The sequence below is a fragment of the Schistocerca piceifrons genome, chromosome 2 (assembly GCF_021461385.2).
Source record: "Schistocerca piceifrons isolate TAMUIC-IGC-003096 chromosome 2, iqSchPice1.1, whole genome shotgun sequence".
Lineage (NCBI taxonomy): Eukaryota > Metazoa > Arthropoda > Insecta > Orthoptera > Acrididae > Schistocerca > Schistocerca piceifrons.
This window is the reverse complement of record NC_060139.1, coordinates 1,613,546-1,685,634: the sequence shown is the minus strand read 5'-3', so window position 1 is coordinate 1,685,634 and position 72,089 is coordinate 1,613,546. Positions and strand designations below refer to the sequence as shown.

General features: G+C 42.0%; 1 protein-coding gene across 1 annotated transcript; it reads right to left on the bottom strand.

Annotated features, from left to right (window-relative positions):
- Positions 1-13,766: 13,766 nt before the first annotated feature.
- On the bottom strand, positions 13,767-51,420 carry LOC124775443 (cytochrome P450 9e2-like). Its single transcript, XM_047250275.1, has 8 exons — positions 51,246-51,420; positions 47,821-48,208; positions 42,901-43,038; positions 40,996-41,201; positions 40,721-40,913; positions 29,043-29,264; positions 25,888-26,154; positions 13,767-16,452 (listed from the first exon to the last, which is right to left on the bottom strand). The coding sequence occupies exons 2-8, from the start codon at positions 48,203-48,205 to the stop codon at positions 16,286-16,288; spliced, it is 1,578 nt and encodes a 525-aa protein (XP_047106231.1). The 5' UTR covers positions 48,206-48,208; positions 51,246-51,420; the 3' UTR covers positions 13,767-16,285.
- Between the last annotated feature and the right edge of the window lie 20,669 nt (positions 51,421-72,089).

Below are 72,089 nucleotides of genomic sequence, written 5' to 3'. Positions count from 1 at the left end.
AATTGTAAAATTACCACTGAGTTTCACAATAAGTGTCATACATTTATTCTATAATGCATGTGCCTATGGTATTTTCAGGCGTTACAATCTTTCTAAATTCTCACATTCTTGTATTTCATTGTTATATCAGTTCTTAATTCTTGTGCTATATTCTGATGTTTATTTTTCAGGAAGATTTTGAGCATTCCCTTGTATTATACCGATCGTAGAAACATTCGAAACACAGAAATTTCCAACACCACGAGAACCTCGCGAAAGCAAGTTTACGAAGGCGACATTTCTTCGTGCACGTACCATTTAACAAAGAAACTTTGTTAACAATGCTGAAGATTTCACGCGTTGCCAATAATTTCGCGGCTAATCCTGTATAACGGATCACTTTTCCAAAAAACTAGCGTTTTAAATTGATTATGAACCGAGATACGGTAGAGGGATTTCACGGAAAATAATTTCAAACACATTTTTCCATTCAGTTATTGTATTTTTTAATTCATTCACAAGGCATCCAATTACCAGACGATTAAGGACAACGTTAATTCAATATGCAATGGGAAACACTCGTACGGCAATCTAGGATAGATAAACAAAAAGAAGACTAAAAATAGTAATCGGGTTTTGAACACGGGGCGCAGAAAAGTGAAGCCGTAAAGTTAGCCACTGTACCACCACTTCAGTTGACCCACTTACTCCCTCAAAGGCACATAAAGTACTTTGAAAATTCTTGATCGTCGTTTTACCAGAAACGGTGAAGTTCCTACGAATAAGCTGAGAAAAATGTTCGCTAGTTTTAACCCCTCTTCCACCGAGCGAAATTTCTTCTAAATCGATTTATGGCACCAGTTGTGTTGTTCTCGTTAGTTCCATGGTCGTAAGTTGATTCTGTCGAAGTTATAATTAAGGCTTTACGGCTACCCTTCATATCACAGAGCCAGTAGGTGATTTGAATACCACACGGCCTGCGTTCGAATGATGTGTATCAGCCACTGTAACGTCTCTCCCAGAAAACTTGCTACAGTTAAAAAGTTGCATACTCTTCCTTTAGCACATTCATGAGCTCACATTCCATAATATAAACTCTCCGTAACATGTTAACAGGATTACAGAGGCATTCGTCACAGCACATCACGTATATCAGTTCTTCTGTTGCGTGCCTGATGCCATGACGTATCGTCTTTTGAAAACGACTCGAGTGACGTTGGTTGTCGATTAAAGAAGTAGCGACTGTGGTATAAGCTGACACTTGATGTCTCGGAGCTACATCAAACCTCTCATTCCACGTCTAAAAAAAGGATAGATCTGATAAACACTCAGATATAGGTTCTCTGTAAGAATACTAAAAGAACACATGTGACTCAGATAAACTTTATGCCACAGATTAGACATATACGAACACACAAATGATGATTTCCGAACTGAAAATATTTCTTACCTGAAGAATTAAATAGAGTCTGAAGACCCTACTACCATTAGTTATAGCCTCGGAAGTCCGTGACATGGTGGCAAAGACTAACTGCATATGTCCTAAGAGAATCTGTCTTCGCGCGATTTGTGTAAGAGTACTTTACGACCAGGCATATCGTAGAGACATTCGATAGACAACATGGTAAACAGACAGGTTTATCGTAAAAGTCTCGCATGTCATGTCGAGTGGGGAAAAGTAATGAGTACCCGGGTGATAAAGCCTCTCTGATGTAATGTAGCTGTTAATGTTTACGTCGCCATCTATATGCCAGAATGTAAACAGCTAGTTATCTCCGATGGCGCCACAAACAGTGATTGAACACATTTACAAGCCGTGCTCCACAACAACGCCAGCTGGCGCCACTTAGTAAGACATGGTGCAATAGAATTCGTTCGTGGTTTCAATGTTGCGCCACTCGAAACTTCATTGACAGTGCTTATGTTCTGATTTCTGTCAAAGGTGTCAGTGTTTCCTGGCAATGAAAGCCGACAAAGGCCCGCTTGCTATTAGTCCAGACCTCACGTAGCAGGTGGAGTTCAACCGTCGATGCCGACAACTGACCAAACAAAAATACCCACTTCAGCCGCATGAGGGCATTGAAATATTTCTGTGACGACAAGTGAAAATTGGTGTCGGGTCGGAACTCAATCCCTGATTTCCCGCTTTACTCAGCACTCGCTTTAACCTTCGGCTATCCGAGCGCGCTTCATTTCCGATCCATAATTCCCACACTGTTGCCACGACTTCTGTAGCCCACCCTCCCCCTCCCACTCTCCGTCCATTTTCGTTATTGCGCCCAGCTTCTCGCATTATTCGACTGCTTGAGTACGGAGACAGGGATTAGCGACCATGACGTCATCATACAGATTCTGGTTACTGAAGCTAATAAATCAGTCAAAATGGCTAGGAGAATATTTCTGCTAGAAAGAGCATATATACAGTTATTAGCGTCCCACTTAGACAATCAACTGACATAATAATTTAGTTCCAATACGATGGACGTAGAAGAACTATCGATAAGGTTCAAACGGATTGCAGATAACTCTTGGGGGAAGTATGTGCCAAATAGGTGAATTAACGTCGGGAAAGACCTCCCCTCCCGTGGTTTAACAACAAAATTCGGAGAAATATAGAGGAAGGAAAGGATGTTGCACTCTCGGTTCAAAGAGAAGGAGCAAATGACGACAGACATAAGTTAATAGAAATTCGAGCGTGTGGAGAAATATCGATGCGCGAAGGTTACAACAAATACCACCGTCATTTCTTAGCAACAGATCTTGTCGAGCACCAGAGAAAATTCTAGTCACACGTAGAATCACCAAGTGGGTCTAAAGCTCCTATCCAATCTCTCGCTGACGAGTCTGGTATGGCAGTGGAAGACAGCAAAACGAAAGTCGATGTTTTAAATTTCCTCTTTAATAAATCGTTCATACAGGAAAATCGTACAAACATACCGTCGCTTGAGCATCGCACATTATGTAGTAATGAGTATCCCTAGTGTAGAAAATTAACTGAAAAAGTTGGAAGCAAATAAGTCTTCAGGTCCTGGTGGAATCCCAGTTCGGTTTTACAAACAGTAGACTATAACATTAGTCCTTACTTAGATCGTATTTGTCGCAAATCTCTTGCCCAGTCTAAAGTCCCAAGAGACTAGAAAAATGCGCAGGTGACTCCTGGATATAAGAACGGTAAAAAGCAGACCCACAGGATTACAGATAAATATTTTTAACATCGGTTCGCTGCAGAATCCTTGAACATATTCTCAGTTCGAATACAATAAATTTCCTTGATAAGGAAAAGATTCCGTTCACAAATCAGCACGGTCTTAGAAAGCATCGCTCGTGCGAAACACAGCTTGCCCTTTTCTCACGTGAGATCTCACGAACCATGGGTGAAGAGGAACGGATGGGTTCCATATTCCTAGATTTTCGTAAAGCATTTGACACGGTGCCACACTGCCGACTGTTACCGAAGGTGCAAGCGTACCGAATAGGTTCCAAGCCAGTGTGTTGTCCTCGACGGTGAGTATTTATCAGAGACAAGGGTATCGTCATGAGTGGCTCAGGGAAGTGTGATAGTAGCGCTGTTATTTTCTGTATACATAAAAGATTTGACGGACAGGGTAAGCAGCAGTGTGCGGCTGTTTGCTGATGATGCTGTGGTTACGGGGAGGAGTCGTCGTTGAGTGGCTGTAGGAGGATACAAGGTGACTTGGTTGATATGATGAATGGCAGCTAGCTCTAAATGTAGAAAAATTTAAGTTAATGCAGGTGAGCAGGAAAAACAAACGCGTAATGTTCGAATACAGTATAAATTGTGTGCTGCTTGATACAGCCACGTAGATTAAACATCCAGGCGTAAACTTGCAAAAGCAATATGAAACGGAATGAGCACCTGGGGATTGTGGTAGGAAGTCTAATGGTTGACTTGGTTTTATTCGGAGAATTTTAGTAAAGTGTGGTTCATCTGCACAGGGTGCCGCATACGGGGCACTGGGGGGAGCCATTGTTTGGGAGCCACACTTCGGGTTAAAGGACGACATCGAAGCGAGTCAGAGGCGGGCTGGTGGATTTGTTACCGGCAGGTTCGAACAGCTCCAAAGTATTACGGAGGTGCTTCTGGAACCCAAATGAGAATCACTCGAAGGAAGGCTACGCTCTTTTCGAGGAGCACTGTCGAGAAAATTTAGAGAATCGATATCTGAGGCTGACTGCAGAATGCTTCTTCAGCCGCCAACGTTTATTTCGCTCAGTTTGCGAGTGGAACAGGAAAGGAAATAACCATAAGGTGACTTGCGGATTATGGATGTGGATGTAGATTCTGTGAGTTAACGAGCATTGCGCTCTGATTTTAATATATGGCCGAAAGAGTCAGACTACAGGAATTGTGAAACGAACCCTGTTGTCCAGGACCGTTTGCCACAAAGGGCGCAGATTCACCACGAGATGGAGAAACTCACAGGCGTCTATTGTCTATTGAGGCCTAAGTGCTGTAGTGTGCGAGTGAGACAGACGAGAACCTACGTCATAGGGAAACCAAGTAGAAGGCTTTTGTGGCCGAGGAGACGTAGCACTGTTAAATGCGGCAGACCCAAGATCGGCTATTAAGGGAAACATTTACGGAAACTATTTAATTCTGCAGTAATGTAGAGGATGAAGCCACAGTAATTTTAATCTACCACCCTTCATAAAATTCCTTGGTGATCCCAATAAACCTTGAATATTGAACGTTGTAAATATCAATTCTGTAACTTTGTTTGTTTAAGAGATATAGGAAATTAAAATTATCATTATTTACAGTTAAGCATCAGATCATCGTTTCCCCCACACAAAACACTTTCAACGATGACAACATGACACCTTATTGAATCATCAGGTAATAGAATATTGGTTGTGAAGTTTAGTGCATAATACTTACTTTTGTTCTTATTTATTTACAAGAAAGCTCATTGATGCAAGGCTGCTGGTCGTGGCATTCAAAGCTAAGAAGTAAATTGTATTGGTTTTATGTAAAGGAATTTAACGTTTATTACGTAATGGATATTATTGTTACTTTATTTAGAACGTGAAAGTGGTGAAGCTTTGATTGTTTGAATATGTTAAGATGTAAAGTAATTATGAATAAGCTGTAGCCATCGGATGGACGGCTTCAGGAAAGGGAACTGCCCTAGTCAGTTGAGCGAAGATGTTCGGCTCGCGGGAAACGCGGTCGGAGACGGAAAGAGGACAGTTCTGGTTTAAGATACCAAAGAGGACAGTTCGGCTGGAGACACCAAAGGGTACAGTTCGCATGCAGACGTGAAAGCGGACAGTCGGTCTTCAGGCAGCTAGGGAGTGAGATGACTCAGAAAGTTTCGCGTTGTGTGGCATCGCGGGACTTGGTCTCTGAGCGGTGAGCATCCAAGCGCCTGGTGTGAACTCTAACTTTTCGTGTAGTTAACGAGGTGGAGTATTGGACTTCTAATTCGCGATGAGATTGTGAATGATAGAACCGCGTCAAATGGATATACGCTCGACTGTAACAGTAGCTCTAAATACGATCACTATCGCTATTAGTTTGCTTTCTGAATAAACATTATTCTAACCAAATCGCAACTGTGTGGTCTACATCATTTATGGGTAGTTAATTTAGTTCCCGATATTATATTTACTGTTATTATTCGTTATGTTAACTTTGTATTTCGCAAACTTACCATTAGCTAGACAATTTAACCAAAGAATCAGAAGTGTGTAATTTAAGGAGTGTAATGGGACACGTGCGGTTCAACCCCTAGACGAGTTTGAGCCAAGACATTTCGACGAAGAGGAACCGCATGTGAGCCCGAACATCTTTCGGATGTTACTTCACAGTTCTCACAGGAGATAGGACCTAGATTGCGTGCGCACTGAAGATATCATACAATGCCCGTCAAGGCTTAGATATTAGTATATATGTGGCGCCTGTTCTTCTGGACATGTTCAAAAGGACAGACACCACAGGAATGCTAGTTCTGCGAGGTTCGCAGGAGAGCTTCTGTGAAGTTTGGAAGGTGGGAGACGAGGAACTGGTGGAATTAAAGCTGTGAGAAGAGCTCGTGCGCCCTGCTTGTGTATTTCAGATGGGAGACCACTTGCCTGCGAAAGGCAAAGGTCCCGAGTTCGAGTCTCCGTCCGGCACACAGTTTTAATCTGCCAGGAAGTTTCATACCGGCGCACACTCCGCTGCAGAATGAAAATTTCATTCTAGTTTCTTTAATGGTTTGACAAACCTGTGGAACGCATTAGCAATAGGAAGGAGCTGTATCTGTCAGGAGATTTTAACTGATGACTGCATAAGCCGCATGTTAGCAAGGCTGTAGGCAAATTTGGGGAGGATAGGGAATATTGCCACTAATAATTGAAGAGGCGGGTAGAAATATGGCAGCAGTACATACTCATAAATATATGTGGATACAGCCTGCAAGGAAGTTACACTCTATAACTGAATTACACTAAAGGGAAGAAAATAATCGTGCTAAGGTGAAGGACTGTAGAGTCTACTAGGGAGTAATATGTAGAACTGACCATTTTCTGCTTCGGTTTGCACTTTGGTCTCCAATAAAAAAAAAAAAAGAACTGTTGGTGCCGAAACAGTTGTAATGAGAATCGAGAGAAGCTGGCCCAACCACAGTATAAATTGACTTTCCTGCAGGATCTTTCAATTGACTTCTTGTTCAAGCTTTACTGAGTGGGAAGCTACACCAGATTGATGATACGATAATGGAGGTAGCATATAAGGCAACTGTGAGAGCTATTCACGAAACGACCTATGAGAGTCTCGTAGTAGTTGAGAACACGTTGCACAAATCTAAAAGTGAGTGGTGTAATGGTGACATCGCTGAAACGGCGAAGGAGAAAAACAGATGCCTTATGAGACATAAGACATATGATAGAAGTAGGTATGTGAGACTGAGGAGAGAGAAAAAGGAGTAATAGTGCAAAAATGCTAAGTGCTAACTTCAAGGTGAAGAAATTGATAGCTGCGTAGTAAGTTCAAAGTCCAGAGAAGCATGGAAGGCGGTAAAACAGCTAAGAATAAACGACAGTAGTAGTATAAAATTACAGCTGGTAAGCCTAGGTAGATGGAAGATATACTATGAAGAATTGTTCAAAGAAAATCGATTCGGATATCGAGACGTACCCTCCTTTATAGTCAACGAACTGTACACAAAAATCCACGAAATAATAGTAGCAGAGGTACAGGACGCGATTAAACAATTCAAAATTGGCAAGCATTGGAACTCCGAGCTATTTGTATGGAGTTGTTGGAGGCTGAGCTAAACGTATTAGTTAAAGATGTCGTGAAGCTGTTTAAACCCTGTCTTAGTTGAGGGAAAATTCATGTCGAGTTTAAAGAAGATTCATCATAAACACATTTAAAATCTGAAGCAAGGATGACTGCAGGAATTTCCGACTGATGACAGTTCTCTTTTCGGTTGGTGCATAAGTTCGTAGCGTTCTTCCGTATGTTTAATAAACAGATAATGCATATGCGGACAGTACATCGTGGCAGTCTCCCGCGGCCGTAAACAAACGGTAACTTAAGCCGTCCGCGCTGAGAGGGGAAATGAGCCCGCCTCCCTCTAGAAGGGCTGCCATCGTACGTCGGCGTTCTGTGCAGAATTGGTTTAACGGCGCCGCGCGGAGTGGCCGCGCGGTAAACGGCGCTATGACACGGATTGCGCGGCCCCTCCCGCCGGAGGTTCGAGTCCTCCCTCGGGCATGGGTATGTGTGTGTTGTTCTTAGCGTAAGTTAGTTTAAGTAGTGTGTAAGTCAGTTTGATCTCTTAGGAATTCACAAACATTGCAACGTTTTGACATAACGCTCATAGGTGTCGTTGGTTCCTTTTGTTGTGGTGAAAGTAGCATTCTAATCTCTTTTTTGCACCAGGATTAGTCTGTTCACTCATTTCAAAATATTAAAAAAAAAAACAAAAAAAAAAAGATAAACCAACAGCATTCCACAACACGAACTACACAGGAGTACACAAGGCGTTTGGTACTCGCTACAGCGCAATTATTTGCTGCGGTTGACAGTGGCAGATTATGCCAGATCTCTACCGGTATAAGACGTCACCATAGTTCAAAACACTCCCAACCTAAAACTGCCATAATATACTAGGGTTGTCCGTAAATTAAGGTACTCAACGCTTTTTCACATAGTAAACATCATTTTATCGCGAAACCAATTACAGCTCTTGAATAGCTGTTTTTCAGATAGTGCCCGTCACTATCGACGCATTTTTGGAGACGCTCCGGAAGCTGTTTTATACCTGCGTCATAGCACATTCCCGCCTAATCGTGCAGCAAGGATTGGTCAGCCGCCTTCAGCTTTCCATCGCTTGAGAATTTCAAGTGATGTTTCAAGTTGGGGAACAAATAGTAGTCACAGGGAGCCACATCAGGGCTGTAGGGAGGATGGCCAATGATTTCCTACCCGAATTTTGCCATGAGACGTGTAGTAGTGAGGATGCCTTGAGGGCAGGCATTGTCATAGTGAAAACGAACTCCCTTTGTCAGCCGACCCCTGCATTTGTTTAGCCCGGCGTGGCTTTGTTAGTGTCCCGCAGAACCTCGCCGTGTTGATTGTTGTACCTGTTTCCAGATAGTCGACCATCAGAAAGCCTTCCCCACCCCAGAATAACGAAGCCATCACCTTCACCGCTGACACTTCTTGACATTTGGAGAACCGAAATGCCGCCATTGTTTTCATTGTTCCTTAGTCTCTGGTGTGAAGTAGTGGAGCCAAGTCACATCCTCGGTTACAAATCAATCCAGAAATTCCTCACCCTCTTCCTCGTAACGGCACAGAAACTTGCGGGCTCTTTCGATACGTTTCTTTTTGCGTTCACCAGTGGACAACCGCGGCACGCATCTGGCACACACCTTGCGATACTTCTAAATGTTTGCCATAGTCTTGTCCACTGTAGTCTTAGCGACATCCCCTACTAGTTCAGCAATCTATCGCGCAGCCACACGCCGATCCGCAAGCAGAACCTCTTCGATTTTCGTCACTCTCTCGTCCGAAACTGACGGACACCCACAGCCGGCCTCGTCGTGCACGTTTGTACGGCCGTCTGCGAACTCCTTTCGCCACTTACGCACATTTTGTACGTCCATAAACCTTTCTCCGTCCACATCGGTTGACTGGCGATGGATTTCGATAGGGGTTGGCCCCTTAAGTCACAGAAATCTAATCACAGAACGCAATTCACAATTTACGGGAGCGTCAATTTTCCCATCCATGGTTAACGGCTGCTACGCCAAGAATGAGCGTCCCAGAGAGGTGGGGACTGGCGACAGTCAGTAGTGGTGTGGGAACCAAGGAACGCGGCGATGTTGTCAGATTTGAGCTAGCTCGCTCCGTTCCGGCGGGTAGCTCGTTAGTGATTTTACTTTACTGACAACACTCATAGTATCCGCATAATAACGGAGACAGTAGTCACGAATTATATATTCTCCTTCACTATTTTCACCAATCTACCAATGCTGCGGTAACTTTTCGATTCTGCGACTGTAGAAGTCACGTGGTTTTGAGGCGAAGAACTCGTCCAGCCATGTTCGTGGCGCATTTTCATCCGGAAAGGAAGCACCTTCAAGAATGTTCGATAGAGAGCGGGAAAGATGAAACTCTGAGGGCGCGTGATCGGTGAATGAGATGGGTGCAGCATGACTTCCCAACCAAACTTCTGTATAATGTTTTTTCTCAGTCCAGCAGAATGCGGGTGGGCATTAATGTAGCATCACCTCACCCAGTCTTCCTGGTCTCTGTTATTGGACTGCAAGACGTCTCAGTTGATGAGAATAAATGATGGTTACACATTGGGGAAGCAATTCGTAGTACATGACACCGCCACTTTTCCAACAGATGCATAACATTTTCTTTTGAGGATCTGTGAAAGTCGTTTTACAGAGAGGTTACTGTTTGGTCAGGGCCCACTCATTGGTTTCTTTTCATTACGTTAGCATAAAGAGACCATTTATCGTCACCAGTAAGTATACAGGGATATATAGGGATGGTCGGCGTTGTTCTCGAGCTAATTGATGACGAACAAACAGAGATGCACATATGACCACCCACTGATTTTTGTGTTATTTTGGCTTAGAGCGTGTGACACACATACAGCCAAGTTTTTAGCCTTCCCCGTTGCATGCAAATGTTGCACGATGGCGGAATTATCACAGTTCATCACATTTGAGTCTGTAACCTCCCCACAAAAATGAATTAAATGATATTTATTAAATATAAATAGGAGCCAAGTGTAACCTCCCCGTAAAAATATGAAAATGAAAAGAATTGAATAGAATTGCGAATAGTGCCAAATATTAGCTTCCCACAGTAATAAAACTCAATGATAATAAAAATGTGCAAAAATGTTAAGTCCCCAAAAAATTAACATTAAGATCAACCTGATAAATTTTATAAGGGCAGCATCGCTGACCTTAGGCCCTGTGCAATAATTAATCTGATAAATTGATTCTGGGAGGAAAAGCATAGGAAATATTGTTTCAGTTGGAATGATTCTTTTCTTAAAAAAGATTGCTTTGAAAACAAAATTATTATTGGGGCATTTCTTGAACAAATTAATTACAATTAACAGATGTTATTGGCTGAGCGCAATGCTGCTTCATTACCTTATTTAACAATATACCTCGTCCCGAACCTTGACCAGAGAGCCATGTCGACGCCCGCCGACTCCTCACACACACAACTTCCGACTCGCAACTGAACAACATGCTCTCGCGACTCGCTACGTACAACAGAACTGTCGCGCGGTCAAGCGCAGATTAGCAACGATAAATAACTCTCTGGTCAGAGATTCTGTCATGCCTCGCCATCGCTGGTAATGAATACATACGTGTTTCAAGTCACGTGGATCATTATAAAATCATGAAGGTCTTCCTGAACGTGGAGAGTCACTACTGTAAAAACCATCCTCTTTAAAACGAGGAAACCATTTTATTGCTGTTCAGTGCCCAATGACACTATCCACATACATGGTGCAAATGTTTTTGGCTACCTCTGCTGCTGTCACCTCTCTACTGAACTCAAACAGAAGAATATGTCTGAGATGTTCGCATTTCTCTTCTCGGCACTACATCTTCTAGCGTCCACAGCTCCGCTCAGTATAGCAAAAGCCAGAATCACAATGTTTAAATTTAAACAGCAGTAACGAACGACAAATAAAAAATTATGGCCGATAAATAAACCCACAACTACCGCAGTACCAACATGCTGTGGGGGGCGATCTTTTCTTTTCGCACTCTGTCGATTGGTGCCTCAGGTTGGCAACAGCACTTGTTGTGGACGTGGAAGGAGCGGCGCATCAGCCATGAGAGGGGATTTAAGGGCTGCAGCGGTGGTCAGCAACCTCAGTCTGTTCCGAGCAGGCAGTCAGCTGCGGGCAGGGGCTATTTCTTCAGATGATGTGGCAGCCTTGGGCAGCAGCTATGATTCAGACGATAGTCTGTGCTGTTCTGATTTGCCGATTACTGCTGTTTGGCCAGTGAATATCGTCCGGTGTAAGACTTGTTTCGACTTGACTGTTGGACTTTTCTGGTACCCTGAATCTGATTATCTCAGCTGTGGTGGCCAGTTCGCCACCTGGCCGTCACCTCCGAACATTTGTACTAAGGGCAGCCCGTGGATTACGGCCTGTTGCTTCCTGAATGACAGCTGTATGGTGAAAGCACTCACTTGCACGCAAACTCAGTTACTTGGGACTGCTGACTGGGCAGTGAATATCAACCACTGGGAAATTTGTTCTGATGTGATGTTTGGACCTTCCAGGTGCTCTGAATTTGAATATCTGAACGAACCCTATGTCAGCTGCAGTGGTGGTTTCGTTACCTGTCAGTAAGTTCTGAACATTAGCTGTATGGGCAGCCTGTGGATTATAGTCTGTTGGTTCCTGCATAACAGCTATTCGGTGACAGCACCTGCTCCCTAGCAGTCTCAGTTACTTGGGGGTGCTGTTTAAACAGTGAATATGGTCCAGTGGGAAACTCGTTCCAGCGTGTTGGTTGGACCTTCCTGGTGCTGTGAATCTGATTGTCTGAAGGATCAATATGCCAGGTGTGGTGGCAGGCTCTCTACCTGAAAGTAAGTTCCGAATATTGACTCTAAGGGCAGCCTGTGGATTACAGCCTGTTGGTTCCCGAACGACAGCTGTAGGGAGATAGCATCGACTTGTTAGCAGTCTCTGTTATTTGGGGCTGCTGTTAGTTTCCTCATCAGCTCTTAGAAACGACGGAGATCATTTTGTTTTATGACTGGTTTTTTGTTGAAACTTCCTGGCAGATTAAAACTGTGTGCTGGACCGAAACTCGAACTGGGGACCTTCGCTTTTCGCGGGAAAATGCTCTACCAACTGAGCTACCCAAGCACGATTCACGCCCCTTCCTCACAGCTGTACTTCTGGCAGTATCTCGCCTCCTACCTTCCAAACTTTACAGAAGCTCTCCTGAGAAACCTGCAGAACTAGCACTCCTGAAAGAAAGGATATAGCGGAGACATAGCTTAGCCACAGCCTGGAGGTTGTTTCCAGAATGAGATTTTCACTCTGCAGCGGAGTGTGCGCTGATATGAAACTTCCTGGCAGATTAAAACTGTGTGCCGGACCGAGACTCGAACTCCCCCAGGCTGTGGCTAAGCCATGTATTCGCAATATCCTTTCTTTCAGGAGTGCTAGTTCTGCAGGGTTCGCAGGAGAGCTTCTGTAAAGTTTGGAAGGTAGGAGGCGAGGTACTGGCAGAAGTACAGCTGTGAGGAAGGGGCGTGAGTCGTGCTTGGGTAGCTCAGATGGTAGAGCACTTGCCCGCGAAAGGCAAAGGTCCCGAGTTCGAGTCTCGGTCCGGCACACAGTTTTAATCTGCCAGGAAGTTCCATATCATCGCACGCTCCGCTGCAGAGTGAAAATCTCATTCTGGGTATTATCGTACTGTGTGGAGCTGGTTTCACGATAAGCTCCACGACAGACCGTTTCGCATTCCGTTGCACGCCATCACACTGCATCAGTTCCCACTACTCCGTTACACCAACACTATTGTCCGTGCAGCCTTTATGAGTGGATACGTGGGTGAAAGTCCAGCATCGTTTGTAACGCCCAAGGAGATCTTGCTGGTGCGAACCTTTTGTGATTCACGTTGGCGCGTCACTTTCATTCAGTTTTCATGGGTCAAGTTAGTAGTTTGTTTTGAGCATTTCTTGACTGTCGATGATGTCAGTTTTGTGAAATGTAATACATAAATACCATAGAAGGTTGATCTCTGCACCTCCCGGACGCTCATTTACTGTCGCCCTGTTGTGTCATTAGCACCTAATATTTTTCCTGTCATAACTGTTAACACAACGCTTTCAAATGAGCCTTAATGAAGACTGGACTAGCGTCCTCGAACTCAAGGTGTCCCTTGTAAGCAGCGTTAATTTTCTTTCCTTGGCTGGCTCTCGATATAACATTTTCCGGCATAACTTAAAAAAAATGAATGTTGCTCATATCCTTCGAGCAATATCGTGATTACACCTGTGGGACGCTAGCTCAATAGGACAAGTGTAGGAGATGAGTTAAAAAAAATAAAAAGCTTCACAAGGAATTAGCTTGTTACTATTGTACTGTCAATCGTATGAACTCATAAAAAATCAATCAACACGAAGTATTGAAAAATTTTAAAAAATTAAAAGGTACCTGTTTCTTGCTTAAAAATTTAAATGTGTATTGTTTTTCGTTTGTAATTCTTTAATAGTTCTGTTCTACCTAAGAGTGAGGAAAAAATTCATTGGCGTAAGACAATGTGTATTTTATTGATAAATAGCAGAATACATTACATTTCATCATAGCTGTAATACACACATTAAATCAGCTGTCTTTGTGACATTGTTAGAAAAATAATTTATTACAAAAAATAATGCTTTTAAGTCAATCTGTCCTTAGAGCAGTGTTAACTTAAACTACACTCTTACTCGTTTTGCAACAACAAATCAAATGCTCGTGTGTTGGGCGGGATACAGAAGCTTGTTACTTACGATTCTCCCTATTTTCAGCTTTAAACGCTGGGAGGGCAGTAGGAAGTAGCATTCTGTGTTCGATCGCTGCAACGTTGTCATTTCCCGTATAGAGGCGGCACAACATAATGCTATGGGAGAATGTGCGTTTTGAGAAACTCAGTAGTCTTTACAAATCTACTTTAATACGTTGTACGATAGTGAGCTGTCACTTCTTCCTCTGATAGCCACGGGCACGTATTCTGTGTTCCCAATATCGTTCAAGCAATCGCATTTCATGTGCCCTCATATCAAAAGTCTACCGCGTCAAACACTTGGACTCGGATAAATCCACCACCACAGTCTCATCTGTTATTGTAACGCGTAACTGTCAGAAGTCTTCGTAGGCTACATAAAGTCGTTAACAGCAAGCGGAGAAGTTGCTGTACCGCACACCAGCCGGCGAGTCTTTGTTCCACGGCAACAACGTATATGAACCTCTACTACGCATCATCATCTCCTCTCCACGAACTACGTCCGCCACCGTTCCCCAATAGTACCTATGTTAACCACGTGTCACAGTTGCCACATGTCGACAGCAGTAAACAGAACGTGGAAAACCAATTGTGTGTCGCTGGAGTTCCAGCTGTATTGTGCACATAGGAACTCTGCAATTCATAAAAGGTCAGGGGAGGATCCATTAACCTCATACCCGAATCGCGTACCTCGTTCTTCAGGTAGAAGAGCGCGTTTATGTTTTCGGGCAGACGAGTCTTCTGCACTTTTGAGAAGTACAGATGACAGAGAGAGTTTTCATTCTCGTTTTAACTCTTTGCTTGAACTGTTTCACTCTAACACACAGATTTTTGTCAGTAATTTGAGAAGAGTATAAAGAGACTCGTACAGTACACTAAATTTTGTCGGCTCCGGTCCCGTGCCTTATTAAAGAAAGAAAAGTATTCATTCAGAACAGAACTCTACAATGATGAAATGGGCAGACTGTGCAAACTGAAATATGGCTCTTACATAATTTAAATGCTATCCTTAGCTTAAACATACCTTCCGAATATAAGCTCGTTATTATACTTGAAGCTCGTTGTTATACAGGGTGTTCCACTGTTATAGGCACAAACCAAAGGGGCGCATGGAGAAGAATGAAACAAGGAAATAATCCTAGTAAAGACAGGTCCAGATACCAATTCTTTTCCGATACGACACTGTTAACATCTAAGGCTACGTCTGCACTTTTTGTGCAGTTATATTTAAAATATTTGGTGTATTTTAGACCTGCTGTTAGTGTCGATGAGCTAGGGGATGGTTGTCAAAGTATTCCAGACATGTCTGGGATTTTTTAACGTGTATGGGCTTGTTTTCACTTGAACGGTGGCCATGCCAAACAACTGTAATGTGTTTGCCCTCGTGTATGTATCTGCTGCTTGGATCCTGGGGGACTCAGTTGTGAGGTATTCATGTACTCGGTCGTATATGTTGTACTGGGGAAACCGTTGGTTTCCGGATGTATATTTATTGGAATTATTTACTGATATAATAGTCCTCTTCTCACCCCTGTCGTTTGCACCTATAATAGTGAAACACTTTGTACAAGTTACTTCCTTTGAAAGCTTTTTCAACTTCCTTCCGCTGTTTAGGATATTCCTGACAATAAAGTGTTTTCTTCTCAATTTTGTAATGATAATGTAATATTATTTTTTAGCTTCACGTTGTTATATACCCACAACATGTCTTACTGAAGTGGTTCGGAGAGTGGCCAAGAGAAAATCAAAAATCTGCTGCTGGTTGCGAAATTCGTGTACTAGCGGTATGGCCGGTTTTGGAAAAGTTGTGGAGTTCGGTTACTCAGCAGCTAAAAGTTGTTGAGTTCATGTGAACTGGTTCTACTTTCACTGGGTGTGGTGTGTTGGAAGCATTGAAAACCGTAGCTCATCTGATACCGGCGGTAACACATAAATTATACACAGACCTGTTGGTAGACGATGTTTGCCACAAGCTCATCTCCCTACCCCTCAGGAGTAGAACGTATTAAATCGTAGGACGCCACGTAATTGGTGTCTCACACTCGACAGACTTGAAAAAGCGTAATCTGAGAGACCAGTCACGTCAATGGCACTATCTACGTTCTCTGCTGCAAGCTTTCCCATTTTGCGGAGTCCATGCCATCAAGACACACTATCATCAGGGAAGTCAGAGTCTATGCTGACCTCGGTAATTCAGTAGCACCTAGAGTTAAATGAAGCTATGCTTAAGTGCAAATCACAGAGTGTATGTATCAGGTAGCTTTGGCTCTTCCAATCACTTTTTAATGCCTCACAGTCTGGGACTGATTCCCAGCCAGGCGCCACCTTTGATGGACAGCATGAGGGTGTTCGGCTTGATCTGCAGAGGTACCGGCGTCTTGTCGACCACGCGGAGACTAAACTTGGACAGCAGGTAGATGAGCATCACCTTCAACTCCAGCAGTGCGAACCTCTGGGCTGAAACACGGGTGGTTCATCCAGTGAAGAAACGTACGTAAACTGAATAGCCAGCGCTGCGTACAGGTAAAACTTAGCACACAGAAAAAATGCACGTATTTCCGTAGACATTTCTATTATTACTGATTATCGTAATGAAAACTGCATGCTCATCATGTGGGAAGTCCATCTGTTGAAATGTGGCGTCCACTTAGTTAGGGTTTGAATAATCATATACTTGTAAGCAGATTGTTATGATTTTAGGCAGAGGCATAAAGCAACAGAATGCAATATGCCTGAAGATGGCATAGGCACCCTGAACCCAGTAGCGTTAATGAAAACAGTTCAGTTGCGACTGCGGTGGTTTATTGCTGTTATACGACTTTACTGGTATTCCATGAAGACGTGAAGCACAGTACGAGATGTGCAAAGAAGTCAAACTGTTCATATTATTCACGTGCAACACAAGGAATCGACTTAACATTACAAAAGTATTAATATACTACAACGCTCATTTTAATTATGTCATAACACAGAAATGTTAAATTTGAGTTTTTTATGAAAGCCATCTTCTTGCGGCAGAAGCATTTGACAAACAGAAAAATTTCAGTTCTATATTAAACTTCGCAAAATTAGCCACAACTTATTTCACATGCTCTGTTAGATTTTGCAGTACACTTATAGTTTCCTCCTGTCTGTAGTACTTATTAGCCCTACAAATTCCTCCAGAGGCTATTTTTGCATTTAGCATTGCATTTCAAGTAATGGCAAACGTTATTCTCTTTATGATAAAAAATAACAACATGAAAGGAATTATATAAATAGCTAGGAGTAACAATACCTAAATGAGTCAGAAAAACAGAAATTAGGGTAGAGCTGTAAGAGGAGCGTAATTAGTCAGTGAGGCTGCTGTAGAAGGTGAGGCAGCAGTGTGATGGGATGGGATGGGATGCAGCGACGCGAACAACTGGTTGTAGGTAAGACGAGTATGGTATGAGCCTATACCTTTAACTTACGACAGCTATTTTACATGTACAGGTACGTCTGTTTGGTAACTCAAACACAGCCAGATGATGGGAGTCTCTCTCATAACAAGCAGCTATGTGAGGTCTTTTCTTTGTTTTTTTTTTCAAGAAAACTTTTCATTGGTGCTTGGCAGAACATGATAGTAGTATTTAATAATATTAAATGGGAAAACATTTCCTAATGTTCTGCAAAATTAAATTTGTTTTCTAACGATTCATCTTTCGGGTTCTTAGGCCGACTTCAGGTGACAACCGAATGTCGCAAAAACAGTTAGAAATGATGTGCGACTTAAACACATAATTGATTGTGCAAAAGTTACAAAATTGACTCATAGTGTTTGCGAAGCAAAACATCATAATCTTCTTCAATTGTCACACAGAAATAATTACATTTACTACAAAAAGGTGGAGGGGACAAAGTTTTTAAATGGACATGCATTTAACAGTCGATAAGAAACAAAGCGAATTTTTACAATTTGAACCTAGTATCTATAACTTAATTTAACAAATGGGATAAAGGAAACTGAGTCTGACCACTTGCTATTAAGCTGGCATTCTGTGCCACGTATTCGTGACCAAATAAACCAAACACATGACACACAATATAATATTAAATGATCAGACTCAATTTACTCTTTCCTGTTTGTTAAGTTTCTGTTACAAATACTAGATTCAAGCCATTAATACATCAACTGTTAAATGTATCTCAACATAAGAATTTTGTTCCTCTACCTTTCTAGTTAATGTAATTTAATTTTAGGTTACCAAAAAAGAAAAAAAAAATGTTTCCGTATGTAAACATTAGACGCCATTTTTGTATCTTTTGACGAATAATATCTGTGCAAGTCGCACGTAATTATCATCGCCTGAAGATGACGTAAGACGCGAAAGCCAGTTTGCGACCAAGCAAATATAATTTTGCACAACATTAGAAAGTGATTTCCTATTTAGCATTTAAAAAAGGAAGTTCAGATCAACAGTACATATATGACAATTTTAGTGGAATTAAGATTTCTCTTGAATAAAACTTTGATTATAATCGTTTATGTGATAGTCCTATTTATTATTATTAGAATTAATAGTGTTTATTTTTACGCTGTTGGAAGTCTTAGTACCATTTATAAGAGACATGATCATAAATTAATTAGTACTGGAACTATGCAGTTTTCAAACTAATAGTTTGATCGTGTATATAATTGAAGATCTGAAGTTAATCGTTATTCGTTACACTTAATAGAGGATATTCAGTATGAAGAGTCATATATTGGAAAAGTGTAAGATGGCGAAAGTTTTTTAATTAAACCCATATTGTTTAGTTTCGTCACTGATACTGTAACTCTACTAGTTCTCGTCACAAACTCTGCCTCTAAAGTTCGAATTCGTCTTTTGTCTTTTTACGTTAACATCCAATTTCATTGTCATAAATAAACTGCGGGACTGCACTCCATTTGTAACACTTAAAACTTACTTCGCACTTGGTGTCTCTGATTTCCCTTTATTGTTCCAAATATTTACAAATATTACTTCAGTTTATTACTTATCCCTGCGAAACATAAAGTCATCCCTCAGGTACCGCAAGTGTAAGATTTGTTCAATAGCTGAATTGTCTGAGAGAATCTCAGTAGCTCTAGTAATCTTAATTACGACGCGTTTCGTAATTTTGATTTCATCATTTTACTGGTCGTTGTGACTTACTGTATTTGTATTGGCTTCGTGAGCAGTGTTTTAACCCTTTTTGGATAACTGAGATTGATTTGATTGTAATAATAACAGTCCTGTGCAGTTAGCATTAATGTGTTGTGGCGAGTTTGGTTTGTCCGGTGGAGAAAAATTGATTCTCAGTAACTACAGCCCATTTTAAGTAATTACAGTTAATTTTCAGTATTATTACTTTCCAAATTGTTAGGAATAATACTATGTATGAATAGTCATGGACTGCTTTTTTATAGCTATTTAAATAGTGCACTTTATGCGCATGTTTCTGCGACATTCTGTGTAGTGTACACGTATGGCCGGCCGCGGTGGCCGTGCGGTTCTGGCGCTGCAGTCTGGAACCGCGGGACTGCTACGGTCGCAGGTTCGAATCCTGCCTCGGGCATGGGTGTATGTGATGTCCTTAGGTTAGTTAGGTTTAAGTAGTTCTAAGTTCTAGGGGACTTATGACCTAAGATGTTGAGTCCCATAGTGCTCAGAGCCATTTGAACCATTTTTGTACACGTATGGTACTTTCAGATTAATTAAATCGCTGCTATGCGACCAGTAGCTAAACAGCGGTATTTGTTCATTGTAGACACACGATCGTATATGCCTAAATTATTTTCTTTGCAGTTATTTGGTGAAAAGTTTGGCTCTTCCAGTTACGTTATGATTGGCACTACCATCTAAATTATTAAATCAATATAAACTGTTTCGGCCGAAGTGAGTGCAGAGATGCTGTCACCATCAGCAGCAAGGTTCACACGCTATATCTACGATGCGACTGCATTTTCGGAATCGATGTCTTGTTTTCGAATCTCTTCGTACCATGATCACGTTATCTAAATGATTAACCGATTGTAGCTGTTAGAAATGGCTTCCGAGCAGCAGCTGAACAAAGAAGACAGAATTCTGTCGTCACTCGATGAATTGTATTTAGACGAGACTTGTCGCCGTAACAGAGCTTGTTAACGCGGAAGTGTTCGTTGGGGCTAGACTGGGAGGTAGGAGGTTAGAATGCTGCTTATGGAAGACGTTTTCACAGCTTGACTTTCTCCTGCACTGGGAGGAGAGATGGTGTCTTAAGGTTCGCACAAATGTACTCTAGGTTAAATGCCGAACCTCTCCGCAGTGTCTCATGGAGCGAGGGCATGTGACATTGCGGCCGGTGATCCGTCCATTAGATGATGACGCAAAACTCAGCTTAGTGCCCCCCCCTCCCCCCTCCCCCCGCCCCCTCACACGCGCACCGCACGATATGCATAAGTCGCGGTTCTCAAACTTCCCAATGCACACAACGACAACGGAAGAAAACCTTTCCAGTTAGGGAGCTGAACGCATCACACGGCGTTTCCCAGCCAACAACAAACATTGTTCCTCCGCAACAATTTATAACAACTGCTCATGATTGATTCCAGCAGTGTAGTTTATAGTTCGGCGGGACGCACCGGTTAATTTAACACACCACAGCTGCGACTGGGATCAGTGACCTCCTGGAGTAGCCTCTTCATAATAACGTCGCTAATTGTGATGCTACGCGCATGCGCAGTCTCTCTCGTGGAATGTCCGGATTCGTGGGTCCGTACGATCACGCACTCTTTTATCTTAATTCTTCTGGTTGGTTATTACTGGGTAAAAAATCCTACCGTGACGACCAATTTCCACTTCACGCTTCCGTGCACAACCTAACGTCACAAAATGTAAGTTCATTTGGATGTTCGGGAGCCTTTTTCCTATATAACTTGTTTAGCTGCACTATTTAATGAAACGCCCAAATATAAACAAAGGTATCCTGAACGTGCAGCTGGCTTAATCCTGTTGTGTGTGGTAACCCCCTGATTTCTTATGATCTTTGGGGTAAGTTAACTAGCAGTTGTGGGAGTATCAATAACTGAACTTGTACACCTAACAACGGTGCTAATTAACTTGCTATGCTATGAGGGTCGCCTCAGAAGTTATGCACACTGCAAGACAGAATCGAAGAAAATAATTTATTTCACAAAATACCTTTACAGGCTTTCAGTACAATTTCCATTCTTGCTTATGGCAGCTTCCGAACGTTTTGGCAATCTCTGTACGCCGGATAGGCCATCCTCATTGTTGAGGTGTCTGATTACTGGGATAACCTCACTGCGAGCTTCGTCATTTCTACCAAAACGTTTTCGACAAAGTTGTTGCTTTAGTCTGGGAGACAAATAAAAGTCTGATGGGTTCATATCAGGATTGTGTGGTGGATGGGGAAATAATGAACATCCATATTTGTCGAGCGTTTCTCTCAGTTGTAGGACGATATGCGGTCTTGCATTATCGTGAAGAACCAGGACACAAGCTGCAAGCGTGGAGAGTGGGAACTTTTCCACTTTAACGATTGGGACTTGAGTCGTGGCTCAGGACCTCGTATCCAGATTTGACCAAGAGCAACAATACTTTCAGGAACTGTTCTGCTTCTGCCCGATAACGTTGTAGCAATTCTTCTGCGATTCTTTTGCAAAATCCTTTCTTCTCTTCACTCTAATCATGCGGAAACCATCTTTAACTTTTCAGTTCTTATTCTTTAAACTGAAGGTTCAGCCACTCTGACCTCATACGCGGTTTCCTCGCGTGTCTTTCGTCGATTCTCTCTGGAAACGTCATTAACAATAACCACAGAGGTGTAGTCTGTTGCAGCTGATTGCCTTCCACTTCTTGAGTTGTCCTCAGTGCTTACCCGACCTTCACGGAAACGTGGAAATCACCGTGATCCACTACACTATCCCACACACCCCTCTCAAAGCGTTGTGAATTAGCGTTGGGTCCTTTACACGTAGGTACTCGATTTTGATGTAGGACTGTGCCCACTGCGTGTAATTCGCTCTGACTCGGTTTCAGCTTCCATTTTTAAAACTGTAGTAGTCACGACACAGCCACGCAAACCGGTAAACACATACCCTGATCAGACAGAACATTACGACCACCGACCCGATGACGGTGTAAACCCGTCCAGGCGACAGCAGCTTCACCTGGCGAGGAATGTCTGCCAGCCACACACACGCACATTGCATGTAGTACCGGTGAGCAGGCTGTCCGTGTGTAGAATGGGGAAGGCGCGTGGACTACCTGAGTTTGACTTAGGCCAGATTCTGAGAGTCCTGAGGCTCGGCACGAACATTTCGGGAACTGTACGACCTGTAGGGTGTTAGAGGATTGCTGTGGTGGGTGTCTCCAATACGTGGCGAAACCAATGTCTACATCTAAATCTACGTGATTACTCTGCTATTCACACTAAAGTGCCTCGCAGAGGGTTCAATGAACCACCTTTATGCTGTCTCTCTACCGTTCCACTGTCGAACGGCACGCGGGGAAAACCAGCACTTAAATTTCTCCGTGCGAGCCCTGATTTCTCTTATTTTATCGAGATGATCATTTGTCCCTATGTAGGTGGGTGCCAACAGATTGTTTTCGCAATCGGAGGAGAAAACTGGTGACTGAAATTTCATGAGAAGATCCCGTTGCAACGAGAAACGCCTTTGTTATAATGATTGCCACTCCAATTCACGTATCGTGTTTGTGACACTTTCTCACCTATTTCGCGATAATACAAAACAAGCTGCCCTTCTTTGTACTTTTTCGATGTCATCCGTCAGTCCCATCTGATGCGGAACCCACACCGCACAGCAGTACTCCAGAATAGGGCGGACAAGCGTGATGTAAGCAGTCTCTTTACTAGACCTGTTGCACCTTCTAAGTGTTCTGCCAATGAATCGCAGTGTTTGGTTTGCTCTACCCACAATATTATCTATGTGATCGTTCCAATTTAGGTTATTTGTAATTCTAATCCCTAAGTATTCAGTTGAAACTACAGCCCTCAGATTTGTGTAACTTATCGCGTAATCGAAATTTAGCTGATTTATTTTAGCATTCATAACTTCGCACTCTTCTTTATTCAGGGTCAATTGCCACTTTTCGCACCTTACAGATATCTTATCTAAATCATTTTGCAAGTTGTTTTGATCATCTGATGACTTCACAAGACGGTAAATGACAGCATCATCTGGAAACAACCTATGACGGCTACTCAAATTGTCTCCTATGTCGTTAATATAGATCAAGAATAATAGAGGGCCTGTAACACTTCCTTGGGGAACGCCGGATATTACTTCTGTTTTACTCGATGACTTTCCGTCTATTACTACGAACTGTGACCTTTCTGACAGGAAACCACGAATCCAGTCGCACAACTGAGGCGATACTCCGTGGGCACACAGTTTGGTTAGAAGACGCTTGTTAGGAACGGTGTCGAAAGCCTTCTGGAAATCTAAAAATATGGAATCAATTTGACATCCCCTGTCAATAGCACTCATTACTTCATGAGTATAAAGAGCTAGTTGTGTTTCACAAGAACGATATTTTCTGAATGCGTGCTGACTATATGTCAATAAATCGTTTTCTTCGAGGTACTTCATAATGTTGGAATACAGTATATGTTCTAAAACCCTACTGCAAATCGACGTTAGTGATATGGGCCTGTAATTCAGCGGGTTACTCCTACTTCCCTTTTTGGGTATTGGCGTGACTTGAGCAATTTTCCAGTTTTTGGGTACGTATCTTTCTGTGCGCGAGTGGTTGTATATAATTGCTAAGTATGGAGCTATTTTATCAGCATACTCTGAGAGGAACCTGGCTGCTATACAATCAGGACCGGAGGCCTTGCCTTTATTAAGTGAAACCACGTGCGGTTTTTTCGGGGCTGGCGGTCCCCCTCATTACAGACGTCGGATGTCGAAAGCTGGCAGACTGGTAAAACAGGACAGGCAACTAACATCAGATTTTAATGCTGGGCAGAGTATAAGTGAGTCTGAACACCCAGGGCACCGAACAGTCCTAACAATGGGCCTCCATAGCCGACCACGCATGCGTGTGTCAATGTTAAAGCCAGGACATCGGCAACTATGACCGAAGTCCACATTTGACCACTGGCACTGGACGTTGGTACAGTGGTGGAGCGTTGTTGTACGATCTGAAGAACCCCCATGCCTTCTTCATCGTGTCGGTCGGGGGGCGCGAATCCGTCGTCTTCCAGGGGAACAGCTGCTTGGCCTGTGCTGCAGGACAGAGACAAGCTGGCGGCGACTCCATTGTGCGCTGATGAACATTCACGTGGCCATCCGTGGGTCCAGTTGAGCTCGTACGAGGCACCGTGACGGCCACGGAGTATCGTGCACTGGTTGTAGACCACGTACAGCCCTTCATGACGACCATCTTCCCCGACAGCAGTGGCTTTTTTCGACAAGATAACACGGCACGTAGCAAGACCCAGGAGTGTGATCGACTGGTTCGAAGAAGGCAGTGGTGAGTTCACACTGACGTATAGGTTCCCCGACTGGTCAGATATGAACCAGATCGAACATATCTGGGATGTGACTGAACATGGCGTCAGAGGTCACCGACCCCCACACCGGAATTTACGGGTGTCAGGTGACCTGTGTGTGCAGATGTGGTGCCAACTCCCTCCACCCACCTACCAAAGCCTCATTGCGTTCCCGCTGTTATCCGTGCCAAAGATGGACGAACCGGCTACTAAATGGGTCGTCATGATGTACTGGTTGATCGCTATGTACGACTGTCACAACTAAAATCTCGCGCACAACTGACATTAATTTCAACTCTATAACGCCACCTTAACAATCGGGCATGTGCAGCGTGCAGGACTTTTGAAATGGCCCTCTTATGAGACACATAAAAAACACAGGCCCAACTGAGCGTTGAATGCAGAACCTATTGTTGTCTTCAGTCAGAAAAATTGTTTGAACCAGGTCTCCATGCTACTCTATGTTGTGCACGTGTCTACATACTGCATAACTAACGCAGGACCTATAGGGCGTATAATTAACTGTTACTGCTGCTCTGGCTGTATTCATTTCTCAAGGGGTCACGAAGTAAGTGCAAGTGTAACAGTGGACGAAAATTTTTTGAGAAGACTCCCACCACAGTCATTAAAAATTTTGTACGACTACACTGAATAAGTGGTACGCTGTGCTGGCCTCACAGTACCCTCACACACCTGTCATAAGACTCTAAAGATGCTGCTTAATATTTGTGTTCTGCTACATTCAATGTCAGTTGACAAAATAACAGAGCAATATCTGAGACTAGGCACTCGCAAAAATGTTCAAATGTGTGTGAAATCTTATGGGACTTAACTGCTAAGATCATCAGTCCCTAAGCTTACACACTACTTAACCTACATTATCCTAAGGACAAACACACACACCCATGCCCGAGGGAGGAATCGAACCTCATCCGGGACCAGCCGCACAGTCCATGACTGCAGCGCCTTAGGCCGCTCGGGTAACCCCGCGCGGCTAGGCACTTGCAATTAAACTAAAAAATACATTTATAGTTTAACGAGGATCAAAATAACGTTGCTTTGAATCAGAGCCCCAAGTGAAATACTATCCACTTAAGCGCTAAATTGAGTGCAGCCACATAATGACACCCAGTGTGTTTTTAAACAATTCTGTAGCCACTGCAATAAACACAGTGTAGATGGCTTTGACGTTGCCAGAGTCCCAGACAGTACTTGATAGTGAAGATGACGAGTGAAATACACGTAAAGTGCTTATGTTAGTCGCTTTCATTAAACATTTAAGCATCAATAGTAATAGTGCATTCGAAAATCTGTATGGACGGGTTAATTAAGTTAAATCATAACGTGTGGAGGAGATGAAGACATTAACAGGAACAGAAAATCGCTTACCAATGCAAATACGAGGTCCAACGCCGAACGGGATGTAGGTGAAGGGCTTGACGAGGTGCTTGTTCTCCGGGCTGAAGCGCTCCGGGTCGAAGCGCTCAGGGTCGGGGAAGTACTTCTCGTCGTGGTGGAGGGCGTGCGCGGGGATCCAGACGCCGTCTCCAGGCTCCAGCTGGAGTCCGTCCGGGCAGGTGTCGGTGGCGGGCAGGCGGTACGACTTCACGCACTTACGGTCGGAGGCGGAGCCAGGGGTGTACATGCGCAGCGTCTCTGTGGAAACGGGACGAGCTGTCAGGTCCCACTCACCAGCACCTTACACTCACAACACGGGCTAGGCTACAGGGAAAGCATGCGGCTGAGAAACGTACACAATATATAATCATAAGATGCAGAATACTGTACAACTCACTGGAGGCTGCGTCTGTATAGCAAAGATCAGGTGTCCAAGTAGTTACGATATCTGGTCAAAGGTATGAGAACACCCATTAGTGGAGAGTAATATGGGGCGTGCCCACACTTTGCCTTTGTAACGGCTTGAAATCTGCTACGTACACTTTCAGCAAGGTGTGGTCCTGAGGTCATGAGTCCCCTAGAACTTAAAACTACTTAAACCTAACTAACCTAAGGACATCACACACATCCATGACCGAGGCAGGATTCGAACGTGCGACCGTAGCAGCAGCGCGGTTCCGGACTCAAGCGCCTAGAACCACGCGGCCACAGTGGTCGGCCAACAAGGTGTCTGTGGAGGAATGGCAGCCCGTTCTTGCTCAGGCTACCGCAGAAGGTAGCGATGTTGGACGTTGGGGTCTGGAGTGGAGTCGACGTTCTAACCGATCCCAAAGGTGAGCCACTGAGTTCTTGTACGAACGCTGGTCTGGACGGTCTAGTCCGTTTCAGGAACGTTGTTGTGCGCAAACCACTGCGTCCCAAGTTCTGCTTTATGATAGGGTGCACTGTCGTATTCATACAGTCATCGTCCCGAAATGTCCCTCTACTGCATGCTCTACACAATGCTGTCAAGTGTGTTCATGTCCTTCCGCATTCACCGTTTTGTTGATCGTAATGAGGGGACCACCCACGAAACCCACAGCCATACCGCAACACCACCTCCTCCGTACTTCGCTACATACAAAGGCAGGTAACGTTCTCCAGCCATCCGCCGAACCTAAATAATTCCATCGAACTGTCGCAGTGTGACTCGTAATCCTATATCACTCGTTTCCAGCCATCTGAAATCCATTGCCGTCGCTGTTTACATCATTTCAAGCATCGCTTAATATTGGCCACAAATCTGTGCGGTCTATCAGGAGGTGCTGAACATTGTACAAACTCCTTTTAACTTCCTATGCACAGTCATTGTGCTTGTTAGGCTGCTGGTAGCATTTAAAGAACTGTATTTGTAACAAACAGCCGTACAAATAAACCTTTATCCTCTACTGTTTCCGGTCTCTCAGATTGTCATCACAGGAAGAAAAGGTTCAAATGGCTCTGAGCGCTATGGGACTTAACTTCTGAGGTCATTAGTCCCCTAGAACTTAGAACTACTTAAACGTAACTAACCTAAGGCCATCACACACATCCATGCCCGAGGCAGGATTCGAACCTGCGACCGTAGCGGTCACGCAGTTCCAGACTGTAGCGCCTAGAACCGCTCGGCCACCCAGGCAGGCGGTAGAAAAGGCAAAAACATGAGATGGGAAAGAAATTCACTTTTCTCTTAGGTGGTTCGAAAGTCAACGACTTTACACTAAGTACACATGACAGTCTATCACACAGCGCGACCTTAAACAGCGTCAAATTGGCCTTACAATCGTACACGACGAGACGAGAAGGAAGCACTTTGTAACCAAAGAGTGATTCATTATCCTGCTTTTTTCATGCGACGTTTCGCAGCCGCCCTCCGCAGTGCTCGGCTGGTCCCTGCCCGTCGGCGCTCAAGCGTCTTCTGGTTCGGTCTACCTGTGGCTGTTCCTTTGGGTTTCCCTTTCGCCATAACGTTAGCAACAGTCCATTTTGGCACATTCACAATAGTTGAAATGTTCCAAAAGAAATGTTACTCAAGTTACATCCAATGAATATTCCACATGCAGAGGCACTGAGCTCTCTTTGCCGACCCATTCTTCTATTAGTGCTTCTCTACTGACGACACAATACCCTTGGTCTCCTTTAATAACGGCGGGTCCGCCTAGCGTCACATGTAGTGATCAAATGAGTATTTGTAAACTTGTGGTAAGATCTTACGGCACCAAACTGCTTAGGTCATCGGTCGCTAAACTTACAAACTACTTAATCTAACTTAAACTAACTTTCGCTAAGGACAGCACACACACTAACGCCCGAGCGAGGACCACTATCAGCTTGCACATCGTGGGGTCTGCGCCAAGCTCAAACTCTCTCATCAGCTCTTACCAGCTGAAATTGGGATTGATATGATGAAGCAATGGTTTTCCAGTCGTCGAGGGTCCAACCGATATGGCCGCAAGTCACCTCGGTATACAGCCTGAACAGTATTACACTTTCTTCAGTACATACCCTGGGTGTTCCTTTCACTTGGAATCATGTCTCGCTATTAGGCGCTATCCACTGAGATCCCTCTTGCTAGTAAGTCCTCAATTGAAACACCTTGTTGCGATCTCCCGTAAACACATATGATATCTTCCTAGTTGGCATACGGAGCCATATCGAAGGCTTTCTATATGTCGTCAACGGGTATAGCAAGCACAGCTTCAGATAATTGTTGCTTGCGGAATACGTGATTGTTCCTACACGGATTATCGGTCTGAAAAAGTGTCGCCATAGACTACGACACTAAGAAGTACAATGTCAGCCAAGGAATGCATCATTCCCTTAGGAACTAAGAGGCACTTACGAGTATTGGTTAATGAAAAGCCGCACCAGTTGCTGATTTACTCTTTATTTAAGTACACATTCAGGTCCGTGGACTTAGAGAACGTATCAACAAGTGGAGCGGTCTTTCAGTAACTGATTTTACAGTTGCGAAACATCAGCAGTCTCTAAACGTGGAGAGACTTATAATCTACGAATATACTGTGTCGGATGTGAGTGTGCGGCTTTACAAGTGCATGCTAATTAGCTCTTGTGAAATGCACGCTCTTACAAAACTTCGCCGTGTGGAGTCGGTATCTTCAGCTTACCAGAGACGACCATGTCGAGGTACTGGCTGCCCACGATCTGCTCGTAGCCGGGCTGGCCGCCGCTCTTCTCCATCACCTGGTCCACCTCCTGCTGCAGCCGCCGCTGCACCTCCTCGTTCGTCGCCAGCAGGTAGCTGCAGAACGTCAGCACGCTCGCCACGGTCTCGAAGCCAGCGAAGAAGAAAAACATCGCCTGCGCCGCCACGTCTTCGTCGGTGAGTTCTGTGCCGAGGCAGAACAACACTTTAACATAACTGACAACGATTTAATCAACAGTTTAGAAAGCAACGAAATTCGATAGGCGAGAACAATACTGACGTATTAGTATTCTTTCGCATTGTGGACTGTATGCAGTTTATTCAGTGCTATGAATGAAACTCGTAGTCAGCATCTTTGGAAGCTGTTCCCACAGGCTGAGAGGTGATATGCTTGACCGTGCAACATCGCTGTGTATCAGATCTGGAGATGACGTAACACGGACGCCAGTAACTGCAGCGATGATGTACCACGAAAATACCTCAGCACCTGGCTGTTTGTTATTCGTATCTGTTTCTTATCTAACTGGTTACAGTCACAGTGAGGACGATTTCTTCTTCCGGATACGTCAAAATACACCCAGAGTCAAAGTTATTCGAATGTAATCACAGAAAGCTGACAATTTCAACAGCAATCACTTGAGAAGTGTGTTTTCTTAATATGTGAAAGCGCATTAGCAGTAATTTTTTCAATATGCAAAGTATGCAGTGTGTACAGGCACTCATTTACGTAATCATGTACTCCAGACCCACCAAATTAATTAATCTTAAGGAAGGTTCGTATTCATTTAATTTGTGTGGTGAGTTCTACATCTACATCTACATTTATACTCCGCAAGCCACCCAACGGTGTGTGGCGGAGGGCACTTAACGTGCCACTGTCATTACCTCCCTTTCCTGTTCCAGTCGCGTCTGGTTCGCGGGAAGAACGACTGCCGGAAAGCCTCCGTGCGCGCTCAAATCTCTCTAATTTTACATTCGTGATCTCCTCGGGAGGTATAAGTAGGGGGAAGCAATATATTCGATACCTCATCCAGAAACGCACCCTCTCGAAACCTGGAACCTGGACAGCAAGCTACACCGCGATGCAGAGCGCCTCTCTTGCAGAGTCTGCCACTTGAGTTTGTTAAACATCTCCGTAACGCTGTCACGTTTATCAAATAATCCTGTGACGAAACACGCCGCTCTTCTTTGGATCTTCTCTATCTCCTCTGTCAACCCGACCTGGTACGGATCCCACACTGATGAGCAATACTCAAGTATAGGCCGAACGAGTGTATTGTAAACCACCTCCTTTGTTGATGGACTACATTTCCTAAGGACTCTCCCAATGAATCTCAACCTGACACCCGCCTTACCAACAATTAATTTTATATGAACATTCCACCTCAAATCGTTCCGCACGCATACTCCCAAATATTTTACAGAAATAACTGCTACCAGTGTTTGTTCCGCTATCATGCAATCATACAATAAAGGATCCTTCTTTCTATGGCCGTTAAATGAACTGTTACGTTTGAAAGATAATATATTTTAAACGGTTAGGAAAAGAAATCGTGGTAATAATGTTACATCATCGTTGCTTATTCTCCCTCTAGGGGAGACGGAACGCCATATCTCGTTAATGTTAAATACGAGCCATCAGTCTTCTGATCGGAATGGTGCCGTCCTCGAAGAATTCCGCTCCTGCGCCACCCTCTTCATCTCACAGCAGCAACTGCGACCTACGTCCTCAGTTATTTGCTGGATATATTCCATTCTCCGTCTTCTGCTATAGTTTTTACCCTCCACAGCTCCCTCTGGTACCATGGAAGTTATTTCCTGACGTCTTAACAGATGACCTATCGTCTTTTCCCTTCTTCTTGTCATTGTTTTCCACATATTCGTCCCCTCGCCGATTCTGCGAAGAACCTCCTCATTTCTTACCGTATCATTCCACCTAATTTTCAACATTATTCTCTAGCACTGCATCTCAAATGCATCGATTCTCTTCTTTTCCGGTTTTCCCGCGCTCCATGTTTCACTATCATACAATCCTGTTCTCCAGATGTAAGTTCTCAGAAATTTTTTTATCAAATTAAGGCCTACGTTTAATGCTAGCAGATTTCTTGGCTGGGAATGCCCTTTTTCCAATTGCTAGTCCGCTTTTTATGTCCTCCTTGTCCCGCCCATTGTATTTATTTTGTCTACCTAGGTAGCAGAATTCGTTAACTTCACCAATTCTGATGTTAAGTTTCACTCTGTACTCGTTTTTGCTATTTCTCATTACGATCATCTTCCTTCGATTTTCTCTCCATCAGTAATCCGTACTCAGAACGTTCGTTCCATTCAATAGGTCCTGTAACTGCTCATCGCCTTCACTAAGAATAGCAGTGTCATGAGCGAATATTAGCAACGATATCCTTTCACCTCGAATGTTTATCCCACTTTTGAACCCTTCTTTTATTTCCATCTTTGCTTCTTCAATATATAGATTGAACAGTAGGGGCGAAAAACTACATCCTTATTTTACATACCCCTTTATAATTCGAGCATTTCGTTCTTGGTGTTCCACTCTTATTATTCCCTCTTTGCTTCAGTACATGTTGTTTATTACATGTCTCTCCCTATAGCTCACACCTACTTTACTTTCCTCGGAATGTCGGACATCTTGCACCATTTTACACTGTCGAACGCTTTACGCAGGTAGACAGATCTTAGGAATCTGTCTTGATTTTTCTTTAGTTTTGTTTCCATAACCAACCTCAATGTAACAACTGTTTCTCTGGTGCTTTTACCTTTCCTAAAGCCAAACTGATTGTCATCCAACACATCCTCAATTTTCTTTTCCATTCGTATGTATATTATTCTTGTCAACATATTTATGGGTAATAAAATTATAAACAGCCGACCAGTTGCAATGGATAAAGAATTCTTTACCTAGGTTTCGACAAATATAAATTTGTCTTCTTCAGAAGGTGGCAAACCCTAATTCTAGGGCTATATTTCATTTTGACAAATGGATCTATGCCGACATTCGTAAAAAACGGCGATGGTACATTAGTCCTTACTGATGTAAAATTGCCATCTTCTGAAGAAGACAAATTTATATTTGTCGAAACCTAGGTAAAGAATTCTTTATCCATTGCAACTGGTCGGTTGTTTATAATTTTATTACGTGGAACCGTTGCTGTTGTGCAGCTATGTTTAAAATATTATATTTATGAGTTGTTTAGCTGATTGTCGATCATTTTCGCACTTGTCAGCTCTTGCAGCCTTCGGAACTGGGTGGATGATATTTTCCCGGAAGTAAGATAGTATATCATCGGATTCATACATTCTACACACCAGTGTAAATAGTCATTTTGGTGTCTCTTCCTAGAATGATTTTAGAAATTCTGATGGAGCGTTATACATTCCTTGTTTGATCTTAAGTCAGCCAAAGCTCTTGTAAATTCTGATCCTAGTACTGGATCCACTATCTCTTACCTGTCGACTCCTGCTTCTTATTCTATCACATCAGACAAATCTTCCCCTCCCAGAGGCCTTCAATGTACTCTTTCCCCACATCCGCTCTCTCCTCTGGATTTAACAGTGGAACTCCCATTGCAATCGTAATGTTACCATCCTTGTTTTTAATTTCATCGAAGGTTGTTTTCACTTCTCTGTATGCTGAGTCAGTTCTTCCATTCGCTTAGGAATGAAATAAATGGGAAGCACAGAGAAATCAATGCGAAATGGCTGCTTGGAAAATGTGAAGAAAAAAAAATATATATGTAGCCCTGAATTTTCCTAAACATTTTTTTCCTTCCTTCTTTCATGGATCAGCTGAAGTATTTCTTCTGTTACCCATGGTTTCTTCGCAGTTTCTTTCTTTGCACCTATGTCTTTTCCGACTTCTGTGACTGTCCTTTTTAGAGGCGTCCATTCCTCTTCAACTGACCTGCCTACAGAGCTGTTCTTCATCGCAGTCACTATAGCCAAAGAGAAGTTCAAGCGTATCTCTTCATTCCTCAGTTCTTTCGTATCCCACTTCTTTGCGTTTTGATTCTTCCTGAGTAGTCTCTTAAACTTCAGTCTATTCTTCATCACTAGTAAATTGGGACCTGAGTCTATATTAGCTTTTAGGTGCGTCTTTCAATCCAGTATCTGATTTCGGAATCTCCACCCGACCATGATGTAATCCAACAGAAGTCTTTCGATATCTCCCGGCCTTTTGCAAGTATACCACCTGCTCCTGTGATTCTTGAACAGAGTATTCGCTGTTGTTAGCTGAAATTTATTGCAGAACTCGATCAGCCTCTCCCCTCTCTCATTCTTAGTACCAAGCCCATATTCTCCTGTGACCCCTTTCTTCTACAGCTTCCCCTACAACCGCACTGGAGTCCCCCATGACTATTAGATTTTCATCTCTCTTTACGTAGTGAATTACCCGTTTAGTATCCCCATATACTTTCTGTATCTCTTTATCTTCAGTTTGTGACTTCGGCAGGTATACTTGAACTATCGTTGTCGATGCTTGTTTCCTGTCTATTCTGATGAGAACAACTTCATCTCTGGACGGTTCATCGTAGCACACTCTCTGCTCTACCTTCCTATTGGAAGCCAAGATGGCCGCCGAGTAAGTGACGCCAGGAACCATTTCCAGAAAGTTAAGTGATTTAGACAGAAATGTAATTTAGTTTAACGCCGACAACAAATTAAATACGTGCATTAGTGTATCGTTTAGTCTTACCATTAAAGGTTTGACTTTTCTTTGCGTATTTTTTCAGAAAACACGAAAAGATCGTAACTTCGCGAAGTCGCGCTTAGGCTTAAATTTTGTAAACGTGTTTGTTTCTTGTTTCACGGTAATTTAACTAGTTTATCGGTAACAAATAAGTAAACTACCGTAAATAGCGTATAACTTCATTGTTGTAATACAGATTTCAGAAAACAGCGTAACTTTATATCAGAAACTTGCCTATATACATTTGTTTATAGGCCTAATTCTCGTAACGTTTTTGGAGAATCAAAGTTAAAGTATCTCGTTTAATTGTCCTTTTTTTCATTCCATCGAGTGAAATATATAATAAATAGCTTATATACATTTGTGAATAGGCTTAATTCTTGTAACGTCTTTTTTGATTTTCGGTAATTTAATTGATTTATTCTAACTAAAGTATTATTTTTGCCATGAGTGAGAAGTGCCTGACTTGCCGTAGAATTGTTAGTTCCAGGGTTTGGTGTGATGGATGTAGTAGTTTTTTTCACTGGGGGGACTGCAGTGGCGTGGGTGTTGGGAAAGTGGATCAGACTCATCAGTGGTTATGTAGGATTTGCAGCAGAGATAGGAAGATAGTGGAACAGGAGGGGAAAATTGCTGCCCTTCAGGCTGAGCTAGATCAGGCTAGGGAAGATCTGGACAGGTTAAGGAGGGAGAAGGGCAAAGAGAGGTGGGAAGTGGCAACAGGTAGCAGAAGGAACAGGCCTAGAACTAAGTCTGACAGTTTTGTGGTGAATGTCAAAAATAAGTTTGACCTGTTGCTTCAGTTAGAAACTGATGAGCCTCAAGCAGAGGTAGGTGTAGACAGGACACAACAAACTTTCAATAGGAAATTGAAAAAGAATGTAGGAAAGTCATCGAAAAGGAAGAAAGTTTTGTTGTTAGGCAGTTCTCATGCCAGAGGTGTAGGCCAACTTCTGCAGGGGGAGTTAGGACCAGAATACCAGGTCACAAATTTTTTCAAACCAAGTGCTAGTCTGGATCAGGTGACAGAGGATTTAGGTTCACTCTGTAAAGGATTTAGCAGGGAAGACACCGTGGTTATTGTGGGAGGGCCAGGGAACAGCATCGACAGAGATCCTGGGTACAGTATAGAGTGTGACCTGGTAAAGATTGCGTCGGCATCGAGACACACCAATGTTGAATTTGTATCTGTCCTGAGACGCCATGACCGGCCTCATTTGAACTCTTCTGTTGGGAGAGTTAATTTGGAGTTGGAACGGCTGCTTGGGTCGGGTGCGGGGGCTCATATTGGTGTGGTTCCTGTTGATTATCTCAGTAGGTGGGACTATACCAGGCACGGCCTACATCTCAACAGGAAAGGGAAGGGGAAACTGGCTGGGGTAATAGCAGGAAATTTAAGGGGGGGAGGCACTCCCATGAATGGTAAAATACCAGTGGTTACAGGTGTTGGAGCAGCACCTTTTTTAGGATAGGTAAGACAGAAAGATGTCAAGTTCTATGAGAGGTCAGGATTGAAACAAATCTTCAGTTTAGGAAAGAAATTAAACAGCACAATTCTAGCACATTTGATCACCAATCACAGCTATCAATTATAAATTTTCACCAATCACCAGAAATTTTATCTCCACCAAGTTGTATCTCAGTCCTAGGTAATTCCATTGATGAATTAAAGTCACCCAACCCAGTTGACATAATCTGCCTCTCTGAACACCATGTGACCACTGGTATAGGAACTAGGCCTAAGCACAATGAGAAACTCAGATAGGAGAGTACTGCAAATGTTAGAATAAGGAAAGGTTCTCATAAAAGTATAATTAAAAATAATGTAAGTATATTTCATCAAAATATTGGGAGTTTAAAGAATAAAGTAGATGAGCTTCTGGTTTGTTTAGAAGATTTAGAAGCTGAGAATGAAATAGATGTACTATGCCTGTCTGAGCATCACATTGTTACTGGTATGGATAAGGTAAATGTAAGTGGTTATAAGCTCTCTGCGCATGTAATGAGAGAAAATATGGAGAAAGGAGGAGTTGCCATATATGTCAAAAGTTATCATTGTGCAAAAAGTGTAGAAACAAAAAAGTTTTGTGTAGAGAAACATATAGAAGCATGTGCCTGTGAGCTTAAATTAAATAAAGGCACATTTATAATTGTAGCTGTATATAGGTCCCCATCAGGAAATTTTCATCTATTTCTGAAAAATTTGGACTCCTTGTTGTGCTATCTGTCAGAGAGGGGAAAGCAAATTATTATTTGTGGGGACTTCAATGTAGATTCTCTGAAAGAGGGTAATAGGAAAAATGACCTTGAAGTATTACTCGGTTCTTTCAATTTGACACCCGTTATTGATTTTCCTACTCGGGTGGTAAAGGATAGCAGCTCACTGATAGATAACTTCTTTATAGACCAAGATAAGTTTAACCAGATAAATGCTCAGCCTGTTGAGAATGGTCTTTCTGATCATGGTGCACAGCTAGTTACAATATATGACATAGCTCCATTCAGCAATACTAAACAGTCCTCCAAAGTAGTACGTTCAGTCAACGATTTAACAATTGCAAATTTCAGGGAAAGCCTACAGCAGTTAGACTGGGATGAGGTGTACCGTGAACCTGATGCCAATTTAAAATATAATTTATTTCATGACATTTTTGTAAATGCATTTGAAAACTGCTTCCCCAAGAAAATAGTTAAATATACCCGTAAGAATCCTTGTAACAAACCATGGCTTACTAAGGGTGTAAAAATATCTTGTAACCTGAAAAGGGAAATGTATCTGACAGCAAGAAAGAGTAGTGACCCAGAAACTATCAAAAATTATAAAAACTACTGTGTTATATTAAGAAAAGTTATTAAAAATCCAGGAGTATGTGTATCATGTCTGAAATCAGCAATTCTGATAATAAAATTAATACAATTTGGAATATTATTAAAAAAGAAACAGGTCAACCAAGAGCAGAGGAAGACAGTATTACCATCAAATTGAATGAAAACTTTACGAACAAAAAGTCAGTAGCTGAAAATATTTTTAATAATCATTTTCTAAATGTTGTGGATATAGTAGGATCCAGGTGTTCATTAGAAGATGCTAGGCTGTTAATGGAAGAGGCCATACCTATGCAATTTGATACAATTGAAATCTCACCCGCTTCTCCCTCTGAAATTAGGAAAATAATAAACTTGCTTAAAAGCAAAAACTCAAATGGAATTGATGGCATTTCCAGCAAAATACTAAAAGCTTGTTCTCAACAGATAAGTAAGATTCTCAGCCACCTGTGTAATAGCTCTCTGGAACAGGGCATTTTCCCTGATAGACTGAAATATGCTATTGTTATACCTTTGCATAAAAAGGGGGATAGATCTGATGTCAACAATTACCGTCCAATCTCCCTTCTAACAGCTTTATCCAAAATTTTTGAGAAAGTAATGTATTCAAGAGTAGCTTCACATATCTGTAAAAATGAAGTACTAACAAAATGTCAGTTTGGTTTCCAGAAAGGTTTTTCAACAGAAAATGCCATATATGCTTTCACCAGTCAAATTTTGAATGATCTGAATAACCGAACACCACCCATTGGAATTTTTTGTGATCTCTCAAAGGCTTTTGATTGTGTAAATCATGAAATTCTGCTAGACAAGCTCAAGTATTGTGGCATGAGTGGGACAGTGCACAAATGGTTTAATTCGTACCTAACTGGAAGAGTGCAGAAAGTTGAAATAAGTAGTTCTCGTAACATGCAAAGATCAGCACATTCCTCAAACTGGGGAACTATCAAGAATGGGGTTCCACAAGGGTCAGTCTTGGGTCCTTTGTTGTTCTTATTATATATTAATGATTTGCCATTCTATATTCATGAACAGGCAAAGTTAGTTCTCTTTGCTGATGATACAAGTATAGTAATCACACCTGACAAACAAGAATTAACTGATGAAATCGTCAATACTGTCTTTCAGAAAATTACTAAGTGGTTCCTTGTAAACGGACTCTCACTGAATTTTGATAAGACACAGTACATACAGTTCCGTACAGGGAACGGTATGACGCCATTAATAAATATAGACCTTAATCAGAAGCATATAGCTAAGGTAGAATATTCCAAATTTTAGGTGTGTCCATTGATGAGAGATTAAATTGGAAGAAACACATTGATGATCTGCTGAAACGTTTGAGTTCAGCTACTTATGCAATAAGGGTCATTGCAAATTTTGGTGATAAACATCTTAGTAAATTAGCTTACTACGCCTATTTTCACTCATTGCTTTCATATGGCATCATATTTTGGGGGAATTCATCACTGAGGAATAAAGTATTTATTGCACAAAAGCGTGTAATCAGAATAATAGCTGGAGTCCACCCAAGATCATCCTGCAGACATTTATTTAAGGATCTAGGGATATTCACAGTAGCTTCTCAGTATATATACTCTCTTATGAAATTTGTTATTAACAACCAAACCCAATTCAAAAGTAATAGCAGTGTGCATAACTACAATACTAGGAGAAAGGATGATCTTCACTGTTCAAGATTAAATCTAACTTTGGCACAGAAAGGGGTGAATTATACTGGCACTAAAGTCTTTGGTCACTTACCAAATAGTATCAAAAGTCTGACAGATAACCAACAAGTATTTAAGAAGAAATTAAAAGAATTTCTGAATGACAACTCCTTCTACTCCATAGAGGAATTTTTAGATATAAATTAAGAAAAAAAAGAAAAAAATATTTAAAAAATAAAAATAAAAAATAAAGAAAAACAAAAAACACAAAAAAATAAAGTTGTTATATTAACTTAAGTATGTTGTTAAATTAACCTAATTATGTCATGTATTAGAAAATTCGACTCGTTCCACATCATTACGAAATATCGTATTCATGATCAATGGAACTAGTATTAATCTAATCTAATCTAATCATAACGCATCACACTTCCGTTACACCATTTTCTGCTACTGTTGATGTTGCCCTGTATTTGGTCTGCTCTTCATTTCAATTCACTGATCCCCAGTATATCTAGATTGAGCCTTTGCATTTCCCTTTTCAGATTTTCTAGCTTCCCTATCATCTGCAAACACCTGATATTCCATGCTCTGTCTCGTAGAACGTTATCCTTTCGTTGGTTATTCAATCTTTTTTGATGGTCACCTTCCCCCTTGGGAGTCACCTCCCGGAGAACCAAATGGTGGACTATTCCGGAATATTTTGCCAATGGAGAGATCATCATCACACTTTTTCAATACAGGCCACATGTCGCGTGAATAAACATTATGTGTCTTTAAAGCAGTGGTTTCCATTGCCTTCTCCCATCCTCATGCTGCTGATGATAGCTGATTCTTCCGCATTTAGGGGCAGTTTCCCACTACAAGGCAAGACAGTGCCCCGAAGCTCTGTCCGTTCCTCTACCCTCTTAGACAAAGCCGTTGGTAGAATGAGGGTGACTTCTTATGCCGGGAGTCTTCGGCTGCCAGTACAGATAATTTTGTATTGAAAATTTAAGCGGTGGCAGGGTTTGAACCCGATACCGATAACATTTTGATTACTAATCAAAGACGCTACCCACAGACCAGGGGGGTCACCACCTGCCATATTTATGTATCTTTATGTCTGGATTTGTTGCAGCTAGAGTTTTTAAATTTTGACTGCTATTTTCAACAGGTATTTTTATTTCACTGAATTAGAATCATTTTTTTTTCTTGTTGGAAAGACATTTTTGATTTTTTCCGTTAAGCCGTTTTTAACTGGGAAAATTTCTACGGAATTCTAATTCAGAGAAGGGCCAGTACTTGTCACGATTCTAATTGAATAGCTCCTACTAATACTCTGTGGCATTTCTGAAATTCTGAATATCGTGGTTAAGTGGTTTCTGGGGCAAAGATACGTATCACACTGAAAATGTGAAATGCTACAAAATTCGATTAAAGTAATTTGTCATGAAATTCACAAATAATTCTAATTTTATAATAAAAAAGTGTCCAGGAGAATAATCCGGGTCATCTCACGGTTCTTCTTGTTTACATAGCAGCTTTCTTACCTTTGTCACCCGTGCATTCTTGTTGTAAAATTCAGCTGACACTGAGCCTCGTGCATTCACACATTGCCCGTATGCTGTCCAGATACACTTTTGATGGTATTAACAACAGGAACAACGCAGACCCTTTCCAGAACCTTTAATCTACTCACGTGGCCTCATTAAATAACTCATTTTTTTCTGAGTACGACTATGAAGACATTTCATTAGATAAAAGTCTCAAAGCATTATGTTCTGGTTTCATTGCTTACATAACTGCTCCTGTGATAGCACTTTGGTGATGATAAATAACTCCAACAGTTTGAACTTTCCTTTCTTGGCACTACAACTTAGGACCGATTGGACAATCAAAATGTGGAGGATTGCCGTCACTTGATAATCGATGAAAACATGTTGCCTATAAGCTTGCTTCCTTAACTGCAAATTATTTACATTATGTCTTATTTCCATGCTATAGCACTGCTATAGTTTCTTTGTATTATCTCTCAAAGCGTCCTGTAATGTTCTTAGCTTCAGGACCCAAAACAGTAAATCAAAAATCAAAAAACGAACAGTAAACTTGGCTGGCTTTTATGACGATGATACCAACGGAAATATCAAAGTTTCTACTGCAAAAGAGTGAAATCACCGACTTCTATCTCATGTTTTCGAAAATGCGGAGGTTTGAATACGAACACACTGTAAGGTAGGTGATTTTTTACTGAGCGCACGTATAATTTAGATAAACGGGGAAGGTATTTCTGAATAGAATTTGTTAAAGAATTTTGGAGTATTTTAATTAGAAAATCAAAAAATTTTTACAGGTATAAGAAATGAAATGTCATTTTTTGCTATTTTGCTGCGTTCCGACTCCCGTTCAGTGGTAGATTCCCGTAAATTTAATGGTTGGACGCCAACGCTCTGTACTTACTCATACGCCGGCCTGCACTGGTGCCGTTCTGCTCGTCCTCTTCTGCCTTCAGTTCACCCCTCCTAGCCTGCATCAGCAGCTGGATAACATCTGGACGGACGATTCCCTCTTTATCTCGCGGCTTGATAGTATCTGCAACCACCGACCTGAAGTAATGTTCCGCCCTTCGGTCGAAGAACGGAATGTTCAACAGCTACCGTGCATGAAAAGAGAAATTATATTAATGGAGGGGAGATGATGAACCTACGTATTGTGCGTTTGAATAAAATGCCTACCTTCATGAGCTTCGGAGAGACAAAGTAACCAAAAGCAACAAGCACTTTCACATTGCTCATAGCGCGGCCCATACTGTAGAAAGTGTTGTTGGGCTCCGACAGCGAGTCCACCCTGACACCAAAAGCGGTTGTGGCTATTACGTCGTTGGTAACACGAGTGAAAAATTCCTTCATCTCCAGTGTCAGGACGTCGTTTCCACTGGAACCTTGTGGGAATAAAAGCAACTATGCTCAACAGCTTATACCGTCTCAACTAGATACTTAAAACTATTTGTTGTATTACTTAATGAGTCTTAGGGTTGCCCAAGATGAAAAAACGTTCTTTCCAAATTATTTGCTGTTCCCAGCATGACATTTTGGTTCTTTGATATTACTGGAGTGGTTACACAAAGGCTCCATTCAGCTGCATTAATTGTCCAAGATGCTCAAGAAGAGTTACCAGCATTCTTAAAGGAGAAATTCTCGTCAATACTAGAAAAAAAGGACCCTGTACAAATATGATGGGAAACAAATAATCGTTCAGGGATGCGCTGGACCGGTTTAAGGCCCAAGAGACAAGCTGAGGGGGTCGTCAGAAAAATCATCATTGTGAGATTACTGTGTAAATTAAGAGAAGTCATGACAACGTTTGGTGAAATTAAAAGCAAAGGCGGCAATACTAACAGTACAGTGCGAACTCCACTGCTCAACGCAGGGGAATGAGCAGGTGGGTGGAAAGAGTACACTGGAGGCTTCTATGAGAGAAAGACATGTCTGATGTGACAGAAGAAGAAATGGACGCCGATATGGAAGACGCATGAGATCCAGCAATAGTCAGAATTTAACAGGATTTTGAAAGACTTAGAATAAAGTAAAGTGCAAAGACAGATAACAGTCCCACGGCCGTTCTAAAATTATTGAGGGAAGTGGCAACAAACTATTCAGCTAGGTGTGTAGACTTTATGAGACTTGATTCGTATCATCTGACAATCGGAAAATTACCATCCACACAAACAAGATGGACAGATAAGTATGACAACTATCGTTCAATCAGCTTAACAGCTCATGTATCCAATTTCCTGAGAAGAGTACGCAGGAACAGAAAAGAAAATTCAATATATGTTAGACTGTGATCAGTTTGACTTTAGGAAACATGAAGACAAAAGAGTGGCTGTTCTGACTTGCACTCGATAACGGATGCATGACTTAAGAAAATCGTATCATCTCTGTCGAGTAAGAAAAAGCGTTTGACAGTGTAACAGGGCGCAGCATTTTCGAAATTCTCACAAAAAACGGTAGTCAGTTACGGGGAAAAAGGGTTAGATACATGTTTTACAACAACCAAGAGTGAAAAATAACAATGAAAAACGAAGAACGATGTGGTTGGATAAGAAGGGTGTAAGATAAGGATGCACTCTTTTGCCCTTACTCATCAATCCACCCATTGACGAAGCAATGAAGCAGATACGAATGATAAAATTTGCTGATTCCATTGTTATCCGCATTGAAAGTGAGGTAAAATTGCAGGAGTTGTTGAATGGAAATTTTATGTCGGAATTAGTACGTGGGACGGATACAGAAGTGTAATGTTTGGCCGTGCGCACACTATTATTCGCCTATAGCATACGAGTTGTATCTTCTGCAAAACAATATACCACCCTATAGCTTTCGAATCGTCGAAACGATTCGACGAACAGTCTATGGACGTGATGGTTCTTGTGTTGGCATTCAGGTTACTAGTCCTCAGTGCTTTAGCATATCTTGGATGTTATAGAGTGACATTTGCGCACTGTGGATTCTCTCCGATTAATATTTACTAATACCATTAGGTTCCATTTGAAATTATCTTAAGTGCACGTTTCTCCTCCTTATGCTACTCTAGAATATATCTGATTAAGAAATCACCCTAATGGAGTAATTACTCACCTTTGTGTTCAGCTGTCTTCTCAGAAAGATAACTGATCATTTGCTGTCCAATCTCTGTCATCAGCACGAACATATTCTTTATCTTCGTAGTAGTGAATGCCGGGCTCAACGTGGTCCGCATGTCGTGCCATTCCTTTCCTAAGATGAGAGAAGACTCAGTGTTACTCTTCTGAGCAAGTTCCTGTTTGTTTCCAAAATGGTCTCAACAGAAGCTACTGAGCTACTAACGCTTTTAGATAACCAGGGCAAAGAATCACTGGCATGATGCGACGCAGGTGACTGTAAAACTGTTTTACAGTTTGCAAGAAAATGTTTCTGTAATAGCTTGACAACTATTGAAGAAAATTTCCAAATATGAACTATCATGATGCAGATGGTGCCACAGCAATCCACAGTAGTAAGAAGGGAATGGTTTTGTGACACTAACCATTCCGAATCTCGTTTATTTAAGCGAATAAAAACTTCCTTTCACTCAGAGTGGATCATCTTAAGGATATTAATGTCAAAGGATTTCACCAATACTGGTGATATAATTGAAGCGTACGAGGTTCCATCTCTTTGCTCGCTTCGTTGATAACACAGTTCAATAACATTTAAGTTTTTAAATGTTAAAAGAAGTAAAATGGGCGAGCCTTACTGAGTTTTTCTCTGCCGATTATAAATCTTTTAGTAGCTTTCTCGTTATTCACTGTTTGTGAAAAATCCCATGAATAACATTTTTGGTAATCATCCATTTGGGTAAATGTAAAATCTTAGCTGGAATACATTTTACCTACCTAAAATGTATGTGAAGCAGATTTTCGACTACACTTCGTTTGAGCAACATCTACCTTGAGTATCCGCCGACATATTTTGACTCCATTTCCACCAGTAGCGTTTTTGCATTTCAGCTGTGCCTCGTTGGAAACGCTCGCCATGTTCATCGCTGACAGCGCCGAGGTTCTCAGGGAATAAATCAAGATGGCAGATCAACAAATGTGTTGTCAATGACGTATTACAATCCATGACATTGTAGTTCTCAGTCGACTCCCTGACCAGTTCTCTGTAATGTTCAGGCCTGCAGTTTCCCACGTTTATGACAACTTTTTTAAAAGACTTCCATGCAGCCGATTCTTGCATACTTAGGAGGGTTCCAGTGTGTGAATCATTAATAAGATGTGTAATTTGAGGACCAACAAATATTCCCTCTTTTATTTACGCTTCAGTAATCTTTGGGTATTTGGTTTCTGGGAAGAGAAATGCTTTCTTGTCACGCTCCACTGATTTCACAAAATTCTCTATCAAACATATTTTGATATGTAATGGAGGCAATAACATTTTGTCAGCACTTACAAGTGGTTGATGAAAAACGTTTACCTGTCCTAGGTTGAACGCCTCTCTCTTTGGTCAGATTTTCTTAATAAATTGATTGCTTCTATCTTTTCTATCACAAATGCACAAGAAGCAACAAAATTTTGTATAACAAAGTTGTAATCGAAGCAGAATAGGTATCACTTTAAAAACTGAACGTATCTACCATGAACAGTAATAATAACGGATACTTGACAGAAAGAAAAGCATGTTCGTGTAATTTTCCTCAATAACAACTGCATGGGCCATAAGAATGGATGGAAACTTATTTCTTTTACGTGGTAAAACCCCTTTCAAGCTCGTTTACGAGGAGTCAATGAACAGGCGTCAACCTTCTGATTTTATTCAAGAACCAAAATCCATCAAATCCTCGTATGTCAGAAAGTGAGGTTAATTTGTAGTAACGCCTTTCAGAAAGTCTGGATCGCTCTGTTGTTGTAATTCATTGATATCATCAACACTTTCACAATCTTCGCGTACGTATTTGCCGTCTGGTCGAGTTAGTATGGGAAGACCTGGTCCATGACGAACTAGTCGAATTGCTGATTCTACAGACGGATACCTACAGTATGTTTGGGCTATGAACTAATTCGAAATATATTTGTCAAGCAGAATCAGCAGTCGGATGCATGATCCTTGGGTTCCCGTCATTTCACAGCATGCAAAAAGGCATGGGACAAGATCCTTTTAATCAGCCAGTTCATAATGTTACACATTTGACACAACAGATTTCTGGAGTCCTGATCTTATTCTGGTGTATTTTACTGTCAAAATAACACTTGTAAGGTCGAGGAGTGAAATTTCGCCTCTGTATTTGCCAAGTGAATTCGTCGAAAACCCAACAAAAAACTTTTTTTTCATTTCCACATTTGAAAGATGTTACTACTTCTAAAACACAGTGCTTAAGAAAACACACTATTAGCTGACAATACACTTTTCAGTTCGCAGCTGAAGAACATTCAGGATCAGTTTCTATCAATAAATGAAGAATCTGTGTTTCTGACAAATAAGTACGACACTTTCTGTCTGTAATAGAGAATCTTCTGTATCTGTTGTTCGAGCAAACCTTGGTATGGGTGGGGAATCCATTATTGAGGTACGAGGAATAAAGAGAGGGCTCGTGGAATGGAGTCAACGAGAGGCCTAGAATTAGACCAAATATAATACAGCAAAGACCAGATCCCTCCTTTTACTCAGCCTGTGAAACACACAAGATCAAGAGGCGTTGCCTGTATTAGCCTGTATCCAATGAAAAGCTATGAGCTTTCGACATTACATCACGTCGGAAACAGATGGAGTTGAAGCGGAAAATTATCAGAACAAGAAGACACAAAGTCCTCATGGCCTGCTTTCCTCAGATATACTGTAGTTTCCACGTCTCCATAATGAGGCTGCAAAAGTGTTACGACATTTCGATCGACATACACGTGTAGAAGTTTCTTCTATTATGCAACTACATAAATCATATTACGTGGCAAGCTGAGTGTGAAAGTCTGGGAAATTATCTGTGTCTGTCCGTATGCCAACTGTCTGTACTAGATGAAAATCGTATGTCCTCAACACACCAATAAAAAGTACTGAAAAGTTGTTTTTTATCTATGTTGTCAAGAAATGTGAAATATACGAGTAAAACAGTCTTATGCAGCTTCCCCCTCCCCACGATCAAACAGCGTGGCGTGGTGGTGGGGGAAACGTGCCAGTTAGGCTGAGTTGGATGGCACGGTCCACGAGCCGAATTCTTGGCCACTGCTGGTCTAGGCAATCAAGACACACTGTAATGTTGTTCCATTAATTTGTTATGAAAGCGGTGCTGATAGACAATAAAAGCGGTTTAAAAGCTGTGAGCTGTCTGGGGAAGTTAACCTTGCATTACTGCGCAACTGTTTCACCAGGTATCCAGTCTAGCTTACCAAATTCCCAATCAGACTAACATTAATAATAATCTTTTAATAATCATACGACAACCGGTGATATATATAAAAAAGAGAATTTAAATAAAAAGAAATAAATCAGTTTATATTTGGAAATTTATTTTGACATTGATCATTGAAATTTCAGCATATTAAATTTGATTCATAACTAAACTGGTGCCTTATTTAGGATTGTGAAAATGTGAGTTTGTAATTTTACAGAACACATCAAATATGGAGCCAAGATTGGGAGACTGCATACAACACTGCATTCATAAAATAACACACAAAGAACGTTGAAACATATGCAAGAGGAAATTAACCACAACAAACCGATTCAATTTTCATCCAAAGAATTTACGTTCGTAGTGCAATCCTGTCCGTCATGAAATTACCACACACTTGTATACTAAATTCATACTAACTCTCTGTGAAATCTTCCCGAAAAGAATAGATGAGGGCTACTTTGATGCTTACACCAAATGCTTCACGTGGTCAACTTGGTTTACACAAAGAGTGTAACTCCACAATAATTTTGATAATTAAAATAAATTACATCGAAACGCAATTTTCAAAAGAAAAACCTCGAACTTGTTACTATCGGCTTACTATTAATCTGATGGGTCAAACAATTGTATAAGCACGTGGTACTGGTCTCACAAAGTACACCCCACATGGGTTGAACATGAAGAAAAGTTGCTGTATTGAAAAATATTGTCAAGACGGGACGTTATAATCTCACGCACATTCGCGTTTAAGATTGATGATCTTAGTTAGAGTTACTGATCAACACGTGGTTCCACTTTACTCACAAAGTAGTGACAAAGCAACTACTGGAAGATATTCTGAACTTCACACTCGAAATACACTGCGTTGCAATTTAAAACAACATTAGATATTTTAGAGCTAAACCTGGAATAAAGGTGATTAAATTTTCAGTTAGGGTGAACTTAAGAAATCCATTGTCCTATGGACTTAGCAGAGACGTGCTTAGCCGGAGATCTTACTACTTCAGACGCTCGCCGCGGACAGACTGACCTGGGCTCCTACCGAGCGTGCTTAACAGATACAATCGGAAGTGACCAGAGAGGCAGCTCCCTGTACCAACATGACAAGGGACAGACAGGACCATACTAAGAATAGAAACCTCTCTGCTTTTAGAAAGCGTAGCTACCGGTTCCGACGTTGGTCCTACTGTTCTCTAGCAGACAGGCTTGTCTGTTACCATCAAGCATGCAATTAGAAATACATTTGCTCATTCATCCTCTCACACAGAAGGGAAGGGAGATGGCAGTATCTTATCATATACAGTATATAAAAGAAAGCGGATGTAGGGTCTGTATGAGACTGTGTGACATGAATTTAAAGGGTAGTAGTGTGACAGATCGTTCTTGTTTATGTGTAAAAGTAACACGTTTCACTGCTCAGTCTCCTCTCAGATAGTCAGAAACACCACAGTAAATTTAGAAGAGGAATTTACGCCGTAAATGACAACAGATTTAAGAAATTAACATGAAAGGAATCGAACAGAGACCTTTCAACACTTCTTGGTTACTGTCACCACAGTTTTATGTGACGCGAAAAGCTTTCACAGCCTTGGAAGCTTGGCATATAAACAATACTAACTGAAAGAAGATCGATTTGTCATTATTGCTCTTACCTTTCAAGTTGATTAACATCTTTTGCAGCAGAATATCTTCCTTGTCGGCATTGGGCATGTCAAGGTGGTCGGTAAAGTGATCAAAGTCCTTGATGGTGATGGTGCGAAGGATGTCCGGATCCCTCACCATGACGAGGGGGTTTCCGAAGAAGTAGACTCCCGCATATCGATGTTTCTGGAACTTGTTGTACAGTACGATCACGTGATCAGTCAGGGACCACCTGCCGATTAGCGTGTCCAGCATGTTTCCGACGAAGGGCAGCGGCGGTGCGTAGGGCAGGCCGCGACGCGCGAAGTGCGTGTGGTAGCGGTACCAGCGGAGGGCGGCCAGCACCAGCAGGCCCGCCACCACAGACCAGCACAGCGTCCACCAGTCCGGGACCATGATCTGGAAAAGTGTGCAGGAAACTGTGGTGAGTGTCATCTGTCGGTTCCAACTAACACAAATAATAGCAATGGTTCGAAGAAATAACTCGAGCACTCTGGTAGAAACACCTCATTTCTCGGTGATGTTTCCTCCTTGTAACATGTCTGGAAGTTGGAAAAGACATCATGACCGAGGATGCTATGGACAAAGCAACGAGATACACTCACAAAGGGTAGGCTACTTTTAATGGTCTTATATTCACTTATCACTCACGAATTAATAAAATTTTAAATATTTCTGCTATATTTGTTACGTATTACTAAAACGTCTGTGTAGCCTCTAGAATGTCTAAGCATCCTTCATCAGGACAGAGTTTACCCAGCAGGCTTTGAAAATATATCTACATCACTTCACTTTCCACAGTCGCCGTAATCTGAAAGACAATTGTGCTGGAACGTCGCAGCTTCGTTCTGATCCGCGCCGCTGATGTTTCTGGGCTCCGTCGTTCCCTGGAACCTTCTTTGTTCATACAGCTTCGCTGTCGACAGACGTGGCTACTTGGTAGGATCAGTAATACACTCCGATGATTATTGAATGCTGGCTCCAGATTGGGGGAAAATTAGTGATAAAATTTAAATAATTCCGACAGGAGACTTCCTCCGCGGTACTGATTCAAGGCGACGGCTGTCTGTACTGTCTATGCTTCTACACATGAATACTTACACATTCCAGTGAAATTCGATCCGATTGAAAAATACCTCACTTTTCAGGAACTTTAATTTATTTAATCTTCTTGTAGCTTTTGCCAACATTTAATTACATTTAATACGACGTTTATACCCCTTAGGCTTTAATAAACTTCAGTTGTTGTTGTAGTTGTTGTTGTTGTTGTTGTCGTCTTCAGTTCAGAGAGTGGTTTGATGCAGCTCACCATGCTACTCTATCCTGTGTAAGCCTCTTCATCTCAGAGTAACTACTGCAACACACATGCTTCTGAATCTGCTTAGTCTATTCATCTCTTGGTCTCCCGTAACGAGTTTTACCCTCCACGCTTCCCTTCAATACTACATTGGAGATCACTTGGTGCTTCACAACGTTTTCTACCAAACCATCCCTTCTTCAAGTCACGTTGCGCCATAAATTCCTCTTCTTCCACATTCTATTCAGCACGTGATCTACCCATCTAATCTTCAGCATTCTTCTGTAGCACCACATTTCGAAAGTTTCTAACCTCTTTTTGTCCAAAATATTTATCGTCAATGTTTTGTTTCCATACATGGCTACACTCCATACAAATACTTTCGAAAAAGACTTCCTGACACTTAAATCTATACTCGATGTTAACAAATTTCTCTTCTTCAGAAAGTCTTTCCTTGCCATCGCCAGTCTACAGCAGTTGGATTTGAGTACTGACGACCCTGACAATCTGTACTGCACGAACGATTCAAATCTGTTTTCCAACACGAATCGACGAATTGAATGTGACGGTCCCAAAGTTGATTTAGGCCATATTGGATTCTAAAAGTCCTCCAGACGGAGGAGGAGCTGGAAGGAGAGGATGGGGGGGAGGCAGACTGAGTAGTTCATTTGGTTTTATCGAATCTATTTTAAGTGGTAATCCTCGCTCTAAAAGACTTTGCAACTCATTGTGAATTGGCCATATCTGTATGGGGCACGTATTTGTTGGCCTGTACAATCAACAAACATTAAAGGTGATTTAGGGCTTGTAGGTAAGCCAAATGCTATCAAACTTCGAAGTGAAGCGTTGTATCCTCTGTCACTCTAAGAAAATATTCTGCCACTAAAGTTAACCTCAAAATACAGAGCAGCGGTCATGTACTTGCGAACAAAAATTCGACTGAAATTAAAAACCACTGCAGTCGAGAAAATCTTGTCAGTACTGTATTTAATAGTCTATCTGTTACGTTATTCCTATACTACAACCCAACAATCAATAAGTGAAATCAAATCAAACAGAGGTATTATCAGAAACCAGTTACAAGTTAAAACTGATTTTGAAACAGAAGCTATTGCAACTGAAACCCGTTTCCATTTTCATGGCAGGTAAAACTGTTAAGACATGAAAGAAACACAATTCATTTACAAGTATCACATGTTCCATGCTATAAGACCTCCTGATTCAAGGTACAAGATGGTGCACGATCGAATAAGTATGGCTTATGTCATATAAACAGTTTTAAAAATATAAAGCATTTTAACAGGTTTGTTTGCGTGGCCATCATACGCTGCAAGCACAGAAATATTCGTTTTCTAGCTACATTGTATTTTATATTATTTCAGACGCGTTTCCTCTTTTACTTTAAAGCATTTTCTGTGAAATCTAGAACGATACAGTTTCGTTTCGATATGGGATATTTGTAGATTATAAAACAAGACGTTAACCGTCTTATAATCTACAAATGCCGCATATCAAAATGAACCTTTATCATTCTGGACTCCCCTGAAGATGCCTTAAAGTAGGAGACGAAAAGCTTCTCGAACAAATAAAATACACTGCAGCAAGATAAAGGCGGTTTTTATTATAAAAAAACGAACACGGTAACATTCTGTGGCTCAAGATTTATCAGTACATTTCAAATAGCTTTAATATAGTATGCACCAGTTACACATGTAGAAGGCGAAATATTTAGAAGCGCTGCACAAAACATAACCTAATGTCAACAACAACAGAAACTGTAGAAAATGGCGGAAACTGCATATGGGGATCTCTAGTGTTTTTTGCTTTATGTGATCATGAAGTCAGTCACTAGCCTGAAGCACCGAGCAAAATATTCTGCGTACACTATCCTCTAGGAACAACACTCTTCCTCATTTTATATCTAGCAAAAAGATGAAATTCAAAATATTCTGTCATCACAGCTTTGCATCGGAAGTGGGAGAAAGTTTCTCAGTTCTGCGACTACAAAGCGAAATCACAAATAAGTGCTACCTTATCTTCTATACGAATATTTCTGTGTAAAAAAAGAAGAGATCAGTGTTATTCTTCCCTCAAATAACATGGATTTACATTCACACATTCTATTTCACTACGTCTTACCTTTATTTGCTGCCAAGTTCTTTCCTCTACACCTTCACCAACAACTGCAGGAAACCTTACAAATTAATCGCACAGTATAACTCTAGCAACAATGAGACCACGCACTTGTAAGAGCACATTCACTATCCCACCCGCGGGGCGTGCCTGAAACTGCCGAAGCTTCCCAGGACGAAGCGAGCCTCTGTTGATATACAGCGCACGAGCTGGCGGGAGGCTCGGATGAGGCAAAGGAGGGGAGAGTGGGGCGGCACATTACGTCACGGGCGTCCCGGATATGTGCGCAGCGCAGCGCAGAGCAGACCTTCGATAAGATAAAACCGACTGAGGTGACGAGCGTGAGTTGTCACGTGCTAGACCTTGGGGCATTCAGAGCCTCAATGTGATTCATCCATCCACTACCGACGGATTTTGACTGATATTCCGGATGTAAATAGATCACCCAATGCAGCTAACCTTTAATGTTTCCTAATGGTTGTATCGCAAATTATAGTCTCTTTATGCTTAAGTGTTGTCGAATTGAGAAAGAGAACGGATAACTACGAGTGGAAGTCACATTCTGAGGGTTCCGCAGAAATTTAATTGCTTATGTCTATACAAATAAAAATCAGTTGCCGCTTGTACGAAAGATCATCACTTGACAACTACTCAACCGATCTGATTGATTTTTTGCTTTTGTTGTTAGGACAAGGTTTGTATGAAGGAAAATTTTTGGAAAGCTTGCGGAATAGTCGGAAATTTGGACGGTACTTTTGTATGAAAATCTCAATGAAAGAAATGTAACGGTCAGTTTGACAGTTCTGCTGTCAGATGTTTTCACAGAAAAAATAATTGTAATGTTCATTTTGACTGTTCTGCTGTCGCATATTTTCATAACAAAAAATGCCGCGTTGAACATTGATATTTTTTAAACACGAATACAATGGAAAACGATATTTCAGTGTGTTATCGGTCACGATTATATCTTTGGTGTGTTGCAAAGACTAAATTGATGTCTGTTCGTGGCAGTTTGTTGCAAACATTAAGTTGATTTCAGTTCGTGGTTTATTTCGTTGGCTTCGAAATATCGGTCGGCACACGCGCTACGTAGGTTAGCTACATGATCGTCGAGTCAATGAGACTGACGAAGAGAGTAGACAGTGTTTTGATTCCGCCCACACAAATTCAAGAAACGATTCGGTCGGGTGACTCCCTTCTCGACCATCTGACTGACTGATAGATGACGAATAGTCTAAAGCACTGGCGTTAGGGACGTGTTATACAAGAAACGATTTCTTTTGGAACTGCTGCGAGAAAGAACACGCTAAGATGTGCTGTGAAAATGGGTGGTTATGTTTCTCTTCTCGCAATAATTTCCAACAGAAATCAGGAAAGTTGTATTTATGGTTAACTTAATAATCCAACCTCTTCGTAGAATAAAACCATGCGAAATTTTATCATTAAGTAGATCCAGCAGCTGGGTAGGTCTCTCCCAAACGATTTGCCCATTCATTTTAACTTCTACTTGCAATCAAGATTCTGCTTGCAATAACAATAAATAAGGTCGGTGGGGAGGGGGAGGAGAAGATGGAACGAGAAGTGGGGAGGAAATGAATATAAAGAAGAGGAGGGAGTGTATGGACAGAAAGATGAGGGAGCAGGAGATGGATGGAGAGGTTGTGGGATAAGAGCAGGGGAAGGTGATGGTCAGAGGTGCGGGGAGGTGAAGGAGTGGACAAACGGAGGGGCGAGGAGGATAAGAGGAAGGAGGAAGGAGATTAGGACCTACGTCCAATTCTTGTACACATTTAGCAATTACGAAGCACTGCCAGGTTCTCTAGCAGATAATATTAATAACTTCATGTGGCTCAACGGCCTGGTGCGAGTGGATTTTGGACGTCACTTCCGTGACAAGTGTCCCTGAACTACCTCAGTAATCCAATCGGGGAATCCGAACCAGGTCTTGTTTCTGGTGGTTTCTCACACTAAGAGGTGAAGAGTAGATTAAAACAGAGACTGAAAGATCAGCGGCATAGCCAAGATTAGTTTTCGCAACTTGTCGCTTTCAAGGTATGCATTTTACTGATTCACCACCACGTCTATACGATGTAGGTAGTTAACCAATAGCGTTTCTTGAGTCGGTTTGCCAGTATCAAAATATGTGACTGTCATGGCCGTATCTTCTGATTGCACTGACTTAAGAGCTCAAATTATTTGCACCGCCAGGCGAGCTTAGGTATTAGTATTTATCACAAATTTCAATTTGATGCCTGAATCCCTTCCTGAGAAAAAAAGGGTCTTGAAAGAGGGACACGCAGACAAGCAGACGGACAAGTAATGGCAAAAAATATTTTTATGTCATTTAATTACAAATTAACAATTTTCACTTTTTTCATTTGATTTTGTACTGTAAAATTTTACTTCTTATCGAATTTCACCATTCTAGGTCAGTGGGAAGTACTCTAGAGATTTTGATGAGTGGATTTACGAGTATGAAAATAAGAGATGGTTGTATCTTCTCATTGCACTGATGTTGGAGCTTAAATTATTTACAATACCGAAGGACGGCATACATTAGTGTGTGACACAAATTTAAACTTGACACCAACACCTGTTCCTGACAAAAAGGGGCGTTAACTGTCGGACAGACTCGAACTCGGGACCTTTGCCTTTCGCGGGCAAGTGCTTTACCAACTGAGCTACCGAACCACGACTCACAACCCGTCCTCACAGCTTCAATTCTGCCAGTGCCTCGTCACCTACCTTGCACACTTCACATCCTTATGTATATCGTTCACTGTCTTCTGTAGCTGAGAAGCACTTAGGGAGTGGGTGGACGATGCATTGGGACAAAAAGGACTCTGCTCTGAGTGGAATGACTGTGTCTGTCTGGTTGTTCACACAAGAGCATTAAGGTCGATGAGAGATATTAGGGACAGTTTTCGTTGGTAATAGAGGAAACAAAGGCTGTGGAAATCTCTGCGCTTGTCTGCATGCAGCCAGGATGGCTGTGCATATTATAGTGAAATATGAACAAAGAGTCGAACCTCACAGATATAAAGAACACAGTACACTCCTCGAGATCCTAATGGGGGGCTAATCAGGAACCTTTTGCCAATGGAGAGATCATCATTACACATCATTTTCAATTACCGGTCACATGTCCTGTGGATAAGCATTAAGGATCTTTAATGCACTGGTCTCCATCGCCTTTTTGCATCCTGATGCCACTGATCGTTGCTGATTCTTTCGCCTATTTGGGGCAGTTTCCGACCCGAAATGCAACGGAGTGCTCTGTCCCTCCCTCTCTCCCTCTCTGTTAAGGGCGTTGGCAGAGCGAGCGTGATATCTTATGCCAGAAGTTCTCGACCGCCACTGGTACTGATTTCTATTTAAAATTTAAGCATTGGGTGCGTGCGAAAGCGCGCCTATGACCTTGCGATTACTGGGTGTACGCAACGGGTTCAATCACTTTTCCCCGTCAGCACCAAGAACAAAGGGGCGGAGCTGTACTGCTCCTCGGAGAACTGCTAACGCTGCCCCCCCCCCCCCCTTTTCCCCACCATCTCTTTTCATCAGCATAAAATTACCCTTCCGTAACTTTTCCCGTCCAAACTGAGCAACTACTATAATTTTGAAAATGGTTATAATCAAATTGAAGCATTACTGTACATTACTAATTAAACGAACTATATTGACGAAAAACATAAGCCACAACAAATTACATGTATCAGCATAGTAAATGAACTACAATTTTTGTAACTCTCTAAAATATTTGAAAGTAAAAGCGAAGCACATAGTAGACTTGGTCGAATGACAATGTAACTTCGTACTAATACACACATATTGGCGAGTATGTAACTAATTACAGCTGCTGCTGCCTGTCACAGCTCGAACGGTAAGCAGAGTGCAGTAGTGTTGTTCGCCGAGGGCTTTCCTCGTATGGCCTTACAGAATAACATCGCTGTTATCAATAAATGTAAGTGTAAGTGTTTGTACTAGTTTCTTTTGCATGTCAATAGGCAAGAGCTTGCCTCATTTTGTACGGTATGGACATATGTTGATGCCTTTTTGCACGTAGCAGTTAACTGTTCAGTCCAATAAGTGCGCAAACAAAACCCACGCTACTTGCGAGTTCCTCACCAAGACTGAAGTGCTACGCTAAGCATTGCTTTGTCTACTAAGTGGGGTTCTTAGAATGTCTCATAAGAGTGAAATAACTGCCGCCAAACAGTCTCACTTTTTTATCGGATCCGGATCCCAGATCCTCATATTTATCAGTGCAGGTATAGATTATAATTTCACAGTCGTTTTTCGTAGTTTATGAGGCTGTTCTCTGAATTAATAATAAAACGTAATGTATTGAAAGCTTTCACAACGTGGTTCCGGTTTCTTCTTAATTGAACATCGTTACGCGATTTCCCTTCTCAAAAAGTATGTCATTAATTGCTTACTGTTGTACTTGATCGCTACAGTTGCCTTTCGGCTGCGTGGCTGATTGCTGAGACGGGATCGACATCCGTAACAGACATACGACATGACACAACAACAATTTGATACTTTCGTATAGGGTAGACAGTCCTCCTTTAGATCTGAGGCCTAAAGAACAATATTCTGACTGATGATACTACCAGTTGTTGTTCATAGAAGCTGATACTGACATATGTGATATTCGGACAAATGTTGAAATTTACAGCGTGTGTTGTACACTGTCTAACAAAAAGGTGAAGTACGCAGAAGACGAGGAGAAAATGAAATGACACATCAGTGGTTGAGAGGTTAAGTCAACATATTTCAGTGGTTACAAAGTTGTGTCAGATTTACAGAGAACGTAGCAGTGTGATCGTACTTATTGGATGTGTAAACCGTTTCATAATGAATAAAAGAATAAGAACGCGAATAAGCTACTACGAGCAGCATAGTGAACGCATTATTGTAGCCACAATAGACACGAAGGCCACGCCTGCCACAGAAGTGTAAGTTTATGTGCCAACTAGTTACGCAGATGATGAAGAGATTGAAGAAGTGTATAACGCGATAAAAGAAATTATTCAGATACTTAAGGGAGACGAAAATTTAATAGTCATGCGGGATTGCAATTCGATAGTAGAGAAAGGAATAGAAGGAAAAGTAGTAGGTGAATATGGAATGGGGGTAAGGAATGGAAGAGGAAGCCGCCTGGTAGAATTTTGCACAGAGCATAACTTAATCATAGCTAACACTTGGTTCAAGAATCACGAAAGAAGGTTGCATACATGGAAGAGGCCTGGAGACACTGGAAGGTTTCAGATAGATTATATATTGGTAAGACAGAGATTTAGGAAATAAATTTTAAATTGTAAGATATTTTCAGGGTCAGTTGTGGATTCTGACCGCAATCTATTGATAATGAACTGTATATTAAAACTGAAGAAACAGCAAAAAGATCCTGCATGAACGGTACCAACGACGACTGAAGAGAATCGTTCAACGTGACATAAGTGCAATCCCTCCGCAAATTACTACAGATTTCAGTGCTGAGCCATCAACAAGTATAAGCTAGCGAACCATTCAACGAAACATCATTGATATGGGATTTTTGAGCTGAAGGCCCACTCGTGGACCCTAATGACTGCACGACACAAAGCTTTAGGCGTCGCCTGAGCCCGTCAACACCGACATTGGACTGTTGATGACTGGAAACATGTTGCGTGGTCAGACGAGTGTCGTTTCAAATTATATCGAACGGATGGACGTGTACGGGTACGGAGGCAACCTCATGAATCCATGGACCCTGCATGTCGGCAGGGGACTGTTCAAGCTGGTGGAGGCTCTGTAATGGTGTGGGACGTGTACATTTGGAGTGATATGAGACCCCTTATACGTCTAGAAACAACTCTGACAGGTGACACGTACTAAAGTATCCTGTCTGATCACCTACATTCTCTCATGCTCTCACGTGCGTTGTGCTTTGCGACAGACTTGTGCGATTCCAGCAGGACGTGCGACACCCCACACGTCCAGAACTGCTACACAGTGGCTCCACGAACTCTCTTCTGAGTTTAAACACTTCCGCTGGCCACCAAACTCCCCACACATCAACATTATTGTGCATATCTGGGATGCCTTCCAACGTGCTGTTCAGAAGAGATCTCCACTCCCTTGTACTCTTACGGATTTATGAACAGCCTGCAGGATTCATGGTGTCATTTCCTTGCAGCACTACTTCAGATGTTAGTCGAGTGCATGCCACGTCGTGTTGTGGCAATTCTGCGTGCTCGAAGAGGCCCTACATGATATTGGGCAGGTGCATCAGTTTCTTTGGCTCTTGTAGCGTCTCCTGGCCAGTCGTCGTAAAAAGCGTGTGATAGAATTTTTTCCGTGTGTGTAAGACCAGTTAATATGTATCGATATAGTGCCACGCACACGGCTAAAGAGAAATAATTTAAACACGAATAACCATGACCAAGTGAAGCAATAAAACAAGACTGTGTAAACATTTCACGATTGTGTTATGTGTGTATGTAGAACATTCATAATTATTTGACGTTTTATGCATTTTTTAACTTTGAATCCATGACATATTGTTATCTTCGAAAATCGTATTCTTGTTAAATGAATTAGTGATTATGATATCTGTGCCTCAGATAAAAAGGACAATTCAGTACATGTATAAATAGTAAAAAGCATTGTAACAATCTCTCTGTTCTCTTTGGGTTTTGTTACGAGTAACACTTGCGTTTTAAGCAAATGTATATGCTGGCCGTGAGTCTTTTCTTCATGAAGCTTGAGATCCGCCATTAGGCATTTTTGTTTGAATATATAGAGTTTGAGCAAATATGTTTTTAAAATAATTTGTGAAGCTGCCAACCAATCGTCCCGTAAATAATTTAGACATTTTCAGCATTTAATTTAGCGGAAGCCGCTGTACCAATGTGCGAGGGCAACGGCCGCAGACGCGGCACATTTAAAAAAATATTTATTTCAGGCATCGCAGTCGCGAGATATCATTATATTTAACATTTTCTTACAGCTTCCAGCAGTGCCGGCAGACTATATTATGTTATTCAGTGGATTTCTCAGTCTGATTTGGAAGGTACTGTGCGACATGTTCTATGCGGGCACAAAATTATAACGAATAACTGTGTTATGACTTTATCATTTTCACATTTTGTGGCACGGTCTCCTCTGTGAAACTAAAGCAATATTTTACATGTTTTTCCCTGAGATTAAGAGTACGCGGGCTAGACGCCTGTTCTAATTAACAGTATTCAAAATCCACTGCATAACATAACCAACATTCAGTACTGTAACGATCATTTGAATTTCATTACTGACTTTTCTGAATACTATGCAAGGTAGTGAGTTCAGATTCAGTTTTGTTTCTTTCTTGATTACGTTACAGTAGCAAGTGAATGTTCCCTACATGATTATCCAGAGTAGATGTGGAAAAGCAATAATTTGATTCTCGATGTCCCACATTTATGATAAAAGTGTTTATTCCCTCTCCCACTCCATGTCTGAACTTAACATACGTGTGCTAGTGTGACTCATACATCCAAAGTGAAATATTTATTCAACATTACTCAAAGTTACTTGCCTTTATGAAGAAAGAGTTACTAAGTAAAGACAGTGCAATAACATTGAATCAAAACCATAGCAACTTGTTACAAATAATTTTGTGAACTGCCATCAGCTTTCAGTTTCAGTTTTATATCAGTCGGAACATTGCAAATCCAAACTTTAATATCGTAAAGCAAAGTTACTAGTTACCATGTACCAACTTACTTGCTGCTACACATACATAATCATATCTAAATAAATAAAACCACAAGCCGAATTAAATTAACTCCAGTAGTAAAAAAATGAGAGGTGGAGTAAGGGAGACGGAATACTCTTCAGTGTACATATTTCATTAATCTAATCTGATTAGGTCCGTTAAGCCCTCTCTCACATAGAACTAGGGTTTCGAATATACAGTTCCTTCTTTGCATCATAGTTACCGGAGAAATAATAATTTTAATATGACAAATAACATTAAAATTTCGTTAATACTGGCAGTACATGTGCTGCTGAAGTTGCTGATACTAAGTGACAGTAACAATAATAATAATAATAATAATAATAATAAAGACAATGATAGTAGAAGATACAAAAAGAATTTAGATTTGTACAAAACAGATATTTTCTGATATAGCAAGTTTTGGGTAATAGAAATGAAAGTAGTGTCCATCAGCTAATAATACTAGGAAATGAAAAAGATCTGGTAGGAATGAAGGATGTCCAAAGGTAACAAGTGTGTACGGGGACAGTGGCAACTCTTATGGTTGCTTTAGAAGAGATGTCATTAACTGTCTTCTGAAGCTGGGGGTGTTATTCAGTTCTCTAATATTATACGGGAGGTCGTTCCAGACACGGGTTCGTGCAACTGAAAAGGACTTCGACAGAGGGCCTGAACGCTGGGGTGAAACTAAAAGGATTCTGCTCTCAGTGGAACAGATGTATGTGCCATATTGTTTAGACAAGAACATTAAGGTTGAGGAGATATATTAGGGGCAGTTTTCGTTGATAATACAGAAGAGGAGACAAAGGGTATGGAAATATCTGCCCTTGTTTCCATGCAACCTTGATGGTTGTGCATATTACGGTGAAATATGATCAAAGAGTCGAACATCATAGATATAACGAACACAGTACACTCCTGGAGATCAGAATGGGGGACTAATCTGACATATTTTGCCTATGGAGAAATCATCATGACACATTTTCAATCCCAGGTCACATGTTCTGTGGATACACATTACGTATTTTAATGCACTAGTTTCCATTTCCTTCTACATCCTCATGCTGTTGATCATTGCTAATTCTTTCGCCATTTTTGGCACAGCTTCCGACCCAAAGAGCCAGGGATTTCCGTGAACGTCTGTCTCCTACATCTACATCTACATTTATACTCCGCAAGCCACCCAACGGTGTGTGGCGGAGGGCACTTTACTGCCACTGTCACTACCTCCCTTTCCTGTTCCAGTCGCGTATGGTTCGCGGGAAGAACGACTGCCGGAAAGCCTCCGTGCGCGCTCGAATCTCTCTATTTTTACATTCGTGATCTCCTCAGGAGGTATAAGTAGGGGGAAGCAATATATTCGATACCTCATCCACAAACGCACCCTCTCGAAACCTGAACAGCAAGCTACACCGCTAAACATCTCCGTAACGCTATCACGCTTACCAAATAACCCGGTGACAAAACGCGCCGCTCTTCTTTGAATCTTCTCTATCTCCTCTGTCAACCCGACCTCGTACTGATCCCACACTGATGAGCAATACTTAAGTATAGGTCGAACGAGTGTTTTGTAAGCCACCTCCTTTGTTGATGGACTACATTTTCTAAGGACTCTCCCATTGAATCTCAACCTGGCACCCGCCTTACCAACAATTAATTTTATATGATCATTCCACTTCAAATCGTTCCGTACACAAACTCCCAGAAATTTTACAGAAGTAACTGCTACCACTGTTTGTTCCGCTATCATATAATCATACAATAAAGGATCCTTCTATGTATTCGCAATACATTACATTTGCCTATGTTAAGGGTCAGTTGCAACTCCCTGCACCAAGTGCCTATCCGCTGCAGATCTTCCTGCATTTCGCTACAATTTTCTAATGCTGCAACTTCTCTGTATGCTACAGCATCATCCGCGGAAAGCCGCATGGAACTCTCGACACTATCTACTCTGCCCTCCGCCCTCCGCCCTCCGCCCTCTGTGACAAGGACGTTGGCAGAGCGGCGGTGATGTACCAGAAGTCTTCGCTCATCGTTGCTGATGATTTTTGTTCAAAATTTAAACAGTGGCTTGGTGCGAACCTATGCCCATGACATTATGATTACAAGCCATGGACGCTACCCATATAGCACGGGTTCATTCACTTTCTCCCCAGTAGCACCAAAAATAAATCGGTGGAGTCGCACCGCTCCTCGGAGAACTGCTAACCTTGCGCCCTCTCCCCCACCCCCCCTCCCGCCCCCCCCACTTTCATCAGCATAAAACTAACCTTCCGTAACTTTTCCCACCCAAGCAGAGAAACTACTCTAATTTTTAAAGTAGATATAATGAAAATGAAGCATTATTGCACAATGTTAATTAAATGAAGTGTAATGACAAAACGTATTGGCCACAACAAATCAGATGTAGCTCCATAGTAAATGAATTTCAATTTTTTGAACTCTCTAAAATATTTGAAAGGGAAAGCAAAGCACGCAGAAGACTTGGTCGAATGTCAATGTAACTTCGTACTAATACACACACATTGGCAACTATATAAATGATTACAGTTGCCATTCTCTATGCCAGCTAGTACGTTAATCAGAGTGCATTAGTATTGTCTGTCAAGAGTTTTCCTCGTAAGTACTTACAGCATAACATTTCTGTGGTCAATAACTGTAAGTGCAACTGTTTGTACAAGTTTCTTTTTCATGTCTGTAGCGAAGAGCTTTCCATATTTTTGTACGGCATGGAGATATGCTGATGCCTTCTTGTACGTTGAACTTACGTGCTCAGTACAATACGTGCGCAAACAAAACACATGCTACTTACATGTCCTCACAAAGACTGAAGTGCTACGCCCAGCAATGCTTTGTCTGTTAAGTGGAATTCTTAGAATGTCTGATAAGAGTGAAATAACTAGCGCCAAATCGTCTCATTTCTTTATCGGATCCGGATCCCAGATTATACAGATTATAATTTCACAGTTGTTTTCCGTAGTTTACGTAGCTGTTCTCTGAATTAATAATAACATGTTATGATTGAAAGCTTTGATAACGTCTGCTTAATGATTAGTGGATCCAGCTTCTTGTTAACTGAACACCGCTACGTGGTTCCCTTCTCAAAAAGTGCGTCATTAATTGCTTATGGTTGTACTTGATTGCTACAGTTGCCTTCTCGGTTGTGTGGCTAATTGCTCAGGCCGTATCGACATCCGTAATAGACATACGATACGATACAACAACCATACGGTACTTTAGTTTTTAGATAGTCCTCATTTAAATATGAGGCGAAAAGAATAATATGCTGACTGATGATACTACCAGTTGTTGTTCATAGAGGCTGATGTGGACTTTTGTTGTATTCAGGACAAATGTCGGAATTTACACAGTGTTTTATACACTTTATAACAAAAAAAGTGAAGCACTCAAAAGAGAAGGAGGAACTGAAACTTCACTCGTTGAGCGGTTAAGTCAGTCTGTTTCAGTGATTAAAAAATTTCGTCAAATTTACAGAAAACGTAGTAGTGTGAACATACCTATCTGATCGGTATAACGGTTACGCAACTTCTGATGTAGATGTTGGTACTGATTAGGTTGGAACGGGTGTCATAAAACCTTTGTATCCTCTTTTGCTTCCCCATGAACCATGGACCTTGCCGTTGCTGGGGAGATTTGCTTGCATCAGTGATACAGATAGCCGTACCGTAGGTGCAACCACAACGGAGGGGTATCTGTTGAGAGGCCAGACAAACGTGTGGTTCCTGAAGAGGGGCAGCAGCCTTTTCAGTAGTTGCAGGGGCAACAGTCTGGATGACTGACTGATCTGGCCTTGCAACACTAACCAAAACGGCCTTGCTGTGCTGGTACTGCGAATGACTGAAAGCAAGGGGAAACTACAGCCGTAATTTTTCCCGATGGCATGCAGCTCTACTGTATAGTTAAATTATGATAGCATCCTCTTGGGTAAAATATTCCAGAGGAAAAATAGCCCGCCCCCCCCCCCCAATTCGGATCTCCGAACAGGAGGAGGTTGTTATCAGGAGAAACAAAACTGGCGTTCTACGGAGCAGAACGTGGAATGTCAGATCCCCTAATCGGGCAGGTAGGTTACAAAAATTAAAAACGGAAATGGAAAGCTTAAAGTTAGATATAGTGGGAATTAGTGAAGTTTGATGCCAAGGGGAACAGAACTTCTGCTCAGGTGAATACAGGGTTATAAATACAAAATCAAATAGGGGTAATGCAGGAGTAGGTTTAATAATGAATAAGAAAATAGGAAAGTGGATAAGGTACTATGAACAGCATAGTGAACGCATAATTGTAGCCAAGATAGACACAAAGCCCACACCCACCACAGTAGTAGAAGTTTATATGCCAACCAGCTCCGCAAATGAGGAGGAGATTGAGGAAATGTATGATGTGATAAATGAAATTATTTATTTAGTTAAGGGAGAAGAAAATCTAATAGTCATGGGGGACTGGAATTCGATAGTAGGAAAAGGAAGAGAAGGAAACGTAGTAGGCGAATATGGAAGGGGGGAAGAACTGAAAGAGGAAGTGGCCTGGTAGAATTTTGCACAAAGCAAAATTTAATCATAGCTAACGGTTTAAGAATCATGAGAGAAGGCTGTATACGTGGAAGAGGCCTGGAGATACCAGAAGGTTTCAGACTGAGTATATAATCGTGACACGGAGATTTCGGGATTAGTTTTTTAATTGTAAGACATTTCCTGGGGCAGATGTGGACTCTGACCACAATTTATTGATTATGAACTGCAGATTAAAACTGAAGAAACTGCAAAAAGGCAGGACTTTAAGGAGAAGGGGCGTGGATAAACTGAAAGAACCAGCCGTTGTAGAGAGTTTCAGAGGGAGCATTAGGGAACGATTGACAAGAACAGGGGAAAGGAATGCAGTAGCAAGTGAATGGGTAGCTTTGAGAGATGAAATAGTGAAGGCAGCAGTGGATCAAGTAGGTAAAAAACCGAGGACTAGTAGAAATCCTTGGATACCACAAGAGATATTGAATTTAATAGACGAAAAAATAAAATATAAAAATGAAGTGAATGAAGCAGGTGAAAGGGAATACAAATGTCTACAAAATGAAATCGACAGGAAGTGAAAAATTACTAAGCGGGAATGTATCGATGTGGAAACATGTATCACTAGGGGTAAGATAGACATTGCCTACAGGACATTTGGAGGAAAGAGAACCGCCTGTATGAGTATCAAGAGTTCAGATGGAAAACCAGTCCTAAGCAAAGAAGGGAAAGCAGAAAGGTGGAAAGGTGGAAGGAGTATATAGAGGGTTTAACAAGGGAGGTGTACTTAAGGGCAATATTATGGAAGTGGAAGAGGATGTAGATGAGGATGGGAAGGGAGATTCGATACTGCGTGAAGAGTTTGACAGAGCACTGGACGTCTTAACTCCAGACAAGGCTCCGGTGTTAGACGACATTCCGTTCGAGCTACTGATAGCCTTGGGAGAGCCAGCCCTGACAAAACTCTTCCATCTGGTGAGAGAGAGATATGAGACAGGTGAAATACTTACATACTTCAAGAAGAACATAATAATTCGTATTCCAAAGAAAGCAGGATGCTGACAGGTGTGAAAATTACCGAACTATCAGTTTAATAAGTAACGGTTGCAGTATAGTAAAAGGAATTCCTTACAGAAGAATGGAAAAAGCTGGTAGAGGTTGACCTCCTGGAAGAACAGTTCGGATCCCGGAGAAATGTAGCAACATGCGAGGCAATACTGACGCTACGACTTATCTTAGAAGATGGGTTAAGCATTTGTAGGCTTAGAGAAGGCTTTTGACGATGTTGACTGGAATACTCTCTTTCATATTCTGAAGGTGACAGGGGTAAAACACAGGGGGCGAAAGGCTGTTCCATAAAAACACGGAAGAACTGCCAGATATCAGTAACTTCCTGCCACGATATTTCGTCACAGAGTCTTCTGGCCATCTTCAGGTGAATGCCACTGTAGTAGTACTGGCGAGTACGCTTTTCTTTTTTCTTTATTGTATTTCAGTTCCCCATTGGGGCGGGCTGGCAGCAGCATAGGCGCTGCTCTTCAGCCGAAAGACATAGGACAAAACAATAGAAGACATTTAAAAACAGCAAAGGAGAGAATAAGGTGAACATAGATATATAAAAGGGGGAACATCATGGAAGGCAATAAACAAAAAAACGGGGTGACTGTAAAATGGAGATAAAAAACTGTTTAAAAGTAGCACACACAAAAAGCCACACACTGCGACAGTTAAAAGAACACAAGGCACAGTACGACAGGAGCATAAAGGTAGCGACGGATGGCGTAGCACATAACGTAACACTGACGGCGAACCTCAAGGCAGTACACAATTAAAATCACACCTCTTGACGCACAGGAGAAACAGCACTAAACACAACACTGATGATGATCAATACAGAGGATCTGCCAGGTGCTAGGAGATGAGGGAGACCTGAAGAAGGGAGGGAGGGGAAGAGATGGGGGAGGTGAGCGGGGGGCGTGCTGAAGAGGGCCAGGTAGGGAGGGATGTGGGAAGGAGGGAGGCAAGTATGGGGTGCAGGGTCTCAGGGTAGGGGGGACAGAGGAAAATCCGCTCTGGGAGAAGGAGGGAAGAGGAAAAAGGGGGCCCTGGGGAGGGGGGGGGAACAAGGCCAGGTTACAGTTGGAAGGAAGGGTAGATGTCACGGTGAAGTTCGTCATCCGGGAGGGGGAGGCGTTGGAAATTGCCCTGATGAAGGAGATGGAGGGTGTGGAGGTGGAGAGAGGGAGGGATACAGCGATAGAGGCGCGGCAACGGGCGGGGGGTGGAGAGGAAGGAGGAAACCAGAGGGTGAGGGGGATCAAGCCTGCGAACAATGTAAAGGATGCGGAGATGTTGGAGGAACAGGAGGAGGTGGGGGAAGGAGATCAGTTCGTACAGGAGCTGTGTGGGGGAGGAAGGCGGATACGGAAGGCAAGGTGGAGCGCATGGCGTTCAAGGATTTGGAGGGCCTTGTAAAAGCAGGTAGGGGTGGAGATCCAGGCGACGCAGGCATAACAGAGGATAGGACGGATGAGGGATTTGTAGGTGTGGAGGATGGTAGAAGGATGCAATCCCCATGTCCGGCCAGACAGGAGTTTCAGCAGGCGGAGGCGGGAATGGGCTTTCTGCTGGAAGGTCAGGAGATGAGGGGTCCAGGTGAGGTGTCGGTCAAGGGTGAGGCCAAGGTATTTCAGGGTGGGGGTGAGTTGGATAGGACAACCATAAAGGGTGAGGTAGAAATCATGGAAGCGAAAGGAGCGAGTGGTGTGGCCTGTGATGATTGCCTGGGTTTTGGAGGGGTTGAGACGGAGGAACCACTGGTTACACCAAGTGGTGAACTGGGTAAGGTTGGTTTGGAGGGTACGTTGAGACCGTTGAAGGGTAGGATAGAGAGCCAGGAAAGCGGTGTCATCAGCGTATTGGAGAAGGTGGACTGGTGGGGGTGGCTTGGGCATATCTGCTGTATACAAGACATAAAGGAGAGGGGAGAGGACAGAACCCTGGGGGACGACAGCCGTGGGTTAAAAGATACGGGAGTTGGTGTTGTGGAGGGTGACATAGGAAGGACGGTGCGAGAGGAAGGAAGCGACCAGATGGACAAAATTGATAGGCAGGGCATAGGTTTGGAGTTTAAAGAGGAGACCGGGATGCCATACACGGTCATAGGCATTTTGGAGGTCAAGGGAAACAAAAATGGCGGAGCGACGGGAGTTGAGCTGGAGGGACAGAAGGTGAACAAGGTTGAGGAGTTGGTCGTCAGCAGAGAAGGAGGAGGAGGTGGTGTAGAGCAAGGTGCTGATGGATACGGTGGGAGAGGATGGATTCAAAGAATTTACTGAAGACGGAGGTGAGGCAGATGGGACGATAGGAAGAGGCGGCAGAAGGGGGTTTGTTGGGTTTGAGGAATAAGAGGACGCGGGAGGTCTTCCACATGTCAGGGTAGAAGCCAGTAGAGAGGACAACATTATAGAGATGGGCGAGGACAGTCAGGAAGGAATAGGGGCTTTCGCGAAGGTGACGGTAGGCGACACAGTCGTGACCAGGGGCCGTGTTGCGTTTGGACCGGAGGATTTGCGAGCACGCGCTGAGCTCCGCTATTTAAAGGCTTCTGAGGTGACATTGCACATGCGCTGCTCAGCGCGCGCGTTCATAACGGCCCCGTGCGCTGCGCCTCGCGCCCCCCACTGTGAAAGCCTGGCGTGTCAGTGTCAGGTCGAGTTCCATCATTATGCAGATAACTACGTCGACTACGAAGTTTCTCTATAACAGGATTTAAGCAGAGTTCAGCTGATAACCGCTATCTCGACTGATGAGAGTCTCGTTGTCAGACAATCTTATTTCCATAGATTCATTGATAATCGAGCTCCAAAAGTTTGATGTATGGACCAAAATTTTTGTGCCGTCGTAATTCATGGAATGGTCTGTGGAAATACAATGTTCGGCGATTGCGGACTCGGTGGGATGGAGAAGGCGAGTATGTCGTCGGTGTTCCACAATGCGTTCCTGCACAGTTCGTGTCGTTTGCCCTATATATGATTTGCCGCATTCACACGGAATTTTGTAAAAACCTGGTTTACGCAGGCCCAGGTCGTCTTTAACGGATTCCACCAGTGATGAAATTTTGGAAGGAGGGCGAAAGATGACTCTCACTTGATACTTTCTCAATATTCTGCCTATCTGTGAAGAGATATTCCCAATAAATGGTAGATAAACGGTCGACCTGAAGGCCTCTTCCTCTTCCTTGTTCCGTCGTTTGTAGGCCTTCATCACTCTGTTCACTTGCCTAGGTGAAAAGCCATTCTTCAAAAATACTTTTTGCAGGTGTTCCAGTTCCGCTTGAAGACTGTCGGCGTCAGAGACAGTATGGGCACAGTGGACCAAGGTTTTGAGAACGCCCATTGTTTGTGCTGGATGGTGACAACTGGTAGCTTGTAGATACAGGTCTGTATGAGTGGGCTTTCTGTACACCGAGCGACCAAGTGTGCCGTCACTCTTCCGTCGCGCCAAGACGTCTAAAAATGGCAGACAACCATCTCTCTCTACCTCCATGGTAAACTTTATGTTTTCATGTTTGGAGTTCATGTGACGTAAAGCGAAAGGCTATTTACAATTTGTACAGAAACCAGATGGCAGTATTAAGAGTCGAGGGGCATGAAGCAGAATCAGTGGCTGAGAAGGGAGTGAGACAGGGTTGTAGCCTATCCCCGATGTTATTCAATATTTGCATTAAGCAACCAACAAGGGAAACAAAAGAAAAATTTGGAGTAGTAGTTAAAATTCATGAGAAGAAATCAAAACTTTGAGTGCCGGACCGAGAATCGAACGCGGGATCTTTGCCTTTAGCGGGCAAGTGCTCTTGGTAGAGCATTTTCCCGAGAAAGGGAAAGATCCCGACTTCGAGTCTCGGTCCGGCACACAGTTTTAATCTGCCAGGAAGTTTCATATCAGCTCACACTCCACTGCAGAGTGAAAATTTCATTCTGAAAAACTTTGAGGTTTGCCGATGACATTGTAATTCTGTCAGAGACAGAAAAGGCCTTGTAAGAGCAGATGGACGGAATGGACGGCGTCTTGGAGGGAGGATATAAGCTGAACATAAAAAAAAAAACTGAGCCATGGCAGATATTCGGAACGTGTCGATCAAGTAAGGGAAACCGCGACATACGACACTGAAAGTCGCTCCCTTTAATCACTTCTTCTCAAGAACTGCTAAAATAGTTTTGAATATGGAGTAAAAATTAATTACGATGAGAATACTGGGCCATTAGTGTCATCTACCATCGTAATGACGTAACGGGAGTCTAATCGATTAATCTTAGCTTTTGACTGTTCCATTATTTTCTCAGCAATGTAGCAGCTGACCAAAGAGAGTTTCGAAATTCTGACCTATGCTCTACGTTAATTAGACTGAATACTGAAGATGATACAAGGTAAGAATGTAATTGTATTATTCTTAAACTCTATTTTGATGTGCTTTCACTGCAGGACAAATTTCAAAAAGAAATACCCACTGCTGTATTTTTTTATATCTAAGAAGACTTAAGGGTTTTTATTTATCAAGAAGATATGTTAATTATATTACCACCCTAGGCCAGCTCTTGTTCTTTTCCGACCCTGACGCTATTAGGTTTCGAGGGCTAGGGGTCTTTCATTTTCCAACCTATACTTCTCATGCAGCGTCTGACCCGGAGCGGGCGGCTGCTAAAGGCGTCTGTATCCCATGTTAGGGGCGGCCTCCAGAACTGCGGAAGGCAACGGAATACCACCGCAGATTATCTTCCCTGCATAATGCAGTCTCCATTTTATGCACAAAAAATGGCTTCCTCTCATGTTAAATCAGTGTCCGGAGGTAAAATAGTCCCCCATTCGGATCTCCGGGGGGGACAACTTGAAAGGAGGCAAAAAATCAAAACGAGAATTGGTACCTGGAATGTCAGAACTCTGCTACAAGCAGGAAAACTTGAAAACCTTAAAAGAGAGATGGAAAAGAATCATATGGACCTCGTAGGAGTTGCTGAAGTAAGATGGAATGGACATGGAGAGTTGCAGTCAGATGAATATGTATTCTACTACTCAGGAGGAGAAGTAAAAGGAATTAATGGAGTAGGAATGATTATGACAAAGGAATTGGCTAAATGTGTGGAATATGTAGACTATGCAAATGACCGGGTTATTGGTGTAAGACTGAAAGGAGCACAAAAAGATTTACTGATTGTCCAGGTGTATATGCCAACTTCAGAACATGATGACCAAATTGTAGAGGAAACATACAATGTAATAGAGAGAATAATGGACGAAAATAAAAAATGCTGCAAAATAGTAATGGGAGACTGGAACGCCATTGTGGGAGAAGGGAAAGAGGGAAACATAGTAGGCAGTCATGGTATTGGAAAGAGAAATGACAGAGGTGAATGGTTAATTGACTTCTGCAGGGAAAGGCAGCTGATAGTGGCAAACACATGGTTCAAGAACAGTAAGAGGAGGCTCTACACTTGGAAATCACCAGGGGATAAATATAGAAACCAAATCGATTTTATACTGGTAGAAGAAAGATACAGGAATGGAATCAAGAAGGTGCACACATTACCAGGTGCAGATATTAATAGTGACCACAACTTACTTATGGCAGAAATAGAAATAAGAATGAAAAAACTGAAAAAGGCGACAATGGTGAAGAAATGGGATCTAGAGAAGATAAGGTCCAACAAAGAACAAATTACAGAAATGCTGTCTCGGGACTTTCTAATCACATTACGAGACAAAGAAGCACCTGATAATGCCAATGAGTACTGGAATATGCTGAAAGAAGGAATCATTAAAGCAGGACAGCAAAATATAGGATATGTAAAAGGGAAAAGGTCAAAAAAACCGTGGGTCACACAAGAAATGATTTCCAAGATGGAGGAGAGAAGAAAATTGAAAAACAAGAACGCTGAAGATGCAAGAAAGATATACCGAAGGTTAAATAACGAACTGCGAAGAGAAACAGAGCAGGCTAGGAAAAAATGGCTAAAAGAGGAATGTCATGAAATTGAAGAACTGGACAGGAAAGGAAGATACGACTTACTATACAACAGAGTAAAGACTATGACATGGGAACAAAACAGAGCAGGAAGTGCTACTATGGAAATTTTGAGTAAAGACGAAGAGGTAGTGTATAAAGATCGTGACGATGTCCTCCAGAGATGGGAAGAATATATAAAAGAGCTATATGACACAAATAGCAAACCAGAAACTCTAGAACTTGAACCACACAACAGTGTAAGTGATGAAGAGAAAGGACCGACCATCATAATGGAAGAAGTAAAGTCTGCCATTGATGCAGTGAAAAATGGCAAAGCAGTAGGTACAGATACAATACCGGGAGAAATACTAAAATGCTTGAACCACAATGGAATAAGAGAAATATTAAGGTTATGTAATAAAATATATGACAGTGGTGAATGGCCTGAGGACTTTTTGACAACAGTAATGATTCCATTGCCGAAAAAACAAGGAACCAAGAAATGCAGCGAGCACAGGACAACCAGCCTCATTTCACATGCAGCCAAAGTGATGTTAAGAATAATTAATAAAAGACTTGAAAAAGTAATAGAGGAGAATCTCGGCGAGGAGCAGTTTGGCTTTAGACGGAATACGGGCACCAGAGATGCAATAGGGCTCCTACGAATCTTGGGAGAAAGGTTTATTGAAAAAGGAAGAGACCTATATATGTGCTTCATCGATTTAGAAAAGGCATTTGACAATGTGGTTTGGGACAAGCTGGCGACTATTATGAGGGAAAAGAGAGTGGACTGGAAAACCAGAAGACTTATAAACTCATTGTACCTTAATCAAAAAGTTTCAGTTAAAGTGAGAGGAGGAAGTACAAACTGGATCAGACTAGGGAAAGGAGTAAGACAAGGATGCTGTTTATCACCTACTCTTTTCAACCTGTACTTGGAAAATATGATTGACCAATGCTCATTAGATGACAAAGGAGTAGAAATTGGAGGAAGAAGAGTAGGGTGCTTGAGATTTGCTGATGACATGGTCCTTCTAGCCACAGGGGAAAAAGAATTACAGGATTTGGTGGACACCATTGCAACTAACGGAAAAAAATATGGAATGAAAATTAACACAAATAAAACAAAACTATTGGCAATAGGAGGAAATAAGGAAATAAAAATTGTGCTGAATGGAGAAACACTAGAACAGGTGCAAAATTTTAAGTATCTTGGAAGCAGGATAGACACCGACTGGAAGTGCACCACAGAAATTAAAACAAGGATAGCAATGGCAAAAGAGGCGTTTTATAAGAAAAGGAGAATCTTCTGCAGCGGTATGGACAGAGAACTCAGAAAGAGACTCATAAAATGTCTTGCATGGAGTGTTCTTCTATATGGCGCTGAAACATGGACTATGAGGAAAAAAGACAGAGAAAGGCTGGAGGCTTTTGAGATCTGGACATGGCGGAAGATGGAAGGAATAAGTTGGATGGACAGAGTAAAAAATGAACAGGTACTGAGAAGAGTGGGAGAGAAAAGGCAGTTACTAGATGTAATAAAGAGAAGAAAAAGAAATTGGATTGGGCATATATTA

Coding starts and splice junctions, on each gene's coding strand:
- LOC124775443 (XM_047250275.1), bottom strand. CDS start 48,205: ATGGTCCCGGACTGGTGGACGCTGTGCTGGTCTGTGGTGGCGGGCCTG. Junction 43,039..47,820: donor GATGTTAATCAACTTGAAAG/GTAAGAGCAATA, acceptor CTCTCATCTTAG/GAAAGGAATGGCACGACATG. Junction 29,265..40,720: donor CAGTGCAGGCCGGCGTATGA/GTAAGTACAGAG, acceptor GCCTCGGCACAG/AACTCACCGACGAAGACGTG.